The following is a 72,089-nucleotide window of genomic DNA, read 5'->3' on the forward strand; positions in this document are numbered from 1 at the left end:
GGGGTGTTAGTATGAATTGGAAATTGGTAAGGTTGTACATTGTGTAGCAGAAACTACCTCGAAATTGTTTATATGAAGATACTCAAGCTCCAATAGAGAAGCAAAAGATAATATTTTCTGTGTGTGTGTGTGTGTGTATATATATATATATATAAGAGAGAGAGAGAAGAGAAAAATGGGATCTTGAGAAAATTAGGGAGATACTTTGAGGTGATTCTATGTTGGCAACTAGAGGTCAACAAGGGCTCTGTGGTTCTATGTGTGTAAAATGTGTGTAGCATTCAAGGAGGTTACAATCACTATATTCCCAAATATTCATCCAACCTGTCCCGAAGCCTACACTACAACTCTTAAAATGTCCTTTTTGATCTACAACTAATTAACCTCTTAATTTTTTTAGGAATAATTCAATTAGGAAGTCCTGTTAGTCTTTGGAAGAAGCTAATAAAGAATTATTACCCGAGGCTAATTAATATAAATTCGCTCATATTTATAAAATCATAAAATGCATTGGATAGTTACCTGAGTGTAATTTTTCTTGTATCCATGCTTGTAACCATTGATCATCTTACTTGCTTTCTAGGTTAGTTTACATTTTCGCAATTAGTTATAAATATTTTCTCAAAACTATTCTAAGTGTTTGGCATTGCATAACAAGCGATAATTCTCTTACACTCCTAGTCTCCTACATATTGTTCTCTATGGGATTCGACCCCGACTCATAGTTGGGTAAATTATGTTGCATGAGACCGTGCCTATTTACTTTTTAGTAATGAAATTTGGACTTCATCAAAATTGGCATCGTTGCTCCGGGTTCAGCTGCACACACCAATGACCATTCAGATGAAGAATCTGGAGAGTCTCGTGAGGAAACAGACGAGGAGGGGATAATAGAGGAGGATAATAATCAAAGGGACAATAGAGGAAAACAGATTGTCGTTTCTACAGAGGAATTGGGTGAAGAAGAGGAGGATGTGCAGACAGCTATCGCACACTCCCTTCCAGATATGGTTGTCAGGGCTACCACCACTACCACACAACCATCATCAATTGAGGCTAGAAGCTCACAGGTCAGGACCCATCTCCGCAAATGATGGAGCTTCCTAATTTGTTCTCGATCACCACAGTCCAGTCAGAGGCTCCACCCACTGCCTCCACAGTGTCAGCAACCGGCCCCAAGGCCACCTCAGTTATTCTAGCCGCTCCAAGCACCTAGTGCGCCCCAGGAAGCCCCTAAACTTTGCTTTTACTTTCTCAATGTATTGGGGGCAATGCATGTCTTTAAGTTGGGGGGTGGGCTAGTCAACTTTTGCAATTTTTATATAAACTCTTAGTCTTAATAGTGTAGATTTATATATAGTAAAGAATTTCCCTTGATTTTTGTTTGTCGGGTTCTTTTCCAAGGGTGTAATAGTAGAACCATGGTTGTAGCATAAAACATTGTGACTTGTTTGGTACTTTTGTTCTAGATTCGAGCACGTGATAAGTTTTTAAAAATTGCACATTTCAAATTTTGTAAATAAATAGTTAGTCATTTTCGTGAAATCGAGGCTCGCCCTTTGACTTTGTGCTTACTTAGAGTGTCAAACATTATGTGATGAAGCATTGACTTACCTTGTATTCACTTAAGGACTGAAATTATGCCGATTCGAGCAGTTCATGCATCGTGAGTGGTGAGAATTTGTATAAATAATATATGTGCTCAACTTGTAATGTCTAGAACTTGCCCATTTGGTTTCTCAATGCAAATCCCAGGCTGATTATTAGGTGTTAAAATGATCTCAGGCTCTCTTTGTGATTGCTAACTACTTTTTGACCAAATTGACCTCCCTGGTGCATTGATCATCCTAGTTATCCCCCATCGAGCCTTTAACCTTTTATTTGGTATCTATATTACAAACTTTTACCATTTTTTGTAATAATTCCCTCTTTTGAACCCGTATCATCTTGAATGTTGAGAATGATGCTAAAAGCCTAAGTTGGAGGTGTTGGTATGAATTGGAAATTGGTAAGATTGTACATTGTGTAGAAGAAACTACCTCAAAGTTGTTTATATGAAGATACTCAAGCTCCAATAGAAAAGCAAAAGATAATATTTTCTCTGTGTGTGTATATATATATATATGAGAGAGAGAGAAGAGAAAAACGGAATCTTGAGAAAATTAAGGAGATACTTTGAGGTGATTCTATGTTGGTAACTAGAGGTCAACAAGGGCTCTGTGGTTCTATGTGTGTAAAATGTGTGTAGCATTCAAGGAGATTACAATCACTATATTCCCAAATATTCATCCAACCTGTCCCGAAGCCTACACTACAACCCTTAAAATGTCCTTTTTGATCTACAACTAGTTATTCCTAAGGTAGCGATGAGTTAAAATAAGGGCAAGCATATGGACTAATACTTGTAGCACTTAGTCTTCTCTCTGAGTGCAAGTATGTTGGATTGTATCCCCTATACATATTTGTTGAGTTGGGAATTTTCTTTGATGTGAGCACGCATGAATTGCGAGATTTAGCGGAAGTTAGACTTCTTGAAGTAGGATGCAAGTGCATATCTAGCTATGGGTAGCACTCTGTCATTGCTCTTGAGCCTCGAAACTCACAAACTGATTATTCGAACTGTTAAATGATATGTGCTTTCAAATAAGGGTAAATATAAGAAGTTACATGCTTCATAGCTAACAGTCAGCACTATCCATAGTCACTATTGCTTTGTGATCAGTCGCAAGTTGATTAGTATTTGGTAAGTTGACTTTTTAGTTGTTTGAGGGCAAGCAAGAGTCTAAGTATGGGGTGTTGATGTGCTGTAGAAATGTGGAACTTTCAATACTAATTACATAGGCTTTAGCTCGTTTTTAAAGCATTATAAGTCAATTTTTATGTAATTTTGATGTTTCGCAAGAAACCTGACTTAAAGAGCTAAGAACAAGAAAAAGATGACAAAAACACATGGAAAAGCATAAATGCGATAGACCTGTGATCGCAAAAGGTATGGGCAGGCCGCAGACCAACAACAAAGTGAAGCAGACTAGCCCAGCTCTTGAGAGTCAAATCTACTGTCGCATAAAGCTTGTGCGGACCGCAGAATGATCGCATAAATACAATAGGAGTTTCAACGAGGAAAAATCTACGGTGTGATCTCTAGTCGTGAAGTCAAAATGCGGACCGCATAACCAAAATGCGATGGAAAACTAGAAGATCATGTTATCAATTCTACGGCAGAAAATGAACATTTGCGGACCGCGAACGTGTTCTGCGACCCATTATGCAGTCACAGATTGAATCTGGAGGGTTATTTTTGTCACTTTTTGACCACAACTTTTGGACCATTATAAATAGAATAACTAGGGTTGTTGTGCAGTCATCTTGTCAGAAAAGGGGACAGAAACACAGAGCATTGAATACACCATTAGTTTGGAAGCTTTTGAAGAAAGAATCCAAGATTTTTCCTCTTTATAAGCTTTATATTTTTATTCATCACTTTGCCTTATTCTTTCCATCCCTTCAGGGTAGAGGTAAGGTCTGCGTACACACTATCCTCCCCAGACCCCACTAATGAGATTTTACTGGGTTATTACAGTTGTTGTTGTTGGTGGTGGTGTTGTTGTTGTTTGTATTTGTATTCTAGTATGAGTAGCTAACTTTAAATACTAAGGTTGTGGACCCTAAATGGGTGTAATGTTTATGAGTGTTTGACATTGAATCTATATGATGGTTGGTCGATTTTTATTCATTTCCCATGCTTCATGTATGGTTAATGGTTGCAAACATTAACTAATGTCATTTTACTCTATACTTACTTGGAAAAGAGGTGTAGAGTTTGGCAGAATTGAATAACAAGAACTCAAAGCTTTAAACTTTGTTTAATAGAATTGCTTAGGGATAAATGGATTCTACTTGGCTAAAAATTAGGTGTTCTTAATTGTAACTCTTCTATATTTGGAAAAATTATAAAGAGGAAATACTACCTAATTATTGAAAAATATTGGGTAGTCTTTTAGAAATAACTTGCAAATCAAAAGACTTTCCATTAGAAATATATCATGTCAACATCAATAGCATTACATTCTATTGATGGGGACACAACCTTGGTTACTTAATCAAATTAATCAATTCCTTTTACTAAATAGGTTATCTTGATAATTCACAATTACAAAACTATTTTTGAGCTAACGGAGTAGAACTACAACGCAAATTAAGTTGCACACTACTCAAGTAATATTTTCACACCTATTCTCTGTGGGATTCGACCCCCGACTTAGTTGGGTTATTATATTTAACATTTATTGCCTTACACCATTTATTTAGGTGTAATTTGAGCGTATCAAACTTCCAATTTTGATGACGTCCAAATCAACTACTAAGAATTAAATAGACACAATCGCATGCAATATAATTTATCGAAGTTTGAGTCGGGATCGAATCCCACAGAGAACAATATGTAGGCGATTAGGAGTGTAAGAGAATTATCGTTTGCTATGCAATGCCAAACACTTAGAATGGTTTTGAGAAAATATTTATAACTAATTTTGAAAATATAAAATAACCTAGAAAGCAAGTAAAATGATCAATGACTACAAGCATGGATACATGAAAAATTACACTCAAGTAACGACCCAATGTATTTTACGATTTTATAAATATGAGCGAGTTTATATTAATTAGCCTCGGGTAATAATTCTTTATTAGCTTCTTCCAAAGACTAACAAGACTTCCTAATTAAATTATTCCTAATACAATTAAGAGATTAAGTACACTCGAATATGGCCACAAGTAGTTCAATCTTATTCCTAGGTCGAATCTATAAAGTGAGGGTTAAAGACTTAAGTTCTTGTTAATTAATCTTTCTCAAACCTAAATTATCGTTTCCAAAATTAGTTCGGAGTAAATGGGTGAGTACTAGGGTTAGCTAATCCCTTTGAAAATATTAAAGAATAAAAATAATTAAAGAAACAATAACTCACTTCAAATTAAATAAAAATCATTCAATACATAAGCACAACAAGATATTTAATTCACTTTTTAAGTACGAATATTCCCATAAACAAGATTCAAGTGTTGGAAAAAATACTACACACTTAGATATTCAATACAAAGCAAGGAAATGAAGAAACAAATATAAATGGGTAAGAAATTCTCAACCAAAAGCTTCAAATCAAGACCCAAGTGTGTGTGCATGAATCCTAGCTCTAAAACTTGTCTTCTCTAGTCAAGAGCAGCTAAAGATACCCTCTAGTCGGCCAAAGATGTTTTACAAATGAGCTAGGTAGTGTATTAAATGGCTTGGGGATCAAAACGTGAAATTTCATTTCTGCCCAGAAAACATGTTATGCGATTGCATAGAGAGAAGCACGATCACGGTTCACAACTTCTACAAAGCTTCGCGATCGCATACAGGAAACCACGTTCGCGTAGAACGTTTGACCAGGCTGACCATTTTTACTTCTTCGCGATCGCACAGCTTCAACTGCCATTGCACAGCTTCACTATCCTGGACTTCTAAGATCGTGTATAACCCTCCGCGATCACACAGAGCAATCACTGGAAATAGTCCATTTTTCCCCTTTTTAACACATTTTGACTTGGTTTCTTCCGTATCTTCTCTAAATCACTTGATACCAGAAATATGCCAATAAACCTCAATAAATGACTTAGTTTCTTAACAAAATCATACCAAAGTCTAAGTATCAATAAGAGATAAGTTGGTAAAATACCAACTTATCAGCGTGCACTAAAGGAGTTGTGGCTAACTGAAGAACCAAGAGGAACATGGCCAGTTGCCCGGATGGGTCTAGAAGGACGACCTCTATTGTAATGGAACTGGCCTCCAGACGAGGCACTACTGAAACCACCTGATCTATGAGGCCTCTTGGCCTCCCGCTTTTTATGTTCTTGCCTGCGAACTAGCTCTGAGCATCTAGCAATCTTGACCACCTGGTCAAACCTAGTATCCGTCGCAACCTCCCGAGCCATAATGAAACGTAAACCATAGTTGAAGCCATCAATGAACCTCCTAATCTTCTCCATCTTGGTGGGAACCAACCATACAGCGTTACAAGCCAACTCTGCAAACCTCATCTCATACTAAGTCACTGTCATATCCTCCTAGCGTAGCTGCTCAAACTTCCTACACAAGTCTTCTCTACAAATATGTGGGACAAACTTCTCTAAGAAGAGAACTGAGAACTCATGCCATGTAAGTGGCGCTGCGTCGGCTGGCATGCTCAACTCATAATCTTGCCACCATTGGTAAGCTGCCCCTGTCAGATCAAAAGTAGTAAATAAAATTCCACTGGTGTCTAAAATGCCTGTTGCGTGAAGAATCCGCTGACACTAGTCTATAAAGTCCTGAGAATCCTCTAAATCTACTCCCCTGAACTTTGGAGGCATATGCCTCCCAAACCACCCAATCTCTTCTGCTTCTCATCACTTATATGGGGACCAACCTTGGCACGACCGGCAACAATCGGCTAAACTGGCAATACACCCGGTGTCTAGAGTACCTGAGCTACCTACTCTAGAGTACGGGCGGCAAGGGTTTGAGCACCTCCCCTAGACTATGAAGTGGATGGTGTAGTTGGAACTGAAACTGCCTGAGCCAGTCTCGTGCACACAGTCAAAATTTGGGCTAAGGCCTCTTGAAAGCCAAGAATAACAAAGGGAACTGCTAGTGTCTGAGCGGGTCCCACCGGCTCAACCATATCTAGTACATGCTCCTCAGTTGGAGAAACTAGTGGCTCCACAGGTGCTGCTCTAGCTATAGTAGGAGCCACACCTCGGTCCCGACCTCTCGCGGCCCTAATTGGTGGTACTGGTGGACGTTTGCCTCATCCCGGTCACACGTGTCCTCACTATTTGCAAGAGAATAGAAGAGTCAAGTTTCAAGCTTCGGAAATAACAAAACTGCATGACAAGAATGTAAGAAAGTGAAGTATCCTAACAATTTGGTAGCCCATTACATGTAATACCTATAAACCTATGGATCTGATACCAACTTGTCACGACACAAATTCAAATCCATCGTGATGGTGCCTAACACACCGACTAGGCAAGCCAAAACATAATAATAAAGAACCATAATAACGAAATTTATAGAAATAGCATAAGTCTGAAACCTCAATGTAACAAAATACAACTAATACAATATAAATCCCCCATAAATTGGTAAATACAGATTCATAAGCTCTACAATGGAATATAAGTCTGAAAACTATATAACAATACTATCTGAACTAAAAACAACAGTGCATAATAAAATACAAGTCAAGACTGGACGAAAAATACAGCTCTACCTCGTCCCTCGATACTCAGCTCAACAAGCAACGCTGTTACTTATAACTAGTATCAATACATGGATCTACACAATTAAGTGCAGAGTGTAGTATGAGTACAACCGACCCAATGTACGCAATAAGTATCATAACTAACCTCGGCGAGATAAAAGAAGTAAGAATTATAAATGATACCTACTATAATCTGTACAGTTTTATCAAATTAGCAAGTGCAGAACAGTGATGTATTCAGGTCATGAAGCATAGAAAGAACCCTTTCTGTGTGTGTGCAACTACTCAAGTACTCTGTTCAGTCAATGCTACTACATATAAAGATGCAAATAAATTAGGTATCTAACCATGGGAATTTGCAAGTAAATATGAATTGCAATTCCAAAACATATAGTGGTCGGACTTTTCTCAAGCATTCCATATCCGTACCATGTCATGGATAAGGTTTTCTCAATATTCGCGTGTGCACCATCAAGAGAGAAACATGAGAGGGTGACCCTAGGGGGATGGATCTATATCCACACGTTGCACGGACATCTCACGTGCTGCACGGATAACTCTCATGTTGCACGGACAATTCACGTGCTAGTAATATCAATATCTGGATCCGTACAAACAACTCATGTGTTGCACGGGCAACTCACATGCCAATAGTATCGACCGCACGGACAACTCACGTGCCAACAATCACAAACCTTCTGGCGTGGTCACAAGCTACCCATCCAGATCATAACTCACTGAAAGCAATTATACGAGAATCTATGTACATGATCAATGATTATCAAGTGTCATACTCCTGGACTGGTATAACTAACATGCTATAGTGTAGGCATGTACAATGTGTGGTATCATAGCTAAAATAAATAATTTCTTCAAGAAATAGTAGTTTACCAGGTTCAATTGGGAAAATAATGTCAGTGAAATATCAAATGGGGTACAAACAGTTGTCGGAGGGGTATAAATAGGAGAAATATCTCAGCTTAGGCTTAGCAGTCAATTCAAGGCATGTAATAATCTAAACTACCTCGAACATGAAAATAGTACCCCATTGCATGTATATGGGCTTAGCCCACACATATGCGTCACTCATGGAACGTAATTATCACAAATAATTCAGGCAATTAGTGTCTCAACCAAGTTTAGATAAGATACTTATCTCAAGCAAGCCAAATCACTCCTCTAACAGACCCTTCCTGTGTGTATCAACCACCAAACGACCCGAATCTAGTCAAAGTAACACAATACCACCAATAAATGTCATAGGAAATGATTCCAAAAGTTAAAGCTAAGATTTTTAACTCAAATCAAAAAAGACAAGTTCGGGCCCGCACCCTGAAACCCAATAAAATTCACAAATTCCGAACACCCTTTCAATTGTGAGTCCAACCATACAAAAAATCATCCAATTCCAATCACAAATCCATCCTCAAATCCGTAAATTTCACTCTCCAATAACATAGTCCAAAATCCCCTAATTTTACCTCAAACACACATAAACTAGGTGTACAATCAATGGGTAATCAATATCTAATGCCAAAATCGAATAAACATTACTTACCTCTTCAATTGAGATGAGAAATACTCCAAAATTCACCTTAGACTGAGTTCCACAATTCCAAAAATGAGAAAATAGTAAAACCCTTTGATTTGAATATCCTGTCCAGCATTTTCGCTTCTGCGGTCCAAGCGGTCGCACCTTTGACGTTGCACATGCGATGCTACACCTACAGAAATATCAATGCAGGTGCAAAATTTCATTAATTCTCCAACCAAGCGCACCTGCAGTCCAAGTTCTGCACCTGCAAGACTGCCTCTGCGGTCTCTCACCCGCTCCTACGCATCCGCACCTACGGATAACCTATCATGCCTGCGACCCAGGCTTAACCAACCACACTCCGCATCTACGGACCTTTCATCGTAGAAGCAACTCCGCTTCTGCAGAAATTGTATGTGCATCTGTAATCACTCCTCATCTAAACCAATCTCGCACTTGCACGACCTGGGATGCACCTGCGGTACCGCATCCGCGGCCATACCCACCGCAGGTGCGAAAGCACCATAACCCAAAACCTTTTCAGTAATCCCTCAAATCACAAAATAATCTGCCAACCATTCAAATCGCACCCGAGGCCCCCGGGACCCTATCCAAACATACCAACAGATCTTAAAATATAATTGAAGCCTCAAATCACATCAAACAATACCAAAATCATGAATCGCACATCAATTCAAGCCTAATGAACTTCTAACTTCTAAAACTAATGTCGAATCATATCAAACCAATTCTAAATGACCTCAATTTTTGCATACAAGCAATAAATGACATAACGGACCTATTTCAATTCTTGGAATCGAAATGCAAACCCGATATCAACAAAGTCAACTCCCGATCAAACCTCACAATCTTCCAAACCTTCAACTTTCCAACTTTCTCCTAAAAGCCTCAAATCGAACTACGGACCTCCAAATCCACATGCGGACATACGCCTAAGTCCAAAATCACCATACGAAGCTATAGGAACCATCAGAATTCCATTCTGGAGTCAACTATACAAAAATCAAATGCTGGTCAACTCTTCCAACTTAAGCTCCCAACCCTTAGGACTAAGTATCTCAATTCACTCTGAAACATCCTCGGAACCTAACCAAACACTCCGACAAGTTATATAACCATAAATGAAGATAGAATAAGCAATCAATATGGGAACGTGGTTATAATATACAAAATGACCGACCGGGTGATTAAATAAAAGTTCTAATCAAAAGATTATAGAGGAAATGTTTTTCATTGAATCACTCATCAATGCCTTTAGAATGGTGACTGTAGACATTAAAAATTTATCAAATTAGTTAATTGAAAATTTGAACTAGTGCCTCTACAAGATGAGCCCATTGTGGTTACTTGGTGACTACTCTACTCAAGAGCCCATTAGGGTTACTTGGTGGCTACTCCACTCAAAGCCTAATTTATTCCTGCAAATAAGGCTACATATGTCCTCCAAAATCCATCTCATCAATTCTATAAACTCTTGAAATATGCACAAAGTGATCAAATATATAATATTCGAATTCTGCTACATGCTTCTTGATCATTAAATACATCAAGGAGATCCATATCATCACATGTTCAAAAAATACGCTGCAAAGACCCTCGAATTATGGATAACAAATCTTGAGAGAAGAATCGAGGGATAAACAAAGTTGTAACCTACAATGTTTATCAATAAAATTTATTTTTTCTTTAAAGTTATTTGTCGCTGCATTTTTATTTTTCTGCACCAATTTATAGCAAATAAATTGGCACGTCCAATGGGACCAATTATGCCCTTCATCTCTTTCTCTCGTAAAGCAAAGTCTGCAAATTCCAAAACAAGTTGGGGGCAATATCTCTTGTTCCCTGTTCGTCGAAGTTTAGCACACATTGTCATTACAAGATCAAAGGTGTACTTCAAGTCTCGTTTTCAAGTTTCGGCAAGCCTACACTCTGATAAATCTTGAAGTAGGAGGCATTTGTAGATATTGAAAATTTGTCAAATTAGGGCATAAAAAATTTAGACTAGGGCATCTACAAGATAAGCCCATAATTCATATTTAAGCAGGGACAGATCTAGTGAAAGTTCATCCGAACTTAGTAGAATTGGCTTATACTCTATTTATGTGTTAAAATTCCTCTAAATAAGTATAAGTAACAGATTTGGAATCACAAAAATTAAATAAGATATGATAAAATTTCGAATCCAAACCAAAAAATTCAAATTCTGAAGCAGCCTCTGCATTAAATCTTAAGTAGGGATAAAATCACCCGGTTACGCTCAACTAAAATATCTTTCATAAAAATAGTTTTTGATGTATTATTATGGAAAGTTGGATAAAGTTTGATGGTCTAAGATAGCATGAAGAGGTAGAAAACATGTGGTAACAAACATTGTGCTCGTAGAGAGAGTAAACAGTATAAGTAATTTTCTTCTATTTAAACATTTTTCTGTTTTCCACCCCTCCTTCGGTATTCGCTTTATGGATGGACTAATTCGAATTTGCACCAACTAATTCCATTTTAGAGAATAAAGTACTTCTTATCAAAGACGACTCTATTTTCAATGTTTATTTAGACATATATTTTTAATGTATAGCACAATCAGACTTGACAAAATGAGTCATTAAATAAAAACATTTTCTTAAGAATAGCAATATTTTACATCATAAGAGGTTGGCTAAAGGCATTCATATGGAAGCTGTTCGTCCTGCAATTTGGAATTTGTACTTTGTATCCTCGAAGCTTTAAGTGCCTTCACTTAGTCCGCGTTTACATTTTTCACTTCTTTGAACAAAACAAACTTTTAAGAATGTCTGGACAACATGAACTCCTTAACCGTTCCTGCAAATAACGGAAAAACTTAAAGCCAATTCAACAAGTCTTACACTACAAATTTGTCAACCATAAGCATCCAAGGGTGCAATAAGTAATGAAGTGGGATAATATCATGGAAGAGAAAGGTTCCATTTCCAGCAATCATAGAAAACGCCGGGTGATTCTTTCCATCTGTCTGCGTCTCAAAAAGGTGGTGAAGAGGTAACTTGATTAAATAAAAATGTTCTTTCTCTAACAACCTAAACTTTTTGATAAGATGTCACATACATCAATATGTTGCAACAACAGGCATATGTCCTAGGTTCGAGTCTCATCATCATTTAGTATCAAAAAGATTTTACACGTGCTTGATCCATGAAAGAGAATCAGACCCCCAGAGACATATTAAAGATATAATTTAAATAAATATAAGTGTGTTGTGCTCTCTCGAGCTAACCGTGTTTATATCACTGTTATAAAAGAAAAAGAAAGAAATTTGTCAACCATTAAAAGAATGCTTACTTTGTGAGAATCATTGGTTTGATAAGCCTTCTCCATTTCCCTGCCTAATCCCATCCAAACTTCAGAACCAATCCCATTTGAAGAAACCCCTTTTGTCAGAGTAACGTAGGCAACATTCTGTTTCTCTTTAGATTCTGGAATTTCCACTGCATGATAATCTGCTCCTTTTCTCATTTGTTCATCGTTTAGCAGCTGTGATTTTGCAATATCAATGGAAAAGCAGCCATCACTTAATTGGTAACTTGGTGTTTGTTGTTGGATTTGAAGCTGAACATGATCTTGACTAATACTTTCCTCTGTTCCCTTCGTGTATTTTGATAGTAAATCCATCAACTCGTCACATTTAGTTTCTTTCTCGAGCGCCTGATGAGATGATTTGCTCTGATAAATCGACTCACAAGGATTATGAATATCTTCTCCTTTGTGTGTAATAGCACACGAAATGTGTGCATCGAATTCACAAGAGCTGCAATGGTAAAGCCACTCTTTATAACTCGGCTTTTTGCATAAATCACATTCGAAATCATAGGGAGGACAGAATTCTAAGTCCAATGTATGGCAGTGGGATGGCAATTTTAGTGAAAGAGGTAATGCTAAACATAGTGTGTGATAATAACTATAACATTTAGCACAAGTGTAAGAAAAGCCGGCGATTTCTTTTCCACAGGCTTTGCATCTTGTTGAGTCATGAATCGATGAAGAAGGCGTGGGTAGGAGAGTGAGGTGATGGATTGGATCCACAAGATGCTGCAAATTCTTGGGCATGTTGAAGCATACTTGATGAAGGAAATATGAGCATATTTCACATTTGTAGTAGAATTTACCAGGAAATATACTGAGTTTGCAGCCAGAACAAATTGCATTTCCTTTGGGAGGAAGCTTATTGGTGTACTCCAATTGATGTCCATGACTAAAATGTTTGGATTGAACTTTCTCTTCTCTTTTTTCCATCACTTGTTACACCGTAAGTTACTTCTATTGCCTTCTTTTCTTCCTCGTTAAAGTCATATTATGACAATTGTGTTTGTTTTTTTAATGTTACTTTTTTTCTTGGAGGCAACGAGATGAAATGTTCAACTCTTGTTACAAGAGAATGGAGCTATCGATTAGCTTTTTCCTAAGTGTGTTTCTAAAAAAAAAATCTTCAGGTTTTGTCTTTCTTTATACTCCTTCCGTTTCAATTTAAATGACACATTTCGCTTATCGAGAGTCAAATAGTGCTAAGTTTGACCAACATTTTAAAATATGTATTTTTATCCTATTGACATGAGCAAAATTGCAACTTATAGCGTATAGTTTTTTAATATTTTAATTTTAAAATACTTAAGTTAAACTAATCCAATTTAGCTTCAAAATGTAGTCAAACTGATTCTCGATAAACGAAATGTGTCATCTAAATTGAAACTGATAGAGTACCATTTTTAATCTATTCCAAGGAGCTCCTATGTGCTCGTTTGTCCTTAAATGGAAAAGAAATGCTCACTCTGGAAATGGACAAACAGTATATTGCTAAAGATGCCTAACCAAGAAAACAGTACATTCACAATGGAATTTTTAGACTTCATCTAATGAATTAAAAATACCACAATTATGCTGAATAAGTCCTTTTCGGGGGCAAGAATGTGTTTGAATCAAAATAAGCATGCGCTCCTATTTATTCTTTAGCAGGACCTAGTCTAACTAATTGGATATTCGATAGCTTCGATAGCCGCTCCTTGTACTCCCTCTGTTTCAATTTATGTGAACTTATTTCCTTTTTGGTCTTTGCCAAAAAGAATATCCCTTTTCTTATTTGGAAACAATTTACTTTTATGCAATGATTTATAGCCACACAAAATATATGTGCCTCATTTTACACCACAAATTCAAAAGTCTTCTCTCTTTTCTTAAACTCCGTGTTCAATCAAATGAGTTCACATAAATTAAAACGGAGGGAGTATTACTTTTCTTCTTTCTTTAATATTCTAGGATCTTAAAAAGTATTGAGCATTCACATGGTTTATCTTGTGGAAAAGTTTTCTTGGACAAGCAAAGAGGAGAGGGATACCTAGTGTGTGTTAGGACCATAAAGAATCAGGTTTTCTGCGCAAGCTAGCAAAGCAAACCTTCAACAACGATAAATAAGACAATAAAAGAGAAATATACCAAAAGAGACACAAATATATAACGTAGTTCGGTCAACTGACATATATCCACAATGGAGATGAGCAATCCACTATGTAAAAAGAGAGTACAAAATATCGAGAGAACAATCTCACGAAGAGGCAAACACAATTGACACACTAACACTTGTCCCGTAAAGTTATCCCTCCTAAACAAGACTCTCAAGCCCCTTATGACAACATTGTGGATACTACTGAATGAGAAGAACAGATTTTCAATTTATAGAACTCCAAACATTTTCCTACGAGAAAAGGGACTAGCCAAATATGAGAGATTTATAATTTCCTTCTACAAGAAGGAAAACCCAATTATGATAAATATATTGCTCTTTCCTTTAAGAAATAGAAAAATCAAATATGATAAGAAAATTATGGTAAACACTAGCCAAGGAAGGCCCTTCCAATTGATTGTTGAAAAATTAGCTTTATTTCAATGGGCAGGAAACAATAGTACTTGCTTTTAGTACTTGCAGTGAAGAGTCTCAAAATCCACCTTAAAACCTCATTCAAGGAACCAAATGTAAGCACTCATCTATCTGGATTACATAAAATAATTTTTTTAGTTTTCAAATCAATTCCACTTCATCAACAATCTCCATAAGATTCAGCCAGAGCATCAGCTATAAGCACTAGCTAGCTCTGGTTTGATCTACTGTTGCTGAGAAACCACCAATTGTTGGAGTCTATTCTTTCCAGTCCGGCAACATACAATTGAATATCAGCTCATTTTGGTGGATTTTGTGGGTCACCTTAATAGGTAAAGAGTTCAAGTTTTATATACTGACAGTGTGAAAGGATTTTTAAAGATAATTACGGATAGGAAGAACTTGCAAGGCCAGCAAGCATAAATTGAGTCATAGCATGGCTATGGCCATGACACAGTTGCTCTTCCTTCACCTTGTAGAGGTTCTCTATATGCTCGTCGCTGTAATGTCCGTACTCCAATTATCTGAATTTGTCTGTCTTCCTTTTCGCCCTCACCATATATTCTTATTGTACACCTGCAAATGACATATAAATTAACATATATCTAAGGATGCGGGAGCCTCATCGTCCTTGTCTGTCTACAGAGGCTAATGGGAAACTAAAATTTGGTAAAGAGTAGGTGATTCTTGGATCTTGGTGCTGATTGACGCATCTCATATCATCGTTTTGACCTCGACATGAGGAGCAAGAAATGAAGAATTCTCTGATTTAGGTTGAACAAGTCAACTGGTGAAGGGGTAGACTTTTAAAACCATATTAGAAACATCACCTTTCAATTATAAATGCAACTGGTAAGGACTTTACTAGGTTCTGATGTTCAAAGGTGAATGTCAATTGGATAGACAAGGTACACGGAATGTCACGAGCCCAAACTCCGACATTAGGATGTCGTGATGACACCTAGTCTCTAAAACTAGATAAGTCTAACATACAAGAGAAATTTTACAGAAATAGCCACTAAGAATATTGAATTAACCGATAAGTCTCATGATATCATTAATACTGAATAACAATCACCAAAAAAATTTCAAAACGATGAAACTGAGTCATAAGTTCTAAGAAGTACGCTAGAAATCTCAAAAGTACAACATTGTCTGATGTGAAGATAAACAGTAGAAAAAACAATAGTAGAAGGTGACTCCGAGGTTGTGAGCGCCAAGCAGGTATACCTTGAAGTCTCTGGAATATTTAGTCCAATCACTAGCGTCTGGCACGAGGTGAGGTACATGGATCTGCACAAAAATATGTAGAAGTATAGCATGAGTACACCACAACGGTACCGAGTAAATATCAAGCCTAACCTCGGTAGAGTAGTAACGAGGTCAGGTCAAGACACCTACTAGATAAAGAAAACTGAACATATTGTTAACAAAATCTAATAACGGAAAGCAAAGAAATAAATGACAATAGAGCAATACAATGATATAAGACTAGCAATGGAAATTAAGGCAATAAAAAGGGGCAACAAAGAGTGATCATGTAATAGGAACAACAAATGATCAAGTGCCGTGAGAATACAAGTAAAACAATAAAAAAAAGACAATAATTGTTCAAATCAACAAGCCTTTTTAGCATAGAATATACAACAAGAATCACAATCGAGGTGTCACGCCTCATATTCTCATTCACAAGTTACAATCACAACCTTCCTTATATCACTGCGTGAGCCTTGCATTTATTTTTAAAATATTTTTTTTTGAAAATAGCTACACGCGTTTTAGCCCTTTTATCTCACCACGTGGCTTCAGGTAATTCCATTACTAGCAACACGTGTAAAATCACACCTTATCTCATTGCATGCATTTCAATACCTACCCTTATACCACCGCATGCGTATCAATATCAAGACATGATAATCAACGTGTACCATATATGCACATATGTCACAATATTTTCCAAATCAACAATACCAATGTTATCACAACACATAGCCCAAGGCTCAACAACTTCAATTAAAGCATTTGAGAATAAACTTGACAAAGAAAGATAGAACAAATAATAATATCTTCAATTAAATGCTTATAAGTACCCTAAGGGTCTAACCGATCAAATAACATATATAAGCATACGTACACACTCTTCACCTCATGTACACATCTTTCGCATAATTCAAATAGTTTAAACAATCCAAATCCTAAGGGTAGTTTTTCGCATACAAAGTTAGGCAAGATATTTACCTCAAACAAGCCAAAGCAATCCACTAAAGGGCCCTTCCCCGCGCAAATCCAACTCTGGACAGCTCGAATCTAGCCAAAATAACTTAATACCATCAATAATAGCCATAGGAAACAATTTCAAATGATAAATCCAAAGTCTTGAATCAAACATACAAAGTCAACCCAGGGCCCGCACCCCGAAACCCAATAAAATCACAAATTCCGAACACCCATTCAATAATGAGTCCAACCATACTAATTTTATCCAATTCCATCTACAAATCTCACTCTCCAATATCACAGTCTGAAATCCCCAAATTTCTCTTTAAATTCACATAGACTAGGTGTAATAATCAATGAGTAATTAATATTTATCAACAAAAGTGATTAAACTTCACTTACCTCCTCAATTATGGTAAAAAGCACTATAAAAATCACCTAAGACCGAGTTTCAAAGGTCCAAAAATGAGAAAAACACTCAAACCCTCGAATTTATGGAGTTTGCTAGTGAATTCGCAACTGCGATCCGAATTGTCGCTTCAGCGGGACCGCTTTTGCGGTAAAAAATGCGCACCTGCGCACTTCACTTAAGTTTCGACCTACTGCTTTTGCGGTCCAACTCCCGCTTTTGCGCATTTGCACCTGCGAAAATCCTTCCGCACTTGCGGTCCTAGCTCTGCCTGCCTCCCTCTGCTTTTGCATCCCCTTGTCCGCATCTGCGGGCTCTCACATGCGGTCGCTCCTTCGCACCTGCGACCTTCGCCAGCCACAGCCAATCTAGCATTGGCGATCATATGGCCACTTCTGCAGTATCTCACCTGCGGCAAATCCGTCGTAGGTGCGATTGCACTAGAACTCCCAAGCATCAGCAATTCTTCAAGCTCCAAAATGATCCACCAACCACCCGAATCACACCCGAGCCCTCATCCCCCGGACCCCATCCAAACTTATCAATAAGTCCTAAATACAATACGAACTTACTTGAAGGCTCAAATCTCATCAATCAACATCAAAATCACAAATCGCATCTCAATTCAAGCCTAATAAAACTAATAAACTTTCAACTTCTAAAACTAATGTTGAACCATATCAAATCAGCTTCAAATGACCTCAAATTTTGCACATTTGTCCCAAATGATGCAACGGTCAACTGATGTCCAGATATCAATAAATTTTGCACATTTGTCCCAAATGATGCACATTTGTCCGAAACCAAAATTTGAATTTGATATCAACAAAGTCAATTCTCGGTCAAACCTTTCAACCTCCCAAACCTTTAACTTTCCAACTTTCGCCAAAAAGCACAAAATCAACCTACGAACTTCCAAATCAATATCTGGACATACTTCTAAGTCTAAAATTACCATACAAAGCTATTGGAACCACTAAAACTCTATTCCAGAGTCGTTTATACAAAAATCAAACTCCGGTCAACTCTTTCAGCTTAAGCCTTCAACCTTGGGACTAAGTGTCCCAATTCACTCCAAAACTTCCCCGAAACCAATCCAACCATCTCGGCAGATCACATAGCTACAAATGAACATAGAAGAGACAGTAAATATGGGAACAGAGCTACAATATACAAAACGACATATTGGGTCGTTACATAAAAGAAAGATGCTAGCTGGCAGAGAAGAACATACCATTATTATCAAGAAAAGGGATATACTTCATATTTTCTTTTTTCAGGTTTTTTAAAAGGTGTGAATAGAAAATAGAAGATGCACCTTTAGGATTGTAGCTTTCTATCTTACCCTTTAATTGTCTATAAATAGAAAGACATTGTTTTAAAATTTTAATAACAGAAATTTCAAAAGTTTTTGCAGATTTCTCAAATCATATAGATATGCATTGTGTGATTTGTTCATGTTGGAATTTGGACTTGTGTTAATTAGTTATAGTTTTAAAGAATAGTGATGTGGTCCAAGTTGTAGATAAATAAAAGGCCTAATATTAAATATTATGTGTGTGGATATAGCCTCTTGCAGAAATGCAGGGTAATGATGCATACAATAGACCTTTGTGGTCCGGCCCTCCCCCGGACTCTGCGCATAGAGGGAGCTGGTGCACCGGGCTGCCCTTTTTATGTGTATGGATAAGTGACGCCCAATAACAAATGGCCTGTGATGATGTCATGATCCGGATTTTCCACCCTCGGGAGTCGTGATGGCGCCTACTAGTGAAAGTTAGGCAAGCCAATCATTTTACCCTTTTCAATTTTAACCCATTAACAGTTGTGAGTTAATATTTTATAAACAGCGGAAATAATAAAGCGGAAGAATGAAATATAACAATTTAAAATAATACCGATACAATTCCATAAACATAAGCTACCCAGAACTGGTGTCACAATCTCACAGACTATCTAAGAATACTACAAATAAGGTCCGAACAAAATAGATACATGTCTGTCTCTGAAATAGTAAAGAACAGAAGAAAAACTAAATAGTAAGGGGACGACAAAGCCTGCGGATGCCTCCAGGACTACCTCGGATATCCTAATAGACTGAAGGCAGCAACCTCACTATGGTCCAAATGCTCCAGCACCGGGATCTGCACACAGTGTAGAGTGTAATATCAGCACAACCGACCCCATGTGTTGGTAAGTGCCTAGCCTAACCTCGGCGAAGTAGTGACAAGGCTAGAACAGGACTACCAAATAAACTTGTGCAGTTATATCATATATTGCAAGAAATAACGACAGAAACTAGGAGTTAAAAATGGGAAAGGGAAACATGCTCGGGGAAATATCAGGTACAAACAGAAGTTCAGTAAAGAAACATACAGAATGCCAACATTCAACTGTAAGCAAGAATAAAGTAATTAAAGACAAGTGCACGGCATCACCCTTCGTGCTTTTACTCTCGGCCTCACCATAAAAATCAATATAATCGGCACGGCATCACCCTTCGTGCTTTTACTCTCGGCCTCACCATAAAAATCAATATAATCGGCACGGCATCACCCTTCGTGCTTTACCCTCACATAATCATGGCACAGAATTATCCTTCGTGCATTATCACTCATATCATAGCACGGCATTATACATCGTGCGGCCCGGCATCACCCTTCGTGCTTTTACCTCACAATATCGACACGACATCACCCTTCGTGCATTAATACTCTCCCACAAATATCATGCACGGCATCACCCTTCGTTCTTTTACACTCTTCTTTACCCAAGAAACAATCACAAAGCAATACGGGCAAGGGAATCATTAAAATCACAATAGAATCCCGGCAAGGAACAATAGCATAACAATAATATCCCGGTAAGGGGAACAATATCATGAGTAATAACATCCCGGCAAAGGAGATAATATTAAAAACAATAACATACCGGCAAGGGAGACAATATCATAACCTTTTCATTTTTCCACAATTACTTCACAACTCAATTTACAACTTGAGCCAACGCTCTACAATGTTCAACTACCAATAATACTTCCACAAGCCTTGTTCAACAATATAAATAGTCATATAAAGCATGAACAATATGAAACGGAGTCACATCAATCATAGTATAAAACTCACGGGCATGCCTGATACCGACATATAGATACTCATCACTACACCTATACGTCGTACTCAACAATTAACACGTAGCAAATAAGACACAACTCCTAATCCCTCAAGCTAAGGTTAGACCAAACACTTACCTCAATGCCACGAACACCATTCAAGCCTCAACTACAACTTTACCTCTTGTTTCCACCACCAATTCGCTTGTATCTAGCCACAATTTACTTAACGATATCAATAAATACTAAATGAATCAATTCTAATGCATGAAAATAGGTTTTCTAAAGATTTCCCCAAAAAGTCAAATATCGACCCTAGGCCCACAGGGTCAAAACCCGAGGTTCGAACCAAAACCTGATTACCAATTCCCCCCACAAACTCAAATATATAATGTTTTCTGAAATCGGACCACAAATCGAGGTCCAAATCCCCAAAAATCGAAAATACTAAGTTTTACCCAAAAACACCCAATTTCCCCCATGAAAACCCTTGATTAAAGTGAAATCATGTGAAAAGATGTTATACATTAAAGAAAATGAGTTAGAAATGACTTACAATCGATTTGGAGAAGAACTTTCTTTGGGAAATCGCCCAAGAGAGCTTAGGGTTTGAGGGAGTTTGAAAAATGAAGAAAATTCGTCTAAGTTTGATTTTACACAGGCGCAGATATTGCATTTGCGATGTCATGTTTGCAAATGTGAACTCACAATTGCGGCCAAGGCTTTGCAATTGCGAAGGATGACCTACCATGTTATCTTCGCAAATGCAAACGACTGTTCGCAATTGAGAACAACGTTGGAGTCGCTTTTGCGACTGGAGCTTCGCAAATGCAAAGGTCCCCCCCCACCCGCCCAGTCATTGCAAATGCGAGCTTGCATTGCGAGCCAGGCTTCGCAATTGCGAAGCCTGCAGACCTGCAATACACCAACAGTTTTCCTAAGTTCAATTTCACTCTATGGCCTATCCAAAACTCACCCGAGCCCTCGGGGCTCTAAATCAAACATGCACGCAAGTCCAAAAACATCATACGGACTTGCTCGTGCGATCAAATCATCAAAATAACATCAACAACTATGAACTAAGCCTCAAATTCATGAAAGCACTCAAGAATATCAAAATTTCCAATTTCTCAATTAAAGGTCCGATTTATACTAAACGAACTCCGATTCTTACCAAACTTTACAGATTCAACTTAATTATTATATAAGACATGTACCGAGCTCCAGAACCAAAATACGGTCCCAATAGCATCAACTTCAAACATCTTTCCTTTTCCAAAAACTCTTATAATTTCAGTTAAACAATTTCTTTCAAAAATTTATTTCTCGGGATTGGAACCTCGGAATTCGATTACGGACATACGCCCAAGTCCCAAATTTTACTACGGACCCTACGAGACCGTCGAATCATGGGTTCGGGTCCGTTTACAAAGAATGTTGACCAAGGTCAACTTTAATCAAATTTAAAAGCCAATTTCCTTATTTTACTTAGTTTCTGCATAAAAGATTCTCGGAAATGTGCCCAGACTGTGCACGCAAATCGAGATGAGATAAAAAGAGGTTTTTAAGGCCTTGGAACACAGAATTTACTTTCAAAATGAGTGATGACCATTATCCACCCCTAAAACAACCGTTCATCCTCAAACGGACATAGAAAAGAAGTACCTGAGTCGGAGAAAAAATGGGGATATCGGCTCCGCATATCGGACTCGGACTCCCATGTCACTGCCTCAACAGGCTGATCTCTCCACTGAATATGAACAGAAGGGAAATTCTTCGATCTCAACTGACGAACCTGCCGGTCTAGAATAGCTACCGGCTCCTCCTCATAGGACAAGTCCTTGTCCAACTGGACAGTGCTGAAGTCTAACACGTGGGATGGATCGCCGTGATACTTTCGAAGCATGGACACATAAATCACTGGATGCATGGCTGATAAACTCGGTGGAAACGCAAGTTTGTAAGTCACCTCTCCCACTCAATCAAGAATCTCAAACGGGCTAATGAATCTAGGGCTAAGCTTGCCCCTCTCCCAAATCTCATCACGCCCTTCATAGGCAACACCCGAAGCAACACCCACTCGCCGACCATGAATGCCACATCATGAACCTTATGGTCGGCATAACTCTTTTGCTTGGACTGAGCTATATGAAACCTATCCTGAATGATCCTGGCCTTGTCCAAGGAATCCTGAACTAGATCCGTACCCAACAACCGAACCTCTCCCGGCTCAAACCACCCAACCGGCGACCGACACCGCCTACCATATAAAGCCTCATAAGGAGCGATCTGGATGCTCTACTGGTAGTTGTTATGGCAAGCAAACTCCGATAAAGGCAAGAACTGATCCCACGAGCCTCAAAAGTTAATGACACAAGCTTGGAGCATATTCTCCAAAATCTGAATAGTACGCTCAGACTACTCGTTCGTCTGAGGATAAAATGTTGTGCTCAACTCGACCCGTGTGCCCAACTCATGCTGAATTGCCCTCAAAAAATGTGAGGTAAACTGCGTACCTCGGTCCGAAGTGATAGACACGAGCACACCATAAAGATGAACAATCTCCCGGATATAGATCTCAGCTAACCTCACGAAAGAATATGAGACTGCCACTGGAATGAAATGCGCTAACTTAGTAAGCCTATAAACAATAACCCACACTGCATCGAACTTCCTCTGAGTTCGTGGGAGTCCAATAACGAAGTCCATAGTGATGCGCTCCTAAGCGTCCGGGCCAGTGGATCCACAGCAAATAGGTGTTGACTTCTTCCACTCAGGAATCTCAATCTTCTGGAACAAATCACCAAGTCTCTGATGCTCATACTTTGCTTGCTGACAATTCAAACACCGAGCCATATATGCAACAATATCCTTCTTTATCCTCATCCACTAATAATGTTGCCGCAAGTCCTGATACATCTTAGCGGTGCCCGGATGAATAGAGTACCAGAAACTATGGGCCTCCTCTAGAATCAACTCTCGGAGTCCATCCACATTAGGCACACAAACTCGACCCTGCATCCTCAAAACTCCATCATCTCTGTTATATCTCGCATTTTCGTACGTTAAAATTTTGTTTTTAGTTAACCGACGTAGACTCGGGGATAAGATCATCTTGACGTTAACGTACTTACACTATTTATAACAAGCAATAAATAAAAGTTATGAATGATAAAGGGATCGCAGATTAAAAAGAAAACGAGTTTCGTTGAAAGTGGCCAATTTGGAATAAATTACGGGTCGAGCGATAATACCTGATAATTATGAACTAGTACCATGCAAGATACCATATGACCATGGTAGTATAATATATAAAGTGTATATGAAATATTTTAAAAATAAATAGAATTTTAAGTAATTTATGGTAATTTTTAAATTATGCGGGTAATTATTAAATTACTGGGTAACGGGACATTACCCAGTTAACTAATAAGTGGGTAAAAAATTCTAATCTTCACCCACTCTCCACGTGGCACAAGGCCACTAATTAAGAGAAATGACTCATTGAATATAGGTATAGGTGTCAAAGTCTAAAGTGACTTAACAAGATAAGTCTTGAAAGGAACTTGATTTAATATCAATTTAGGAAATTAGAAATAGAAGCCTCAGCCAAATCCAACAAAAACGTTGGACCAAGTTGAAATTTAGATTACATCCATTTTGTCTTTGGTTTAAAAACGAAAAACGTTAGAGCAGAATCCATTCGTCCAAAATCCAAGCCAATTTCGTTCCTCAAGTTCAAAAGCACAGAAGCTTAAATCCTATTTTTGGGTTCAAAGTTCAATCCACAAAGGTTTCCAACGGGATAATTATACGGAGTTGTTCCTACTCCAGGTATGTTAAGGTCATCCCTTCTTTCTTTAGGCATGGTCCAAATTATACTGAAGAAACGAGAAAACGCACAGTTTACATAGATTAATCTATTCATAAAAATACTATGGGTGTCTATATTCTTGATTCCCCATGTGAATTATTATTATCTTTTGTTCATGGGTCTCAGAATAATACGCAGTTGAAAAAGTTTATCCAGAACGAATATTGAGATTTTTACATATTTTTCATACATTTCACTCATTTATATATGTGTATTGACCCATGACCAGATGGAGTTATATACACGTATATATGTAAATATATGTATATGGGATATGGGAAAAGGTTATGGCGTTATATACGAACCACCACCTGATCAACGGGTATGTGTTGATGATGTTGCCCACAGTGGCCGAGATGATATGATGGGATGCCCTGATATTATGTACACACACACCTATGCATGGAACGACATTTATACGCACGTGCATGACATTATAAACGTTTCAGAATTTATAAAGTTATTCAGATTTAAAGATATGTTTCCTTATTCCATGTTTCATCTATGTCTCTTACGTACTAATTTTCATGCCTTACATAATCAGTACATTTTTCGTACTGACGCCCTATTTCACGAGGCCTGAGTTTCATGCCCGCAGGTGCAGGTAGGCAAGCTGACGGTCCCCCTTCTTAGGATTCTTGATCAGCGAGAGTTGGTGTGCTCCACTTGATCCGGAGCTGCTTTTGTTTTAGTATGATATATATATATATATGTGTGTGTGTGTGTGTGTGTGTGTGTGTGTGTGTGTATGTATGTATATGGGTATGACGTGGCTCAGTCCCGTGTTTGTACAATTATGTTCTATTAGAGGTCTGTAGATAGTATGTCTAGTTGGGTTGTATGTGGCCTTGTCGGCTTTCAGTTTTGAACGTATAGTTGTCTATAGCAGCCTTGCCGGCTCGCCCATTGTATTCTCCATATATACGTACATATGCCTTGATGGCAGGTTTCCTTCACGTATGTTATTTTCGTAATGCAGCAGATGTTATTCAGGTTCATATTTTAGATGCATGCTTGGGGGTGTTTTACAGGTAGGACTCAGGCACCCGTCGCGGCCCATCGATTTGGGTCGTGACAATCTCCTAATGTAACCTGTTTGGCACCACCATGCCGCATTGTGTCCTTAAGGACACACAAATGAGGATCATCATATTGTCGATTTCTGATACGCTCAAATAATGAAGAACGAGCGACTGTGCAAGCTAGCACACTACTGGACTCAGAAACATCCAACCTCACGAATTGATTGGCTAAAACCTGAACATCCAAAGCAAGCGGTCTCTCACCGACCGGAATATATGCAAGACTGCCCATACTAGCTGACTTTCCACTCAAAGCATCGGCCACCACATTAGCCTTCCCCGGATGATATAAGATAGTGATATCATAGTCTTTCAATAACTTCAACCACCTTCTCTGCATCAAATTTAGCTCCTTTTGCTTGATCAAATACTGTAGACTCTTGTGATCCGTGAACACCTCACATGACACGCCATATAAATAGTGCCTCCAAATCTTCAGCATGTGAACAATGGCTACTAACTCCAAATGATGAACTGGATAATTCTTCTCATGAATCTTCAACTGTCATGAAGCATAAGCAATGACCTTGCCATCCTGCATCAACACCGCACCAAGTCCAATATGAGATGTGTCACAATATACTGTATATGGCCCTGAACCTGTGGGCAAAACCAACACCGGCGCTATAGTCAAAGCTGTCTTGAGTTTCTGAAAGCTCGCCTCACACTCATTCGACCACCTGAACTGGGCACCCTTCTAGGTCAACCTGGTTATCGGGGTTGCAATAGATGAAAACCCCTCCACAAACCGACAGTAATAGCCCGCCAAACTCAAGAAACTCCGTATCTTTGTAGCTGATGCAGGTGTAGGCTAGTTCTTGACTGTCTCTATCTTCTTCGGATCCACATGAATTCTCTCTGCTGAAACAACGTGACCCAAGAATGCAACTGAACTCAACCAGAACTCACATTTTTCAAACTTAGCATACAACGGACTATCTCTCAAAGTCTGAAGAACCACTCTCAGATGTTGCTCATGCTCCTCCCGACTGCGGTAATAGATCAAAATATCATCAATGAATACTATCATGAATGAATTCAAGTAAGGCTTGAACACTCGGTTCATCAAATTCATGAAAGCTGCTGGGGCATTTGTCAATCCAAATGACATCACCAAGAACTCATAATGCCTGTACCGAGTGCGAAAAGCTATCTTAGGGACATCGGATACCCTAATTCTCAACTGATGGTAGCCAAAGTCAATCTTCGAAACTACCTTGGTACCCTGAAGCTGATCAAACAAATCATCAATCCTCGGCAATAGATACTTGTTCTTGATTGTAACCTTGTTCAACTGTCGATAATCTATACACATCCTCATCGATCTATCATTTTTCTTAATAAACAACACTGATGCACCCCAAGGCGAGATACTAGGTCTAATAAAGCCCTTATCAAGCAAGTCTTGTAACTCTCTTTCAATTCCTTCAACTCTGGCGGGGCCATACGATACGTCGGAATAGAAATAGGCTGAGTGCCCGGAGCCAAATTAATGCAAAAGTCAATATCCCTGTCGGGTCGCATACCCGGCAGTTCTGAAGAAAATACCTCAGGAAACTCACGAACAACAGGTAAAGAATCCATAGAAGGAACCTCAGCACTAGAATCACGAACATATACCAAATAGGCCAAACACCCCTTCTCGGTCATATGTCGAGCCTTCATATATGAGATAACCCTACGGGTAGAATGACCAGGAGTCATTCTCCACTCTAAACGAGGTAAACCTGGCAAGGCTAAGAAAACGGTCTTGGAATAACAGTCCAAGATAGCGTAGTAAGGTGATAACCAGTCCATCCCCAATATGATATTAAAATCAACTATGTCCAACAGTAACAAATCTACTAAGTCTCAAGACCCCCAATCACAACTATACATGAACCATGGACACAATCTACTATAATAGAATCACCTATATAAGATGACACATAGGAGTATGTACATCCTGGATCAAATAGAACTGAAGCATCTCTACTATAAACCAGAACAGTACTTGTGATAACTGCATTGGAAGCCTCAGCCTCAGGCCTGGCTAGAAGAGAATAACATCGGGGTTGGGCCCCACCACTCTGAACTACATCTCTGGGATGGCCTCCTGATGGCTGGCCTCTACCTCTAGCGGCCTGACCTCCACCTCTAATACCTCCTCCACCTCTAACTGGCTGAGTGGGCGGTGTAACACTCGGTGCCTGAACCATGGCAGGGGAACCCTGATGCTGAGAGTTGCTCGGTGCTCGAGGGTAAAATCTAGCAATATGCCTCGTATCACCACAAGTATAACAAGCCATCGGCTGCTGAGACTGCTGACCTTGACAGCCTGAATAACCACTCTAAAAACTCTGGAGCGGAGGTGCACTGATAGGAGTTGGTGGTGCATTATAGGGCAACTGATTAGAATACTGCAATATGAGAACCACGGCCACCTATCGCACCATGAGAAGCCTGAAGTGCTTAATGAAATGGCCTGGAAAAATGGCCCCTACCAAAAGAATCTCTGCCTCCAAATGAGGCACTACCGAACATGCCCGAATGACGAGGCCTCTCGTCAGACCCCTGACCACTCCCCTGTGATAGAACCATCTCAACTCTCTTTGCCACATTGGCCACATCCTAAAAAGAATTCTCGCTCCCTGTCTCCTTAGCCATCTGTAATCGAATAGGCTGAACGAGTCCCTCAATAAAACTCCTCTCTCTATCTCTCAGTGGGAAGTATAAGAAGAGCATGACGGGCCAAGTCAATAAATCTGGTCTCGTACTGAGTAACGTTCATAGAACCCTGCTGGAGATGCTCAAACTGCCTCTAATAGTTCTCCCTCTGAGTGATAAGAAGAAAATTTTCCAGAAATAGCTAAGAGAGTTGATCCCAAGTCAAAGCTGGTGACCCAGCTGGTCTAGCCAAGCAATAATCTCTCCACCAAGTCTTGGCGGATCCAGACAAATAAAAAGCAGCAAAGTCGACCCCATTGGTCTCCACTATCCCTATGTTCTGTAGGACCTCATGACAGTTGTCCAAATAATCCTGGGGATCCTCAAAAGATGTACTACCAAAAGTAGTAGTGAAGAGCTTGGTAAACCTGTCCAATCTCCACAAGGCATCAGCAGACATAGCTGGCCCCTCTCCAGTCTGTGCCACAACACCAGGCTGAACTACCCTAACTGGCTGAGCTGCTGGAGTCTGAAACTGGGGAGCTATCTGCTCCGGAGTGTGAGTAGCAGGAGTCTGGGCTCCTCCTCAGCTTGAGAGATGGCTGGTGCTACGGGAAGAAAGCCTGCCTGGGTGACACTCTCCATAAGGCGCACTAGATGGACCAGAGCATCCTGAAGTACTAGGGTAGCGATGAACCCCTCTGGGACCTGAGGTGGTCCTGCTGGAACTGTCTAGGCTGGAACCTCATCGTCAAACTCAACCTGAGGCTCCGCCGCTGGTGCTGCTGCTCGAGCTCTATGCTGAGCCCTACCTCTGCCTCAAGCACTAGCACGGCCTCGACCTCTGCCCCTCGCAGGAGCTGCTACTAGGGGCTTGGGCTACTGGTCAGCTGATAAGCGGTACGTGTTCTCACCATCTGCAAAAGAACAAAGTGGAAGTTCAATTAACATTGAGCAATCAAGTCGCATGACAGGAAAGAATAGATGTGAAGTTTTTCCTAACTCTGTAGCCTCTAAGGGATAAATACAGATGTCTCTATACCGATCCCTCAGACTCTACTAAGCTTGTCCGTGAATTGTGAGACCTAAGTAACCTAGAGCTCTAATACCAACTTGTCACGGCCCGATTTTCCACCCTCGGGAGTCGTGATGGTGCCTACTAGTAAAAGCTAGGCAAGCCAATTATACAGTTATTTTACCCTTTTCATTTTTAACCCCTTAACAGTTGTGAGTTAACATTTTATAAACAGCAGAAATAATAAAGTGGAAGAATGAAATATAACAATTTAAAATAATACTGATACAATTGCATAAACATAAGCTACCCAGAACTGGTGTCACAATCTTACAGACTATCTAAGAATACTACAAATAGGGTCCTAACAAAATAGATACATGTCTGTCTCTGAAATAGTAAAGAACAGAAAAAAACTAAATAGGAAAGGGACATCAAGGCCTGCAGACGCCTGCAGGACTACCTCGGGTCTCCTGATGGACTGAAGGCAGCAACCTCACTATGGTCCAAATGCTCCAGCACCGGGATCTGCACACAATGCAGAGTGTAGTATCAGCACAACCAACCCCATGTGTTGGTAAGTGCCTAGCCTAACCTCGGCGAAGTAGTGACAAGGCTAGTACAAGACTACCAAATAAACATGTGCAGTTATATCATATACGGCAATAAATAATGACAGAAACTAGCAGTTAAAGATGGAAAAGGGAAATATGATCGGGGAACTATCAGGTACAAACAGAAGTTCAGTAAAGAAACATATAGAATGCCAACATTCAACTGTAAGCAAAAATAAAGTAATAAAAGACAAGTGCATGGCTTCCCCCTTCGTGCTTTTACTCTCGTCCTCACCATAAAAATCAATATAATCGGCACGGCATCACCCTTCGTGCTTTTACCTCACATAATCATGGCATAGAATTATCCTTCCTGCATTATCACTCATATCATGGCATGGCATTATATATCGTGCAGCACGACATCACCCTTCGTGCTTTTACCTCACAATATCGGCACGATATCACCCTTCGTGCATTAATACTCTCTCACAAATATCATGCACGACATCACCCTTCGTTCTTTTACACTCTTCCTTACCCAAGCAACAATCACAAAACAATACGGGCAAGGGAATCATTAAAATCACAATAGAATTCCGGAAAGGAACAATAGCATAACAATAATATCCCGGTAAGGGGAACAATATCATGAGTAATAACATCCCGGCAAAGGAGATAATATTAAAAGCAATAACATCCCGGCAAGGGAGACAATATCATAAACCTTTTCTCTTTTCCACAATTACTTCACAACTCAATTCACAACTTGAGCCAACGCTCTACAATGTTCAACTATCAATAATACTTCCACAAGCCTTGTTCAACAATTTAAATAGTCATATAAAGCATGAACAATATGAAACGGAGTTACATCAATCATAGTATAAAACTCATGGGCATGTTTGACACCAACGTATAGATACTCATCACTACACCTATACGTCGTACTCAACAATTAACACGTAGCAAATAAGATATAACTCCTAATCCTTCAAGCTACGGTTAGACCAAACACTTACCTCAATGCCACGAACACAATTCAAGCCTCAACTACTGCTTTACCTCTTCTTTCCACCACCAATTCGCTTGTATCTAACCATAATTTACTTAACGATATCAATAAATGCTAAAAGAATCAATTCTAATGCATAAAAATAGGCTTTCTAAAGATTTCCCCAAAAAGTCAAAAATCGACCCCGGGCCTACATGGTGTAAACCCGAGATTCGAACTAAAACCTGATTACCCATTCCCCCACGAACTCAAATATATAATTGGTTTTGAAATAAGACCTCAAATCGAGGTCCAAATCCCCAAAAATTGAAAATCCTAAGTTTTACCCAAAAAGACCCAATTTCCCCCATGAAAACCCATGATTTCAATTGAAATCATGTGAAAAATGTTACAGATTAAAGAAAATTAGTTAGAAATAACTTACAATCGATTTGGAGAGGAACTTTTCTTTGGAAAATCACCCAAAAGAGATTAGGGTTTGAGGGAGTTTTAAAAATGAAGAACATTCGTCTAAGTTTGATTTTACACAGGCGCAAATATTGCTTTTGCGATGTCATGTTCGCAAATGCAAACTCGCAATTGCGGCAAAGGCTTCGCAATTGCGAAGGAAGGCCTGCCCTGTTATCTTCGCAAATGCGAACGACTGTTCGCAATTGCGAACACTGTTGGAGTCGCTTTTGCGACTGGAGCTTCGCAAATGCGAAGGTCGACCCCCCTCCCCCCAGTCATCGCAAATGCGATGGTTAGTCACAAATGCAAGCTCGCATTTGCGAGCAAGGCTTTGCAATTGCGAAGCCTGCAGACCTACAATACACTAGCAGTTTTCCTAAGTCCAATTTTACTCCGCGACCTATCCAATGCACGCAAGTCCAAAAATATCATACGAACTTGTTGTGCGATCAATCATCAAAATAACATCAACAACTATGAATTAAGCCTCAAATTTATGAAATCACTCAAGAACATCAAAATTTCCAATTTCTCAATTAAAGGTCTGATTTATACTAAACGAACTCTGATTCTTACCAAACTTCATAGATTCAACTTAATTATTATATAAAACCTGTACTAGGCTCCGGAACCAAAATACGGGCCCGATACCATTAACTTCAAACATCTTTTCCTTTCCAAAAACTCTTATAATTTCAGTTAAACAATTTCTTTCAAAAATTCATTTCTCAGGCTTGGGACCTCAGAATTTGATTCCGGGCATACGCCCAAGTCCCAAATTTTACTACAGACCCTACGAGACCGTCGGATCACGAGTTCGGGTCCGTTTACCAAGAATATTTACCAAGGTCAACTTTAATCAATTTTAAAATCCAATTTCCTTATTTTACTTAGTTTTCACATAAAAGCTTCCCGGAAATGCGCCCGGACTGTGCACACAAATCAAGGTGAGAGAAAAAGAGATTTTTAAGGCCTCGGAACACAGAATTTACTTTCAAAACAAGTGATGACCCACAGATGGGAAGACACTCTTTATAAATAGAGGTCAATCCCCTTTCCCTAGCTATCAGAAAACCCTAGCGTATTCTGCCTCTTGAATACGTGATAGTGGTAGAAATCCCATCAGTCTATTTTTCTGGGATGTGAGAGTGCGTAGCTAGTAGATCATGAAAGTTTATTTTAGGCTTAATTAGTATTTTTTTGTCACTGTTGAATCCATGTATTTTAAGGGTATACTTTCTTAGACTCTAACTCAAGCTTACGATTTTATATCTATATGATTGTGTCTTAATCTCTGTTATGGTATAAATTATCTCATAGTTGGTATCATAGCCACCATAGTTAGAGATATCAAGAATTAATCTTGGATTTTAAAGGAAAAGAAATCGTTGTGAACTTGAACGATGGTACCGGATCTTTTTCACCAAAGTCGTTCCATCGCTACACATTGGTAACTATTTTAAGCGAATGTCTTAAAGGCGGCGGAGGAAACTAAATCCCTTTCTTTGTTAAAAGAATTATACTTATGTGTGTAGACTTTATGATAGGATAAAAATAAATAAATCACATAAGTTTTGGCTGATTAAAGTCGATGGCGACAGAAGACAACATGGTGATTTCTTTTGTCTTGCATATATTTCTCATCTTTGGCACATTCTTTATTATTTTAATATTTTTTTAATTTAATGTTTGATTTACGAACATTCCTGTAGAATTTGTCATAGAAATAGTATGATCCCTAATCAAGGATCTCATTATTGCTGCCATTTTGATCACTAACCTTTGCTGTACATCGATCTTCTAATCATTAAAGAAAAATAAATTACTTAGTTCTCTGTATGCTAAACGTAGTAATTGACTAGGTATCTTTAAACCTTCTGCTTTGGTACCTTTATTTCTTCCTATCAGAGAATGAAACTAATAAATAAATAGAAGAGTTTAAATATATGGGTGTTTAATCACATGTATTAACGTATAGAACTAAGAAACTATGATTAATAAATAGTTTCATCAAAGTGGTTTATTTATTTAGAGTTATTGAAAAGTTCTTAATATTATATACATGTAAGATCATTTTATACATGCATGGATTGAGAGTTATGATTAATAAGATAGTTTCCACCAAAGTGATCTGTTTATTTGAGTCATTGAAATATTTTCAATGTACCATGTCTAAATTATCCTTTACAAGTGTACATTAGTGTTGGAGGTTTACCTTTTGATACTAGTGACTATATTAACTAATGAGAATAGATGTTGTGTTTTCCACCTAAAGGAGTAACATAATATCTTGAATTCTCATGTGTATAAATGAGGATAATTTGTTATAAGAGGAGGTTTTGTGTCTCTTACCTAAAGGAAGGACATAACGTATGCCTTGTACTCTTGTATAACAAGAGGAGGGGTTTTTGTATCTCTTGCCTAAAGGTGAGGATGCAATGAATGCCTTAGACTCCTTGATATTTAAAAGGGGAGACAATTGCATCTTCCACCCAAAGGAGGGGTGTAATGGATATATTTGACTCTTTTGATTTATATATGTCTGCCCATAATTTTATCTAAGTTTTGTGTTGTTTGCTTATACATGTTAACAACATGACTACTCAGTTAAATTTCATTGAAACTCTGACTGGTAACAACTACAAGAAGTGAAAACAGGATGTTGAAATAATGTTAGGTTTGATGGACCTGGACTTTGCATTAACTGAACAGAAACTTGTTGAACCTGCAACTACTAGCACTGCTGATGAAAAGGCTAAGTATGAGAAATGGATAAAAGCTAACAAATTGAGCCTTATGATCATGAAGAGATCCATTTCTAATCACATAAAAGGTGCAATTAAAGATAATGTGAATGCAAAAGATTTCTTGAGTGCTATTGGACAGAAATTCCTAAAATCAGATAAAGCTGAGATAGGTAGCCTGATTGATTCCCTATCTGCCATAAAGTATGACCTTGTAGGTAGTATCTATGATCATATTATAAAATTAGTTAACATTGCTACCAAACTGAATAATTTAGGTGTAACCATTACCGATGATTTTCTTGTTCATCAATCCCTAAGGTCCCTTCCTGAGCAGTTTAACTAATTTAAGACAACATATAATGCACAAAAGGATAAGTGGAGTGTTAATGAGCTTTTTACTGTTTGTGTGGTAGAGTAAGGGAGGATCCAAAAGGAGAAAGTTAAGGATGTAATGAACCTTGTTAGTTCGTCTAGATATTATCCCTCTTATAAAAGAAAAGGTGGACCTAAATTTCGTAAAAAGAAACATGGTCAGTCTCATCATCCAGGTGGTAATAGTGGTCATACCAAGGTCGGTCTCATAATTCTCTTGGTCCTCAAGTTATAATTAAGAAAGAAACTAAGTGCTAGTATTGCAATTAAGTAGGTCATAAGAAAGTTGGTTGTCCTATGAAAAAGAAACCAGGTAATCTTTTGGCTTTTGTCTGCTTTGAAACTAGTCTTGTTCATGTTCCTTCAAATTTCTGGTGGTTGGATAGTGGTGCAATTGTTCATGTAACCAATGACTTGTAGGATCTAGCAAGAAGACAGAAGTCAAAAGAGTATGAAGCTAGTGTTGTGGGAAATAGACTCAAAGAAAAAGTAGAGTTTATAGGGACATTTGTTTTACCTTTTACAAATAATTCTAGTATTCGTTTAGAAAGTATTGTTTTTGTATCATCTATGAGATGGAAATTAGTTTCATTTTCACTTTTGAACAAAGTTGGTTATTCATTTCAACTAAATAATGGTATTATAAAATTTTCCTATAATTCACATGTTGTTGCTGATGTCTCTATATCACTTGAATGTTTTGAATAAATTTTTTTTTACAATGCATGTTGAAAATATTGTCCACAAAAAGTCTGCTATGAGTAAAATGTCTTACTTGTTATGGCATAGGCATCCTGGTCATATTTCTAAAGAAAGAATTGAACGATTGGTAAAGAAAAATATTTTACCTGTTCTTGATCCAAAAGATTTTGAAATTTGTGTGGATCGTGTTAAGGGTAAAATGACCAAGATAAGAGAAAGGGTTCCACTAGGAGCTCTGAACTATTAGAAATTATTCATATTGATATTAGTGGACCTTATATACCTACTTTGACCAATCATAAGTATTTTATTACTTTTATTGAAGACTTTTCATATATATATATATAAAGAAAAATCTAAAGCAGTTGATAAGTTTAAAATTTACAAGACTGAAGTTGAAAAACAGCTTGAGAAATCCATTAAGATAGCGAGGTCTCACTGTGGTGGTAAGTACTATGGAAAATATGATGAGTCTCGTCAATGTATGAGGCCTTTTATTTTATTTTTGCAAGAACGTGGGATAGTAACACAATATACCATGCCAGGTACTCCTGATCAGAATGGTGCGGATGAAAGAGCGAAATCGTACTCTCATGGAAATGGTGAGAAGTATAATGTCAAGGACTAGCCTACCTTCTCTTTGGGACGAAGCCTTAAAAACAGCTAGTTATATCCTAAAAATAGAGTTCTTACTATCTTGAAAACTCTCTTTGAACTATGGACAACCCGAAAACCTAGCTTGAATCATTTTCACATTTGGGGATGTCCAGCTAAAGTTCGTATTTATTCACCCACAGAAAAGAAAATTGATCCTAAAACTACCAGTTGTTTCTTTATAGGCTATCCTGATCACTCTAAAAGTTTTAGGTTTTTCTGTCCTAGGCGTGGAACTAGAATTATTGAGTCCATTAATGAAAAAGTTCTTGTGCATGATGTTTGTGATTGGATTGTTCATGTGGGAAAGAAATTATGTTGAAAGAGAAGGAAGTCATTGTCCCTGTACCTGTTGTACATGAGAGGGAGAATCAAGGGAACAATGAGGGTGATCCTATGGTCCTTGAGCAAAATGAACACAATGAACCACTTCGTAGGTTACAAAGAAAAAGAAGATATGTCATCTCTGATGATTTTATCGTGTATGTGACTAAAAATCATAATGCTACTGGAGAGTTGGCTGATCCTTTATCATATGCTCAATCTATTTTCTCTCCATATGTTGATGAATGACCTGAGGCAATGAAAGATGAAATGCGCTCCATGAAACACAAAAGAGTGTGGGAGGTAGTTTAATTGCTCGTAGGTTTTAGGCCTATTGGTTGCAAATAGGTATTTAAAACCAAAAGTGACTCCAATGGAAACATACACCGTTATAAAGCAAGATTGATTGCTAAGGGTTACACTCAGAAAGAAGGTTTGATTATAAAGAAATATTTTCTCCTGTTTCATCTGAGAATGCATTTAGAGTTGTGATGGCTTTTGTGGCTCATTATGATATAGAGTTGCACCAGATGGATGTTAAAACTGCTAAACTGAATGTGAGTTTGCTTGAAAAAGTTTTTATGGTTCAACCTGAATGGTTTAAAGAAGGTGGTAAAGAATATTTAGTGTGCATGCTTAACCAATCTATATATGGGCTTAAATAATCTTTCGGGTAGTGGTACTTAAAATTAGATGAAATTATTACAAAATTTTGATTTGTGAAAAATAAGTTTGATGAATGTGGTTATCAAAATAACCAATGACAATTTTATTATTATGGTTTTCTATGTTAATGATATTCTGCTTGCCACAAATAATTTGGTCTTGATGAATGAGATAAAGCAATTTTTGTCTAGGTCTTTTGATATGAAAGATCTTGGTGAAGTCTCTTTTATTTTTGAGATAGAAATTAAAAGAGATAGGTCACGTGGTTTGTTGTGTTTATCACAACGTTCTCATATTAATAGTGTTCTTAAAACTTTCAATATGCAAGACTGCCCTGGTGTTGCACTTGTTGTAAAAGTGGTCAAACTTAGCAAGGATCAATGTCCGAAAAATGATGTTGAAAGAAAACTATGAAAGATGTGTCATATGCAAGTTTTGTTGGCTGCTTGATATATATACAAGTTTGTACAAGGCCTGATATATCATTTGTTGTTGATATGTTGGGAAGATTTTCTTCTAATCCTGGGTGGGCACATTGGGTGGTTGCAAAGAAAGTGATGAGATATCTACAAAGCACCAAAGACTTCATGCTTGTGTACAAAAAAAAAGTTGATAATCTGGACCTGCTGGTATATTCAGCTTCTGATTTTACAGGTTGTCAAGACACTATGAAATCAACTTTTGGGTATATTTTTATGTTGGTTGGCGGTGTGTTTTCTTGGAAAAGCGAGAAACAGAGTATCTCTGCTACATCCACAATGAAAGCTGAGTTTATTGCTTGTTTTGAGACTGCTTCACATGCTGTCTGGATGAAGAATTTTCTTACTACATTGCAAATTGTGAATTTTATATCTAAGCCAGTTACTATTTTCTGTAACAACAGTGCAGTTGTATTCTTCTCTAAGAATAACAAGAGAACAAGAGGCTCTAAGCATGTTAGCATTAAGTTTCTTAAGATTAGAGACATGGTAAAAGAAGGTAATATATGTATTGAGCATATTAACACCTATTCTATGTTGGCGGATCCTTTGACCAGAGGTCTAAGACCTGTAGTATTTCATGAACATGCTCAAAATATGAGTATTTTTGAGTCTTTTGATGTGCTTTAGTCAGTGGGAGTTACTTTGCAATTACTTACTGGGATATTACTTTTAATAAATTTTTCTTTTATGCAAGCTCGTTTTATTTTATATTTATTATGCTTATTGACTAACATGATAATTTATTTATTTTTTTATTCCCAATTGGATATTGCATAAACTCATGGTATCTTTAAGTTTTGTTGTTTGTCGCCTTGATTATCCCGGGTAAGGCACAAGGGAAACCTCCCGAGGAGATATAATTTTTGTGTTGCTTGGAGGCTCCGTAAGGTGATATGGTTATAATTTCACTTGGAGGATTATTTTTTTCTAAGAGGTGTGTCTCTGTTCACCTTGATTAGAAAAATAACATGTTTAGCACATATGTTTGATCCATGTTGATGGAAATTCTAGCATATGTGATCATAGAGAGAATTCATACTTCGAAATGGTGTGATGCCTGCTACGATTTATTGTTAATGTTCTCCATTGAGACCATATGGATTGTTATATGGGTCATTTTATCCTTGGCTATGTGAGTAGTGTGGCCACTATAGAGTTGGAGGATTATTTTTTTCTAAGAGGTGTGTCTCTGTTCACCTTGATTAGAAAAATAACATGTTTAGCACATATGTTTGATCCATGTTGATGAAAATTCTAGCATATGTGATCATAGAGAGAATTCATACTTCGAAATGGTGTGATGCCTGCTACGATTTATTGTTAATGTTCTCCATTGAGACCATATGGATTGTTATATGGGTCATTTTATCCTTGGCTATGTGAGTAGTGTGGCCACTATAGAGTCTAAAATCTTTTTTTAAAATGTTTTTCTCAAAACTCAAAAGTTTTAAAATTGTTTTCTTGTCTTCAATTAACGTTGGCATCCTAGTGGGAGAATGTTCAAATTTGAACTTGCGTTAATTGGTTAAAAAGATAGTGACGTGGCTTAAGAGGATAAATAAAATGCCTAATATTAAATATTATGTGTGTGGATAAGTGAGATCCAATAACAATTGGCCTGTGATGGGAAGTCACTCTTTATAAATAGAGGCCAACCTCCTTTTCGTATATATTAGAAAACCCTAGCGTATTTTGCCTCTTGAATGTGTGGTAACGGTAGACGTCCCCTTAGTCAAGTTCTCCGTACCGTGAGAGTGCGTAGCTAGTGGATCGTCAAGTTCTTCGGGCTGTGAGAGCTCATAGCTAGTGGATCGTGGAAGTTGGTCTCAGGCTTAATCTTTATTTTGTTGTCATTGCTGAATCCGTGGAGTTTAACAGTTAGACTCTAACTTAAGGTTACGATTTTATATCTATATGATTGTGTCTTAATCTCTTCTGTGAATAAATTATCTCACAGTTCCACCATTTGAGTTCTCGATTTGAAGTACGTCTATAACAGAATACTTTTTCATTCTATCTTGGGATGAATTGAACCATAAGCTTGGGCAACAGTGAGGGGATTAAATTCTTTAAGAACACAAAAATTTGTGGGCTCGCAATATTATTGTTGACATTAGACGGCTAATCTAGAGGACAATTGAAGTGGAAACCGTTTGTTTGCTATGGTGAAACAACCAATCGGATTTTTGAAGGAGGGTCATCGGCGGATTTTGTGCTGATCGGAGAACTATCTTCATTTTGCGAAGAGGATATATAGGGAAGAAAAATCAACAGTTGATGACGGAGTAGAAGCCGAATCGGTGCTTTAAGATGGAGTAACTTATATTACCAACCATTAAAAGTTGCTGCGGAAAAATATTACTTGAGTTTTCTCTGGTTTATTGGATGATTGCATCATCAACAAAGACAAACTCTTGAAAGCAAACTTTTACAAGTGTTATGGATTTCCTTGGTTACTGAAAGATATTGTATTCACTAGTCACGTTTGTAAGCAGAGGCGGATCTACCATGTGAAACACGGTTCACGTGAACCCGTGGTCCTCGGGTTAAAGTATGGATATGATGTACATAATTTGAAAAAAATAGATATATATATACTTGATGGAACCCATGGTTAAAAAAGACTAAGTGGTGCACTAATTTTGGTCTCTTATTTTCAATAGCCTAAGGTCAGGGGATCAAATCTCTTACCAACTTTTTGGTTTAATTTTTTTTTAAAAAAAGTAAAAGTAAACGCATCCTTCAAACATCCTGGATCCGCCTCTGTTTGTAAGGCCTCATAATGTTAGTTACTGCGCTAATTATTCGAGCATGAATTTTAAGGCAAAATTTTGAAATAAGATCATGGCCTTGACTTGAAGACAAGGTGTTTTAGTGGCTATCTATCGAACTTTCAAACATAAATGCATTTAAATTAGAGGCACTCTCATAATTAAAATTACTAGCATCATCCTGAAGAGTCTATGAAGTCGTGTCTAATGCGTGTGTTATCAACCACTCATTTGTCTTAGAAGTTATGGACATTACAGAAGTTTCATATTCTTTCTAAATCAAGATCGTGCGATTGATCTTGAAGTAAATAAACTACCAAGTCTTATCGAATGCCTTATGTGCCTAATCTTAAGACTCAAATGATGATATTAACTATTGGAGAAGTCTATAAGGCGTAGGTTGCCGAGAATGGAATAAAGAATAAAGTCAAAGATGAAATGAAGTAGGGTTGACTTGAGCATTATAGGTTTTGATAATTTGACAAAAAAATACATACATGAATCGGGTCATAGATAGTCTATGATGGTCACAGTAGAAAACAAGCAAAAGACATGCACGTCTACGATATAAATATAAGTAACTTATTTTAGATAAACCTTGAACAAAAAGATTGCATATGTAATAAGGAATAGGATTCCTTACTTAATGAGAACTTAATCCAAAGATAAGGAAAGAGTTAGAGGTTGATGTTAACTAGAACTCTTCCACCAAGGAAGAGTAAAGCAATAGACTTCTAGTTACACTCTAGTTACTATATATTTCAGTATTTGTTCTCTGTTATAGGTACCCGTACATAATGAAGTAAAAGTAAGAGTTGAGATCAAAATAGCAAAGCATTTCGTGATCAATTCCTATGAAATTCTAGAGTATGATCCTGAAGCTACACGAACCATATTGAAGAATCAGTTCCATAAAGAGTTTTATGTGTCTGTCTTTATTCCTAGTTCAATATATAATAGGCATTTTGAGTTGTACCTTTTAGCTTTCATTAAAAGCAATTGTACTATGTACTAGAGTTGTTATATTCAAGTTAGAGTTAACTTGAGGTAATCACAATAGCCTCCGGTTTGTTGCTACAAGAGTTAGAGTTTAATCCTTAGATTTACAAAACTTTTGTAAACTTTATTTTGGCTCAGAGTTTAGTGAAGTGTTTGGAAAAAATCATATTGTGTAGTAGGTCGTGAGTTTTGCACCTTTTGAGCCGGGTATTTTTAACGTTAAATCATTATGTTATTTACTTTATGCATTACTTTATTTCATAATTGTAGTTTAAGGAACACATAGAAGAACTAGGTCCTTCAATAATCTAGTGCGCGCAAAAATTGGATACTACACAAATCACCTTCTCTTGTATAGTATTGAAGTATAAAACATCAATTGATACCAGAGTAGGTTATCCTTGAATAAGCTAACACCTTACGAAGAAGATCAAAATGAGTGCACCATCTGGAACTATAAAGGGCAATCCAACACTAGGCCACCACTATTTAATAGCAATTACTATTCTTGGTGGAAAAAGAGGATGAAATCACTTGCAGGATGAGGATTATGAGCTATGGGACACAGTCACTGATGGTCCCTTACCAACACTCAAGAAGAACAATAAAAGTGAGGATGTCCAAAAGAAAGAGCTGACTATAATGTTGACGATCTTAAGAAGTATGAGAAAATGCTAAAGCCAAGAAATGGTTTATCAATAGACTTAGTCTAGATGAGTACAGTAGAATCCAAGGTTGTACCACTGCTAACAAATATGGAACACCTTGCAAGTGGTCTATGAAGAAACAAGTCAAGTGAAAGATCAAGGAGTTTTTGCTATTTTCACAATATGAAAACTTCTCTATGAAGGATAGTGAATCTATTCAGGAAATGTACACTAGATTCACTATCTTGACGAAGGAGCTAACGTCACTTTGAAGAACTCTCACTGAAGAAGATAGGGTTGGAAAAATCTTGACTAAGGTTCTACCAGTCACTTGGGAAAGTAAGATCATCGTTATTAGGAATCAAAGAACATTGTCACACTCTCCTTTAAACTTATGAATTAAGGAGATAAACAATGAAGATGGATAAACCAAAGGAAAAAAATTTGGCACTTAAAGTTGCTGAAATTTCTTATTTGTAAGATGATGAAATGGACTTGATCATTAAAGATGTCAAGAAGTACTTTAGGAGAGGAAAGGATTCTTCAAAAAATGCAAGCTATAACAAAACTAATGGAGCAGAAAAGCAGGTGGTCGATGGATACTTCAAATGTTGTAAATATGATCACATGATCAAAAAGTGCCTTATATGGAAAGTCGAGTCGGAAAAGAAGAGATCTTAAAGAAGGAACAAGAAGAATGAGCAGGTTCATGACAAAAAGAACTACAACAAAGAGTCATCCAAAGCAATGATTACTGCTTGGAAAGATAGTACAAATGAGGACTCTGATGATGATAATGATAATGATGATGATGAATGGACTCTTAGAGCTATTGGAGAATCTAAAGATGAACCTTATGAATAATCTTAGATAAACTTTCTTGACCTAAAAGATAAAATCAAATTCCTTTCTACAGATAGATTACCAGAACTGTTGCGAGCTTTAATTGATGAATATGAAGATGTAAGTTCTGAAAAAGAACAGCTGTCAAAGGTGTGACATTTTAAAATCAACGTTAAAAAACCTTGAAATAAAAGCATGTAAAACTTAAAAGGAAAATACTGTTTTGAAGAACTAGATTCATGCATTTGATACAGCTATCTTAGAAGTTAGATCTGAAAACCTGAAGTTAAAGTTAGGGACAGGTAAAGAGAGAGCTACTGATATACAACTCAAACTAGACGATGATTTGAGAAAGGTTAAAGATGGGCTATACAAAAAGGAAAAATGTAAATTTTTTGAAAGAAGACTTGATAAAGGTCAAAAATAAACTTGATAGAACATGTAAGTGGAACAGGTCCTCCAATGCACTTTCTTGGCTACAAGAATACCATAATAGCAACAGAAAGGGACTTGGCTTTAGAAGTTCTTTACCTAAATAGGATCCCAAAAATAAATTCATAACACTTCCTGATAGTAAAATTTTTACTTATTGTGGTAATATTGGATACTATAAAAGTGAATGTCAAAGGAAAGAGCAAGTCTAAGGAACAAAAACTTTATTCTAGGAAGAAAATACTGCCAAGTTGGACAAAAAATTTAATTTATCCATTTTCCCATAGAAAGGGTCCTAAACTAGTTTGGGTTCCTAAAATCAACCTCTAATTTTTTTTGCAGGTTCAAGTGAAAGAGGAAAGCCAAATATGGTACATAGACATTGATTGCTTAGAACACATGATAGGGAATAAGAAAAGATTCCTTTAACTTGTGGCCTTTAAGGGAGGTAATGTTTCCTTTAGAAATGGAAAGAAAGGTAAGATCATTAGAGTTGGGAAGGTATGTAAATCACATTCTCACTCTATTATCCGGTAGATTGATTGAAACATAGCTCGTTAAGCATCTCATAAATGTGTAATAGAGGAAATATGGTAGCCTTCGCATCTACTAAATGTTTTGTCACTAACCTTACTACTGAAAAGATAGTTTTATAGAGAAAGAGAGTAAAAAACATGAATATAGTGGATCTTTTTATACTGCCAGATAATGACCTTGTTGCGCCCCCTTTTTCCTTGCGGAGTCCGGGTTTCGACATTCATGGGGAACAACTCGTTTTGTTTTGGGAATTGGGTATTTGAATTTGAAGATTCGCCACCTAACGGATTAAGGTGTGTTAGGGCACCTAGAGCGATTAACTCATATAACGAGTTTGTATTACCAGAGATTAGGGTAAGGGCTAGAAATAACCTTGAGGGGAAGGTGTTAGGCACCCATCGCGGTCCACAATGGTAGTCCCGGCTGAACTTAAACTATGTGAATTAGTCATTTAACAAGTAAACAATCTTAGCACATATTTGCAAATAAAAGTAATTTTCATAGTCTAATACATATATGATCAAGGAAATTTAGATAATGAAGGTAAAAGAGGTTTGGACAGCTTAAACACACATATATGTAAAGAAAAAGAAAGTTTAGATAATTTAAACACATATAGGAATTGGGAAAGGAAAGTCCTAAGTTGATTAGCCTATATGATCAATCGGGGCAATGCCCGGTAATCCTCCTCAACTAGAGGGGCTACACGTGACATTAGCGCGCAGGTCATCATATCCTTTTACTATCCATTACCCACCCCTCCCCCTTAATGGTTATATAAGCGAGTTTGATTAACGACCTCTAAGCGTGCTGCTACCCGTCCCTTCTTTATGGCCCCAGAGGAATTTAAGACCTCTAGACTTAGGCAGTTCTAAACAATCCTAAGGTGTTTAAAAGGGAAAAGTCTAGGCGACAACGAATAACATATAGGACTGTCAATTAAAGAAGCAGGTAAAAAGCTCATGTTTACCTCCACACATACATAGGCAAACAAACAACATGTCTCAAACAACTGATTTTGAAGAAGTTCAGAAAGTCTAAGAACATGATATCTAGATGAATGCTAAAGATACAGGATATGCAATGTTTGTTTTAAGGGAAGTGGCAGAATTCTAACCAGTTTGCCTACTGGTTTTATAGCCTATCAAGCCTGGATTCACACATAAGCAGAACTAGTTTCACAATTATTTAACGGCCTAAGGCTAGCCTAAGCGTATATATGCAGTCACGATTCTGGGGAATGCTTAAGCAGTTTGAAGTTCTTTTATCCTATATGCATGCTTATCTAAGTGATACGGATTATAACAGGCGATTTATCAATTGTGTTTAGAGACATGATACCTATGCGTGAGTCTGTTTTAAACCTTTTCATGGATAGCTATTGATTTAATCGAATAGACGTGGTTCAAATAGATGCAAACAGTGTTCCTAAGATCATGGTATCTAATGCATATAGGAATGACAGTTTTTATTAAGATTATATAATAGTAGGGTGTCTATGTGACAGTACATGCGAAGAACCAGGAATTAAGCGTGAAACATGCTGAAACAGTAAGCGTGAAGGCCCTAAAGACAGGATATCTAATGCACAAGTTCAACACGAATTAAATGTAAATGAACACATCAATCCTAGAACATGGATTCCAATGCAGATTCGCAGAATATAAAGTCTATAGCATGTTTTTACCTAGTTTTACCCACAGTATCATACAACTACCTCCCCTTTTATTAGTTACCTCGAATATTTATTTACAAATAATTATTACATACCAGAATTGCATAAATTACACATATGAAATGTAAGTAATACTATAGGGAGCCTGAAGCAGGCCCAAAATAAACCTGGGAGCACCAGGCCTTCAATGTAGTCTCAATGCTCAGAAATCTCATAGCCAACAAGTGTCTAGGTGTGTCAGAGTTCCCTAAGGACCTCAAGGATCCCGGGCAGTGCTCACACCAAGACCTTTCTCAAGTGGGGACTGGTTATGTGTAGTGTGGAAAAGCCAACCCTGATATGTGTCGCGCCCCCTTTTTTCCCTCCTCGCGGTGAGAGGTTCGGGTTTTGACATTCATGGGGGTGTAATGACTCATTTCCTTTTGGGAATTGAGTATTTGAAGAGTCGCCACCTAACGGATTACGGTGTGTTAGGGCACCTAGAGTGATTAACTCTTGGATTGGTTTGCTTTACCAGAGATTAGGGTAAGGGCTCGAAATAACCTCGAGGGGAAGGTGTTAGGCACCCCTCTTGGTCCACAACTGTGGGTCCCGGCCAAACTCTGTATTCACAAATTAGTCCATATAAAATAACAGTGGAATCAAATAGGTGGCAAGTAAAGCACATTGGATAACGCAAGTAATACGATAAAGATTTAAACAAATTGTAAAACAAAGGTTTTAAATAGTAAAAGGAATTTGGTAAATGAGGATTCCTAGGTTGGTTAGCCTATAGGATCACCCTACACAATGTCCGGTAAACACTCCTCGACGAGGGGCTACACGTGATATTAGTACATAGTCATCATATCTCATATCTACCCTTCCCATCCCCGTAGTGGTCATGAAAAACAAGTGTTTGGTCAGCGATCTCTATTAGGTTACACGTCCCTTCTTAATGGTCCCAGAGAGATTTAGGACCCCAACCTATAGGTGGTTATAGACAGACCCCTAAGGTTTTAAAGGCAAAAATTATAAGGCGACAGGCAAAACAGTTAGGACTTTAGCACATAAGATAAATGGGAGCAATTAGAGGCTCAAAGTTTCCTCCTCAAACAAGGCATACAAACAGCACGACTCAAACACAATTAAGGGCTTCATTAAACAGCATCCTAAGGCAGGATATCTAGGTGAATATAAGCAAATTATTTTTATCGACTCAGGAGTAATGACCTTGGAAGTTGCCTATTGGTTTTAAAAAGCTTGTTAGGATTAGAAAATATCAAGCAATAGGAACAGTTTTAGAGATGCAGTTTTGGAAATGCCCTAAAGGCTTGCCTATAAGCGGAGTACTGATGGCTACATTTATAGTGAAACAAAGCAGGTTTTGAAATGGAGTTCTTTAATACATATAGGCATGCTGTCAAATGATAGATTGAGGTAGTTTAAAAGAACTTGTTTCAGAAATATAAACTACGTAATTAAACCAATCAAAAGTGAACTAAGCGTGGACTAATTTGAATTACTTAGACTAGTTTAGATTGACAGGTAGAATTTCGAATAGGGTTCCCTATAGGCATGATATCTAACTTCGTTAATCTGATTTTAAGACATGCAGACATGAAAACATACATAAACACTTGCCATAACAGAATCTGGATTAGGTCCTATAGGCATGACATCTATTAGTTAAGCTAATTTTAAGACATTGAAGGCATGATTATTTGGAACCTATAGGCATGGTTTCTAGCATGATGAGATGACAAAATATAAAACCCTATAAGCATGATTTCTACTTGATAAGGCAATCATATTACATGTAAAGTCCTATGAACATAATTTCTACCCGCATTACCCCATAAAACATGTATCTACCCCATCCCTTTCACTAAATATCCCAATATTTGTTTACAAGTTATTACAGACCAATGAATGAATTGCATAAGTAAATAAGAAAACAAGAAGCTATTCTATAAGGAGCCTTCGATTGGGACCGTATTTCCCAAAGCCTCCAATGACCTCAAATGCCTCAATTCCATAGACAATGCCAGAGTCTAGGTGCATCAAAGTTTCTTTAAGGATCTCAAGGATCCCCGGCAGTGCTTACACCTAGACTTAGTAACCAAAAATTGAACAAGTGTAGTGTGGAAAGGACAACCTCAGTATGCTAGAGTTCAGAGGGTTTTCAAGAGGATCCCAAGGTTGTACACACACTGGAGGGTGCAGAACTTATTGACTAAGAGTAGAGTGAAAGTAATTTTAGTGAAAAACTGTATAAAAGAAGGCTTGTTTGAAAGTAATTTAGTAAAACTCAAAGACTGTTTGAAAAGAGATTGAAGACAGAAGTCCAAACACAACACCTTAGTACAGGTTCATACACAGCCAGGAGTTACAGCACCAAGGCAGGTTCAGTAGTCACAAACAGGAGTCAAGGGGTTTGGGAATACATGGAACACATGGTGGTAAACACATAGAGATAATTGGTGTAGACATGTTCAGAAACAACATAGAGGGGTAACATGCTGATCTAAAGGAAGGGGAGTACATAATAATGTAAACATCAATTACAACTTTCACAACAAAACCACAAATAGAAGCAAACTAGAAACAAGATGAACTGAAGTAATAAGAAAATCATATTATTGTTGGAACTTTGAATTGAAATTTAAACATACCAGTAAAGAGAAAAGTAAGCAAAGTGAAAGAACAGTAGGACACAATGGTTAGCCTTGGCTTGCAGTCGGTTAACTTAGAGCAGTAGCAAGTAGCACAAAAGTTAGCAGAAAGTTTTTAAGTGTGAGAGATAGTTTTTGAACCAAGAGTGTATGTGTCCTGTGTTGATGAAAGACTAAGGTATTTATAGTTTGAAAGCAGGTAACAAATAAGGTAAAAATCAAAGTTCACTAGTAACTAAGAAACTCAGAATCAGTCAGTCAGGTAATCAAGGTAAATATTCCCCTTAAGTTAAGGGAATTAACTCAAACGGTAAGAAAAAGTGGTAAATAAGGAAAGAAATCAGTATACAACTAATAAAGAAAGATTCAAGTTCAGTAAGTATAGGGTAGACAATTAGGACTAAGTAAGTAAGAATAAAGTATCATAGCAAATAAGGTAGGGGAATCAGTTAATTTAGACAGACGAGGTAGAATTTTAGGGTTTAAAAAGAGGATCTTTAAATCAAACCATAAAATAAGGAATCCAGGATCAATCAAGAAGAAATTATGATTCAATACTTAACATATAAATAGAGTAAGAGCAACCAGACATAGCAAATAGGCAGGGTCAGCAATATCGATAGAAAGAGACAAGTCTTGAACAATCGACGAACATAATCACATAGAGGTAGTATAAGTTAGGCTAAGAACTCAATAAGAACATATTCGAAGCAAGGTAACCACAAAAACTTGGCAAGAATTAAGTAGTCATGCTAACACACAGAACCAAACAAAGAAGATCTAGAAAAATTAGGGATTTTAACATATGCGAGTTGAAAAAGCAGTAAGAACATAGAATTAGTCGAGATATGCAAAGGATAGAAGTTTAAAAATAAAAATCGGTTTAAACAAAGTGTAGAAGAAGTTCCAAAAAACCCTAAATTTAGAAGAAAGTGAAAACAACTTGAAATCGATGATTTTTTGCAAAAGAGGTTCAAGAATAGTGTAAAACATAAAAGGAACAGACTCAAATTGTTTAAAAATAGCACAAATCTAGGAGATGTAAACAAAATTAGGGTTTTAGAAGAAATCCAAGTAGAGATGGAAGAACCTGTTTAGAAACTCAAAGATCGTAACAAATACGGTGTGATTTTGCGCGGAATAACACCGGAGTAGCCATGAACAGCTAAAACAACAAACCCTAGATATAAGTCGACGTGACCCAGGACCCTTGAAGGCCTCAGAGAAAATGAGCATGGCAAAGGAGGAGCCATTAGAGGCTTAGGGGTCGAAGGGTGGTCACCGGAGAAGACCAGAGAAGGGAGGCGGTTGAAAGAAGGTTAGGGCTAGGTTGAGAGAAGAGAGCAGATGAGAGGATTTGAGGGCAGCGGTGTGTAGAGAATGATTAGGGTTAGGGGTCGTTTAGGATTAAAAAAGGAAAAAAACCATACGGGTCGTTGATCTTTTAGATCAACAGCCATGATCTAACGGGTTCTAGGTCGGGTAAGTGCATATAGGGTCTGGATCGGGTAATTTAATAGGAAATTGGGCTGGGGTTGGGTTCAATTTAGGCTATAATCGAAATGCAAATCTGGCTATAATTTAAATAGACAATTTTCCCTATTTAATTTATAATAAATAATAAATAATTTCTGAAAATAATTTTATGTACAAAAATGATTTAAAATATATATTTATCATTTTAAAAATATAGGGATCAATTTTACGCATATAAAAAGTAATTATACACTAAATGGGCCAATATTACAATTATATGCAATTTAGCCTGAAAATACCAAATGCAATTATTAAAAATGCATAAAAAATATCTTAACCATATTTTGGAATAAATATATGAATTAAATGACTAATTCATCATAACAATAATTTGGGAAATAATTATTGGGGATTTTATGAATAAAAGGGGAGAAAATAAATCAATTTAAATCCTTAAAATTATGGAAAAATTATAAAAACCTTGTGCATGCTTATATATGCATGTATATGCTATTTTGAAGGTATTTATGCATATTTAAAAATATATAGAAAAAAATTGGATATCATCAGCTGCCCCTCTTTACCCGGAAAGGATGAAAGAGTTTTCGGGTATAGAAATGATGGCCAATTTTGACCGGACGGGATGTTTTGAAAGACATAGTCTGAACTTTGGTCTTCGAGTTGCCTACATATTCCTAGTTTTACAAGAATTAGGTCATGTGTAGTTTTGGATTCACCCGCGGAGTATGCCGATGAAATTATTGGAAAAATGGACACGAGATGCGGAAGCGACTACAGTGAGTGGTTAAAGATCGGAATGGTTGGAGTGAACTGGAGTGAGATTGCTCCTGCTAGGATAGCGGTTTCTAACTGGTTACCTGCAGATAAAAGATGCTACAAACGTATTTAGGAAATTTTAAACATGATGCAAATTCCCTTCGGACTATGAGGGTTGCCTTTGGATGATTAAAGATGACGTCCTTGGACCATGATGTCCTGGGCCATGAATTTTTTAGTGAGGGATTCACAGGCCATGAAATGGTATTCTCAGACCATAAAAATGGTGCCTCCAAACCATGATGCCTTTGAATAATGATATGCAAGTTCGAGAGATCCTTAGGCCATGGCATAGTGTCTTTCGGATATGAGGATGATGCCTTGAGACTATGATGCCTTCGAATAGATTGGCAATGTTTCAGCCAATAATATGCAATAATATGATGTTAACAAGACAATGTTTAGTCTTGTGAAATGGAGGGCAGAGCTTAGCCCGATAGAGAAACAAATAGATAGTATTAGTAATAGAGCAATATTTGTGCAAAGAGGGACAGTGCTTAGTCACATGCGAATATGGAGGCAAGAATTAGCCTCATGCAAGTATGGAGGCAAGGATTAGCCTCATGCAGATAAGGAGTCAAGGATTAGACTCATGCAAGTACGGAGGCAGGTATTAGACTCATGGAGTCAAGGATTAGACTCATGCAAATGGGGAGGTAAGGATTAACCTCATGCAAATGAGGTGGCAAGGATTATCCCCATGGAGTCAAGGATTAGACTCATGTAGAAAGGGAGGCAAGGATTAGCCCCATGCAAGTACGGAGAGGCAAGGATTAGACTCATGCAAATGGGGAGGCAAGGATTAGCCTCATGCAAATGGGGAGGCAAGATTAGCCCCATGGAGTCAAGGATTAGACTCAAGCAAATAGGGAGGAAAAGATTAGCCTCATGCAAATGAGGAGGCAAGGATTAGCCTCATGCAAGTATGGAGTCAAGGATTAGACTCATGCAAATATATGGAGGCAAGGATTAGCCTCATGCAAGTATGGGGAGGCAAGGATTAGCTTCATGTAGGTATGGAGTCAAAGATTATACTCATGCAAATAAGGAGGCAAGGATTTGACTCATGCAGATATGGGGAGGCAAGAATTAGCCTTATGCAGGTATGGAGTCAAGGATAAGACTCATGCAAACATAGAGTCAAGGATTAGACTTATGCAAATATATGGAGGCAAGGATTATCCTCATGCAAGTAGGGAGACAGGGATTAGCTTCATGCAAGTTGGGAGGCAAGGATTAGCCTCATGCAAGTATGGGGAGGCAAGGATTAGCCTCATGGAGTCAAGGATTAGACTCATGCAAATATGGAGTCAGGGATTAGACTCATGTAGGCATGGATCAGGGATTAGACTCATGTAAATATAGGGAGGCAAGGATTAGCCTCATGCAATGTGGAGGCAAGGATTAGCCTCATGGAGTCAAAGATTAGACTCATGCAAATATGGAGGCAAGGATTAGTCTTATGCAAGGATGGAGGCAAGGATTAGCCTCATAAAAGTAGGGAGGCAAGGATTAGCCTCCTGCAAGTAGGGAGGCAGGGATTAGCCTCATGCAAGTACGAAGGCAGGGATTAGCCTCATTCAGGTATGGAGTCAAGGATTAGACTCATGAAAATATGGAGGCAAGGATTAGTCCCATGGAGTCAAGGATTAATACCTATAGGCATGTTGTCTAATGATAGATTAAGGAAGTTTAAAAGGACTTGTTTTAGAAATATAAACTACGTAATTAAACCAAGGATTAGACTCATGCAAATGGGGAGGCAAGGATTAGCCCCATGGAGTCAAGGATTATACTCATGTAGATAGGGAGGCAAGGATTAGCCTCATGCAAGTACGGAGAGGCAATGATTAGACTCATGCAAATGAGGAGGCAAAGATTAGCCTCATGCAAATGGGAAGGCAAGGATTAGCCCCATGGAGTCAAGGATTAAACTCATGCAAATCGGGAGGCAAGGATTGGCCTCATGAAAATGGGGAGGCAGGGATTAGCCTCATGCAAGTATGGAGTCAAGGATTAGACTTATGCAAATATATGGAGGCAAGGGTTAGCCTCATGCAAGTATGGGGAGGTAAGGATTATCCTCATGCAGGTCGTCAAAGATTAGACTCATGCAAATAGGGAGGCAAGGATTAGCCTCATGCAGATATGGGAAGGCAAGGATTAGCCTCATGCAGGTATAGAGTCAAGGATTAGACTCATGAAAACATGGAGTAGAGGATTAGACTCATGCAAATATAGGGAGGCAAGGATTAGTCTCATGTAAGTAGGGAGACAGGGATTAGCCTCATGCAAGTAGGGAGGCAAGGATTAGCCTCATGCAAGTATGGGGAGGCAAGGATTAGCCTCATGGAGTCAAGGATTAGACTCATGCAAATATGGAGTCAGGGATTAGACTCATGCAAATATCGGGAGGCAAGGATTAGCCTCATGCAATGTGGAGGCAAGGATTAGCCTCATGGAGTCAAGGATTAGACTCATGCAAATATGGAGGCAGGGATTAGCCTCATGCAAGGATGGAGGCAAGGATTAGCCTCATGCAAGTAGGGAGGCAAGGATTAGACTCTTGCAAGTAGGGAGGTAGGGATTAGCCTCATGCAAGTAGGATGGCAGGGATTAGCCTCATGCAGGTATGGAGTCAAGGATTAGACTCATGCAAATATGGAGGCAAGGATTAACCTCATGTAGTGAGCAAGGATTAATACCTATAGGCATGTTGTCTAATGATAGATTGAGGAAGTTTAAAAGAACTTGTTTCAAAAATATAAACTACGTAATTAAACCAATAAGAAGTTAACTAAGCATGGACTAATTTGAATTACTTAGACTAGTTTAGATTGACAGGCAGAATTTCGAATAGGGTTCCCTATAGGCATGATATCTAACTTCGTTAATCTGATTTTAAGACATGCAGACATGAAAACATACATAAACACTTGCCATAACAGAATCTGGATTAGGTCTGATAGGCATGGCAGCTATTAGTTAAGCCGATTTTAAGACATTGAAGGCATGATTATTTGGAACCTATAGGCATGGTTTCTATCATGGTGAGATGACAAAATGTAAATCCCTATAAACATGATTTCTAATTGATAAAGCAATCAGATTAAATGTAAAGTCCTATGAACATGATTTCTACCCGCATTACCCCATAAAACATATATCTACCACATCCCTTTCACTAAATACCCCAATATTTGTTTACAAGTTATTACAGACCAATGAATGAATTGCATAAGTAAATAAGAAAACAAGAAGCTATTCTATTGGGAACCTTCGATTAGGCCCAGATTTCCCAAAGCCTTCAATGGCCTCAAATGCCTCAATTCCATAGACAATACCAGAGTCTAGGTGCATCAAAGTTCTGTAAGGATCTCAAAGATCCCGGGCAGTACTTACACCTAGACATAGTAACCAAAAATTGAACAAGTGCAGTGTGTAAAGGCCAGCCTCAGTATGCCAGAGTTCATAGGGTTCTTAAGAGGATCACAAGGAAGTACACATACTGGAGGGGGCAGAACTTATTGAATAAGAGTAGAGTAAAAGTGATTTTAGGGAAAAACTGTATAAAAGAAGGCCTGTTTGAAAGTAATTTAGTAAAACTCAGAGACTGTTTGAAAAGAGATTGAAGAAATGAACAGAATTCCAAACACAACACCTTAGGACAGGTTCATACACAGCCAGGAGTCACAGCACCAAGGCAGGTTCAGTAGTCACAAATAGGAGTCAAAGGGTTTGGCAATATATGGAACACATGGTGGTAAACACATACAGATAATTGGTGCAGGCATGTTCAGAAACAAAACATAAGGGTAATATACTGATCTAAAGGAAGGGGAGTACATAATAATGTAAACATCAACTACAAGTTTCACAACAAAACCACAAATAGAAGCAAACTAGAAATAGGATGAACTGAAGCAATAACAAAATCATATTGTTCTTGGAACTTTGATTGGAAATTTAAACATACCAGTAAAGAGGACACAGTAAGCAAAGTGAAAGAACAGCAGGACACAATGGTTAGCCTTGTCTTGCAGTCGGCTAACTTAGAGTAGTAGCACAAAAGTGAGCAGAAAGTTTTTAAGTGTGAGAGATAGTTTTTGAACCAAGAGTGTTCGTGTCATGTGTTGATGAAAGACTAAGGTATTTATAGTTTGAAAGCAGGTAGCAAATAAGGTAAAAATCAAAGTCCACTAGTAACTAAGGAACTCAAAATCAATCAGTCAGGTAATCAAGGTAAATATTCCCATTAAGTTAAGGAAATTAACTCAAACGGTAAGAACAAGTGGTAAATAAGGAAAGAAATTAGTATACAACTAATAAAGAAAGATTCAAGTTCAGTAAGTATAGGGTAGACAATTAGGACTAAGTTCAGAAAATCCCAATTAAGGAAATGGTTTAGTAAGAATAAAGTATCATAGCAAATAAGGTAGGGGAATCAGTTAATTTAGACAGACGAGGTAGAATTTTAGGGTTTAAAAAGAGGATCTTTCAATCAAACCATAAAATAAGGAATCCAGGATCAATCAAGAAGAAATTATGATTCAATACTCAACATATAAATAGAGTAAGAGCAACCAGACATAGCAAATAGGCAGGGTCAGCAATATCGATAGAAAGAGACAAGTTTTGAACAATCGACGAACATAATCACATAGAGGTGGTATAAGTTAGGCTAAGAACTCAATAAGAACATATTCTAAGCAATGTAACCACAGAAACTTGACAAGAATTAAGTAGTCATGCTAACACACAGAACCAAACAAAGAAGATCTAGAAAAATTAGGGATTTTAACATATGCGAGTTGAAAAAGCAGTAAGAACATAGAATTAGTCGAGATATGAAAAGGATATAAGTTTAAAAATAAAAATCGGTTTAAACAAAGTGTAGAAGAAGTTCCAAAAAACCCTAAATTAGAAAAAAGTGAAAACAACTTGAAATCGATGATTTTTTGCAAAAGAGGTTCAAGAATAGTGTAAAACATAAAAGGAACAGACTCGAATCGTTTAAAAATAGCAGATCTAGGAGATGTAAACAAAATTAGGGTTTCAGAAGAAACCCAAGTAGAGATGGAAGAACCTGTTTAGAAACTCAAAGATCGTAACAAATACGGTGTGATTTTGCGCGGAATCACACCGGAGTAGCCATGAACAGCTAAAACAACAAACCCTAGATATAAGTCGGCGTGACCCAGGACCCTTGAAGGCCTCAGAGAAAATGAGCATGGCAAAGGAGGAGCCATTAGAGGCTTAGGGGTCGAAGGGTGCTCACCGGAGAAGACCAGAGAAGGGAGGCGGTTGAAAGGGGGTTAGGGCTAGGTTGAGAGAAGAGAGGAGATGAGAGGATTTGAGGGCAGCGTTGTGTAGAGAATGATTAGGGTTAGGGGTTGTTTACGATTAAAAAAGGAAAAAAACCATACGGGTCGTTGATTTTTTAGATCAACAGCCATGATCTAACGGGATCTAGGTCGGGTAAGTGTATATAGGGTCTGGATCGGGTAATTTAGTAGGAAATTGGGCTGGGGTTGGGTTCAATTTAGGCTATAATCGAAATGCAAATCTGGCTATAATTTCAATAGATAATTTTCCCTATTTAATTTATAATAAATAATAAATAATTTCTGAAAAATAATTTTATGTACCAAAGTGATTTAAAATATATATTTATCATTTTAAAAATATAGGAACCAACTTTACACATATAAAAAGTAATTATACACTAAATGAGCCAATATTACAATTATATGCAATTTAGCCTGAAAATGCCAAATGCAATTATTAAAAATGCATAAAAAATATCTTAACCATATTTTAGAATAAATATAGGAATTAAATGACTAAGTCATCATAACAATAATTTGGAAAATAATTATTGGGGATTTTATGAATAAAAGGGGAGAAAATAAATCAATTTAAATCCTAAAAATTATGGAAAAATTATAGCGAGTTTTATTAACGACCTCTAAGCATGCTGGTACTCGTCCCTTCCTTGTAGCCCCGGAGAAATTTAGGACCTCTTGACTTAGGCAGTTCTAGACAATCCTAAGGTGTTTAAAAGGGAAAAGTCTAGGCGACAACTAATAACATATATGACTGTCAATTATAGAAGTAGGTAAAAGGCTCATGTTTACCTCCACACATACATAGGCAAATAAACAACACGTCTCAAACAGCTGATTTTGAAGTTCAGAAAGCCTAAGAACATGATATTTAGATGAATGTTACAGATACAGGATATGCAATGTTTGTTTTAAGGGAAGTGGCAGAATCCTAACAAGTTTGCCTACTGGTTTTATAGCCTGTTAAGCCTGGACAATTTCACACATAAGCAAAACTAGTTTCACAATTATTTAACGGCCTAAGGCTTGCCTAAGTGTGTATATGCAGTCACGATTCTGGGGAATACTTAAGCAGTTTGAAGTTTTTTTATACTATAGGCATGCATATCTAAGTGATACGGATTATAACAGGCAATTTATCAATTGTGTTTAGAGACATGATACATATGCGTGAGTCTGTTTTAAACCTTTTCATGGACAACTATTGATTTAATCGAAATAGACGTGGTTCAAACAGCTACAAATAGAGTTCTAAGAGCATGGTATCTAATGCATACAAGAATGACAGTTTTTATTAAGATTATTTAATAGCACGGTGTCTATGTGACAGTACTTGCGAAGAACCAGGAATTAAGCGTGCAACATGCTGAAACAGTAAGCGTGAAGGCCCTAAAGACAGGATATCTAATGCACAAGTTCAACACGGTTTAAATGTAAATGAACACATCAATCCTAGAACATGGATTCCAATGCAGATTCGCAGAATATAAAGCCTATATCATGTTTTTTACCTAGTTTTACCCACAGTATCATACAACTACCTCCCCTTTTATTAGTTACCCCCAATATTTGTTTACAAATAATTATTACAAACCAAAATTGCATAAATTACACAGATAAAATGTAAAGTAATACTATAGGGAGCCTGAAGCAGGACCAAAATAAACCTGGGAGCACCAGGCCTTCAATGTAGTCTCAATGCTCAGAAATCTCATAGCCAACAAGTGTGTAGGTGTGTCAGAGTTTCCTAAGGACTTCAAGGATCCCGGGTAGTGCTCACACCAAGACCTTTCTCAAGTGGGGACTGGTTATGTGCAGTGTGAAAAAGCCAGCCCCTATATGCCAGAGTACAGAGAGATCTCAAGGATCCCTAAGCAGTACACATATTAGAGGGGCGGAACTTAATAACCTAAAAGTAAGTGGGAGTGCTTGAAAAGACTTAGTGAAAACAATGTGGAGATAACTTCTTAGGAGTGAAAAAAAATTCTGGAATAGACCAGTTTTAGGAAAATACTAGGGATGAAAGCCAGTTTTTAGAAGAATACAGATAACATTTTTGAAAACAGTTCAGAGGAGAACAAAATTCAGTAGGGAGCCAGTCAATCATAGAAGGTTCAGATTCACAGACACTTTAGCAGGTAGGTTTTCACCCAAGGGTGAAAGGGATTGGGAACATATAAGCATCTCATTGAGGGTACATGAATAGGGGCAAGGAGGCATGTAGACAACATAGAGCTTCATAGTCTTAATGAATTAACCAGGATAGCAGGCAACTAAAACATGGAGCAAAGATATAGAAAACAGAATCAAACACACAAGTAGGGTCATAACATGATCACATTGCTAAAGGATTAATCATGAATCAACACACAGTCTATTCAAGCATCAGATAAACATGTAAAGTGTAGACATGCTAATTGTACATTGAATAGGGCAGAATTTAGGCCTACTTAAGAAAAGAAGTCCAATTCATAATGTAACACATAGAGTTTGAATTTCAATTGTAACTAGAGACATACCAGTTGAGGAAAAGAGTGCAGAATATAGAGCAAGTATAGTCTCACTATCTAGCCTTGGCTAGACCCACAATAGCACAAGTAACACAAGTAGCCAAGAAGGAGAAGAGTTTGAGTGTGTGTGTGTTATGAACTGATGTTCGTTTTTGTAGAATGAGAATGCATTCATATATATATAGGAGTCGGATAGTATAGGTAAGTAAGGCAAGGCAGATTGTCATTGCAAAAATAAGGCAAGAAATAATCAAACAATCAATCAAGTAAAGTCAGTCATGAACAAATTAGTAGTAAAATCATGCTAGTACTACTTGATTTAAGGAAAATTATATATGGAATCAATCAGTAATTAAGGGCTAGGTTAAATAAGACAAGAACTAACTCTAAAATCAATTAGAAGTTGGTTCTGAAAATCAAAGCATAAAATCAGGCCAGCAGCACCAATTATTAATCGCACATAAATTAAGAACAGGTAAAATCTAATAAGGAAACATCGGTACTAAAAGAAAGCCCAATTTCAAGCCCTAATTTAGGTAAGTGAAATTAATTAACAATTAGTCGATAGAGTTAAGGCAAACGGGCAGAAATAGTAAGATGATTGGTTAAATAATCAGAACTATAAGAGATTAGGCAGAAATACAGAAACATATAGTAAACAAAATAAATAAGGAAACCCTAATAGATACTCAGAGACGAAAACGTATAAAAGTTAAATATTTTGTAGAGAAATCCGTTGAAATCAAGACCCTAATTCTAGGATAAACCAAAATCAGTCAGGAATAATAATAATAATAATAGGGAAAGATCAGAAAATATCGAGGTGGAAGTACTGAAAATTTGAAGAAGAAATACTAAAATAAACATGAAATTGTTTCAGATCTGAGAAGATCTAAACAAATTTAACCAAAAATTAGCCAAGTTCATAAAATAAGCAGTGGTTGAACCAAATCTGGTTTGAACCGAAGATTTAAAACCCTAAAAATACGAAGATATTCGTACTCACAGGTATTAAAATGAACATAGACGGAAATAGTCAAGACATGAAAGATTTTGAACCAGATCTGGCTCGAGCTTGGCCAGATTTGCTTTGCCATGTTAGGAAGCAACTAAATAGGGTCGTAGACGAGTAACCATCGGTGAATAGAGATCGATAATGTAAGGGAATCCATGGCTGATTCCATTTTGGGTCAGAATCGGAGAAGATAACAAGTGATGGCGCTAGGGTTAGAGAGGGGTGAGAGATGAGAGTATATATGAGGGCGGCGGGTTTGAAAGAATGGGTAGGGTTAGGGTTTTTTTTATATATTAAAAGGGGTTGGTTGATTTAGGGCCGTTGATCTTCTGAGATCAATGGCCAGGATTAGATGTCTAGGTGGGGCGGATTTAATTAGATGGGTATTTGGGTTTGAGTTTGGGTTGGACGGGTATGGGTAATTGGGCTAGGCTAGATTTGAAATTGGGTATTTTCTAGGGGCTAGGTTTTAAATACCCAATTAATATAGTAAAATAATTTTATAAAATAATATATAAATGATAAAAATGTAATTTATACATGAAAATGCTTTAAAATACTTAATTAATATTATAAAATATGAAAAGTCATTTTCTATATGGATAATATAATTGTGCATATATATAGGCTATTGTTGCAAAAATATGCAATTCTAGCCTAAAAATGTAAATGTGATTATAAAAAATACAATTAAAATATTAAAGCATTATATGGGCATAAATGATGAATTTAAATGATTAAATCATCATAAAAATAATATGAAGAATAATTATTGTATATTTGTATAAATAAAAAATACAGAAATAAATTGACTTAAGGCCTGTAAAATTATAAAAAAATTATAAAAACACTTGTGCATGTTTGTAAATGCGTATACAATATTTTAAAAGTACGTATGCAGATTTAAATATATATATGAAGGAAAAATTAGGTATCAACAGACCTCACTTGCTTAAGTGTCATGGATATTTATCACCTCCTTTAGCATAAGAGGCTTGAGCATACTAACCTAAGTCAACTTAATAAACTAGTCTCTAAGAACTTGGTAAGAAGGATACCTAATATCAAGTTTAAGGAAGATAAAGTTTGTGAGATATGTGCAAGGGGAAAGCAAGTAAATCTTCCTTCAAAAGTAAGAAAGAGGTAAGTACTATCGGGTCGATAAAACTGGTCCATGTGGATCTGTGTGAACCAAATAGAACAATGAACAGAGATGGTATGAGATATGTTTTGATGCTAGTTGATGATCACTCTAGATTTACTTGGACTCTGTTTTTAACATCTAAAGATGAAACATTTGATATGTTCATTTCATTAGTTAGAAAAACTCAAAAATAACTAGGTAATCAACTTGTATCCATTAGGTTTGATCATGGTACTAAATTGAGAACGCTAAGTTTGCTAAATTTTATAATGAACATGGTATAAATCATAATTTTTTTGCCCCTAAAACTCCACAGTAAAATGGAATAGTTGAAAGAAAAAAATAGGACTTTAGAAAAAATGGTAAGAACCATATTAATTGTTAGTAGTTTGCCTCATAACATTTGGGCAGAAGTTGTAAATATTGCATGTTATACCATAAATAGTTGCATGACTAGACCTTTTGTTGAGAAAACTTACTATGAGTTACTTAAAGTGAGAAAATCCAATATATCTCATCTTAGGCCATTTGGTTGTAAATGCTTTGACCATAATAATGGAAGAATACCCTAAGTAAGTTTTATCCCAAAAGTGATAACAGAGTATTCTTGGGATATTCTTCACATAGTAAAGTATAAAATATACAATAAGAGAACTGGATCTTCTTTAAAGAATCTTTGTGATTTTGATATTTTTTTGTTACTTATTGAACCTAAAATTATTTTTGAGGCTTTGTTTGCCGGATTAGATTTGGTAAATGCAATGTAGGATGAACGCAATCAATTTAAAAGATATGAAGTTTGGAACCTTTCCCCCCATCAAGTCTTCTTGATGTATGACCCAAAGAGAATTGAGAAGGAAATAAAATGTCAAACGAAAGAGTGAGTCCAATCACTAATGTGGGAGGAGTCCGGAACCAAAGCGTGGTTCTTTTGAACTCAAGCGACGCAATTAAGTAAAAATAAAATGGGTACCGTTTTATATATAGCGCGATTATTCACCGCGATATACCTTAACTGCACGTTTGCCCGTTAAGGTATAACGTAATGAATAACCGCGCTATATTTGAACTCAAAATGGCGGGCTGTATAGCGCACATATAGGACGCGCTATAGTATAGCGCCCTATATACATGCGTTATACATACATAAAAAGCGGGCCTCCATCTTCCCCGACCAGAGATCCAGAACTCCCCCCAAACCCCATTCCAGCCTCACCCCCTCCCCCCTCCCCCTTACATTTTTAAAGCAAAAAAATCTGAGTGGATCCCACCCGTCCCATAAAAAGTGTATCTTCTCCGTATTGTAGCAAGCTAAAACCGGATTTAAGATGTTATCGCGTAGTGGTTTGTCGTTTCGGTCCCCAAATCATCAAATCTTCACCTTTTAAAAATTTTAAAATCGAGGTATTCCGACTTACTTTTTGGTAAAACTCATGTATAGAAAATACGTATTAGTTGCTTTTTACTGTAATCTATGTTTTTTCGTAATTATTTTGTGATTTAATTAATTTGTTATTATTTTATCTGAATTAGATTATTTATGTGCTAAAAAGTTAGTAAAATAGATAAACTATTATTTTATGAATAATTAATGTTATTATTTGTTATAAAAATATTTATTAGTTATTTTTTACTGTGGTATATATTTTTTCGTGATTGTTTTGTGATTAAATTAGTTTGTTATTTTTATCCGGATTAGATTATTTATGTGCTAAAAGATTAGTAAAATAGTTAAATTATTATTTTATGAGTAATTAATATTATTTAGAATTGTTGTACGTATATTAATATTTGACTTTATTATTTTTTAGTGACTTTAGTCTTATGTAATGCCCAAATTGTAATGTGGTGCCCATAATTGTAATATAGTGCCCTTTAGCGTAGTAAAATGTTGTGCCCTTTAGTGTAGTATCTTTGTAGTTATTGAAATTAATTATATAATTATCTGTTAATCCCAAAAATATCTGGGAAAAACAAAAATGATAATTCAAACACAAACTCTTTCCAATTTTAGTCAACAAATGTAAGAGAATAACATTAAAAATATTAATATTTGTCAAACTAAGTATTTTTATATGAATACTTATTAATTATATCATGTATAGTTATAAAAATTAATTATCTAATTCTATTATACCCAAAAATAGGTGAGTAAGAAACAAACATGTAAAATAATAAACTAACATATAAAATAAGAAACTAACATATAAAATAATAAACTAACATATAAAATAATAATATAGAAAATGTATCAACCTAAGTAATAATATAGCAAAAATATCGATTAAATATTAATATAAAAGATATCGCAATATATTTAAAGACGTTAAGCAATTAAATAGAAAAATACTTTAATTAATATTGTTCAATTTACAAACATCGTCATGGAGGTTCCCCCTATGCATCCCGGACCTGCATCTCGAGAGCTACTGTTGCTACAGGGCAACCATAGGTCTTCATACCTCTGGGATGGGAAGTGTATGTCCCAGACATTCCGCCCCAGACATATAGATGATATGTGGGAGTTCATTAGGGATCACCCACTCTATCCACGTATAGTTAGACGCCTTCGGGGTACGGGTTTCTAAAGGATCATAGAGATTGGCTGATTGCAGTTTGACTGGGCATTGATCACGACTATGATAGAGCGGTGGCGAATGGAGACGCACGCGTTTCATCTACCCGTCGGCAAAGCTATCATCACGCTTGAGGACGTAGAGGTTCTTTTCGGGCTGCCGGATGATGGATTACCTGTAACTTACCTGCATGCTCTTAGAGACTACAAGGGAGTGGATTACCTGCATATGTTGTAGTGGCTCACCGATTTCCAGCCAGCGGAGCCGACTGCATTCAGTAGGGCCAGTCGATTGTAGCTAACACCCGTCCGGCAGCATCTGGCAGCGATGGATGTGGAGATTACGAATGATTCAACGCCGGAGGATATCGACCGGCATACAAGATTGTTGTTGCTGCTGATATTTGATGGTGTACTCTTCCCGAAAACTTCAAAAAACCTAGTCAGTTTGAGATTTCTACATCATCTAGAATGGCTAGATGATTACCTTCTTACAGATTGGGTGCAGCTGTTCTAGGTTACCTGTATAGGCAGATATGTCGAGCATGCAAGGGTACCCAGAGAGACATTACCGGATTTTTACCGTTGCTGCAGGTGAAAGCATAGTCAATTCTTTTTATGATTATAACATATATAGTAAAACAATACCTTAAATTTTACGTCCATAATCTATATTAGGTTTGGGCCTGGGAGCGATTCCTACAGTTCCAGCCACCTCTACCACCGAGGCTCGATATCATCTCCCTTATTACAAGAATTTGTTGGATTTGCTTGAAGGCACACGGGTACGTATATACTTAAGTTTACTTGGCATGGATTTATATGTGTTGCATTTACTCACGATTCCTGTGTTTAATAAATAGTTCGTATATAGGCCATATAGCGACGCGCTCATAACTGGTTTGCCCGATTATTGCTCCCACGATCGAGCTATGTGGAGCTCTTCCGTCTTATTGACATGTCTCGATATTGTCGAGCATCATGCCACCGAGCAAGTACTTCGCCAATTTGGTCGACCGCAACTTGTACATATTCCGCCCACTTGGCTTAGGACACATTACTAGCGGGATGATCATTGCAGGGTTGTCTACACATACTTGGCCTGGCTAGAGGCCTAGATTGAGGTTTAGGACCAGAGGTATGACCTAATTCTGCCACACCTTCCACCTGAGTGTACGGATGGCGTGCATGAGTATATGGATTGTTATCGCAGTGTTACATGACTTCTCATCGGGAATCCCATTCAGCGTGCTGGTGGTCGGTACATTCCATACGCCGGGAGGCATGAGGCACTGGTATGTTATTTATTATACTTACTTATAACGTTACATTATCCTTCCATAATTAATATTTTACATGTTATGCAGGCTATTGGCTTACATCAGTTCTACTAGTTGGGACTGCAGATGTTGCAGTAAACCGGTGAGGGAGCGGCAACTTTGCACGTATTTGGCCATCGGGTTACTGACCTTGTTGTCGAGGTATTGAGACATGCCCGAGATTATGAGCTCTTAGGATACGATGTTGTTTATGTGCCGCTAGAGGAGTACGATCATGGGCCACCAGTGGAGCCTTAACGTGGTAGACGTGGCAGATATGACCAGAGCGGAAGGGGTGTCCCACGAGGTCGTGGTGGTCGGCGAGGACGGGGTCCCCAACAAGGGGGCGTTGAGGCACCCGTGGAGGATATTGGAGATTATCAGCCGGGTGAACACCCTGAACCACACAATGCTCCTCATAATATGTTGTCATTTAGCCTTCAGCTGTCGCCAGGGACTTCATAGGTGACCCCGTCAGCTCTATTATTGATCGTGGGCATGACTATTACGTGCCAGGAGTGGTATCAGTATTTTCCTGATCCCCAGAGCCATCGACGGTTGCTGATGATTGTCCGATATGAGAGGTGCATAGTGGGCAACGACTGAGTTATGGCTCATCACCGAGAGATGCTGAGGATCTTTCACATACTTCATCTACTCCAGTGAACCTCGATGTTCCGACAGAGCAGTGTGGCGCTACTCAAGCACATGTATGTTTGAATTATTATTATTTCAATTTGTTTTTATGTCATTGATTAGTCAGTAATATCTAAAGTGTTTTTATTTGTTTAAAGATTTCATCATGTCCCGTCATCGAGGCCGCATTGTGCGATACTGACATACCGGAGATGGATGATTTTTTTCAGGAGCCTGCTGAGACCATGGTATGACCATTAAAAAAATGTTGCTAATACGTACGTTAGTATTTTATATTTTATATATTAAAATATCTTATTATTCGGTAGGTTTTTGTTGGCCCAACGGCCGCTTCTACCGAGTCTGCCAGCCTTATTGACGATCATGTTGCAGCGCATCCTCCGATAAAGAGGCGACGTCATGAGGATGATCCTAATAGTGTAGCTGGGCGGGATGGGATGCGACTCAGGCCAGTCAATACTTTAAAGCATACAGGTTGTGGGACACATTGATATTTATTATTATTTGTATATATGACATTAAATATATAATATCAACATTATTTATGTTTTACATAATTTGCGCATGTATTTTTATTTCTCGGGTTATTTATCAGTTTAACACTAGAACACAAAAAAACAATAGCTTAACATAAATATAAATTCGTTACCAATTAAAGATAATACATGACACGTACAAGATAAAAATAAACACTACACTAAACGCATCCATGTGTTTGCTTAGTCACTATCACTCATTATTTTGTGCTTCAACCACTTAAATTTCTCTTCCAACCTATTTTTTTCTTCTTTTGCCTCTTTTAGTTTCTCCTTCACTGCCGCAAGTTATTCTTGTAGTTTCATGATCTGGAGTTTGTATTCACCGGTCAGATTCCAAATGTTTAGCAAACATAATTTGTAGTATTCCTGATTAATGGGTTCATCATATCATTCTTCAAAACCATATTGATTTTTGTCCTACTAATGGGAGAATAACACAAGACTTTTAATTAACATGTTATATAAAAAGTATTAACAAACATTTTTTTCCAAGAATAATAACTTACAACTTGTGTACACATCCAACGTCTGCGCCCCAGATTGCAATTTGACCAACATGACTTCAAAATTGCACGTTTGCCATAGTAAGACCTTGGTACGTAATTGCGTCCAGACATGTCATAATGATTAAAAATGAAAAATTAATGGAAAGTTTTTCTATTCGTTTCGTTACGACGCAAATAATAACTAAAATGTGCGAGGTTTTTATAAGCTTCTAAGAGTGATTTTAGGTTATAGAACGCATATTGGTGAGGCGCTATGTTTCGCATGATAATGATTCTTTAGGGTACAAGTGAGTCCAACTTTTTCAGGTCGACAGCTTTTTCAGATCAACAGCTTTTTCAGGTCGATATGACAACACATAAAAGTCCGTGCAACTTAGTTCTTCTTAAGTTGAACCAAGAGATTAGTATTCAAATACTATTTAAAGAACCATTACAACATTCATTTTAGAAATGCCGCTAACATTTAATAAGTAATTTAACAAGAGGCAAAAAGGCGAAGGCAGTTCAAAAGATCTACATGGAACACGTCAAATTACAATCGATCCTTACCTTGAAAAAAATATGCTAGGTTGCTATACAGATTTGGTCGATGATAAGTGGTATAGTGTTCTACGTCCCTTGGAAAACAAGCTTATCAATATACACACTGATCTCAAAGTTGCAGGGCACATTATTGAGGGCGAAGAACGAGCCTGACCGTATGTGAATTTGGGGCGAAAAATTTCAATGGTTTCCCCTTTATTCAAAATGATGTGATTATGAAGTGCTACGTCACTAACATGGGCTTGTTGTACCACAAGAACCGTCTGCAACCTTCTAAAGAACATACAAAGATGAACCAGAAGTGATTCGACATTTGATGAAGGAGATTCTAGAGATGAAAAAGACACTAGATGTTCATCATGCAATGAATAATCTTAACTACCTGGGAGGAACGGGGGATCAGTACTGGAATTTATTAGAAAATGAAAAATTGCATAGAGACAATGATTATCCTGTTTCTCAACAATTGTCGAGTGGGAGGGACTACCTAAGTTTCTACCATAGATGTTGGACGTAAGAGTCTCATATTGTTGTAGAAATCAAGCAAGTGGTCTTATTGATGATAGTGATGAAATATGAGAAATTTATGTCAACTAGAGCCTAAATTACGATGCCCTCGGTCCGGACGGGTGCGTACAAGATGCTGACGAAGAAGATGAAGACAGTGACAATAAAATAGTGTCAAACAGTGACGATAATGGCGAATGAAAATTATTACTTTCTTGGGGTATATGTTAAATTGTTCTATTAAATCTTTAATGTTAAATATCAACTAGATTTAACCCCACTGGAAACATAATTTTTTTATATAAATTTTGCAAACTGAACATTTACAGGCATTTAGTGCAACAAATTTACTGCAATAAAACACTTCGTTTATCCTTGATAATTGGGCACAATGGATGAACTTCCACCTGGAGCTGAATTACCACCGCTTCCCAAACTAGCTGAAGGATATTTGCGGCGGTCGTGTCCTTTTTAGGAACATATGCCACATTTACACGCATAAACGGTATCACCAACATCCATTTAGTTCTGTATTCGTGTTCTTTTTTGCACTTGCAGTTGATGCACATAATCCTTGTTACACACCATTTTAAATGGTTTCGGCAGCCAATAATGCTCAGCACCCACTGGCTGCAATTGTCCACTATAGGTATTTAAGTATGCAGCAATACTATATTATTTATCAACGTACCTTGTTGCCGTGAAATATGTATGTTGAAAGCACTTCATGGCATGTGAGCATGGCAAGTGATAGATTGACCATTTTTCACAGGAGCATAATCTTCTGGCTTCATTGACGGTGTGTGTATTATTCTCCCGGTTGTGATGCAGACCAGTATGAACTTCAAAAATATTTCGCTCGCTGCAATAGTGCAAAAATGAATGCCATTGTGCTCGCTTCCTATATTTCTCAAATCGCTTCATTAGTTGTTGCATAAATTCAATACCCCTTTCCATCAATGATGATGCACCTCTAGATCATTCAACAAACCTCTTTGTCATCTGCTTGAATGACATCCGCACCATGGTAGTGACAAGCAATCCACGTGCAGCCTTCAATAACCCATTGAAAAACTCTGATACATTTGTAGTCAGAATTTCCCATCTTTTACCACCATCCGCATGCAAAGTCCACTTGTCAAGCCCATGTCTTATCAACCAACGATACACTTCTTGGTCTTCCTGTCTGATCAATTCCATTTGGCTCCTGAATTTACACTCTTGGTGATCTGTTGTATCCATCCATATTAAATCATGTAAGGCCTTATTCAGATAAGCCCTCTGTAAGTTGGCCTTCAAGTGCCTAACACAGTAATGGTGGTAGGCATACGGTTCCTGCCATGCATGCAAATTCTGTATAGAACTTAAAATACCGCTAAGCCGATCAAATATTAGACAAATACATGAATGTTATCTGACAACGTGCTCCTTCAAGTGGTTCAAAAATAATATCCACATCTCTTGGCTTTCATTGGCACAAATAGCAAATGCTAGGGGAAATATGCTTTCATTAGCATTTACTTCAATGGCGACCAACAGTTTAATATCATGCTTTCCATAGACATGAGTGCCATCTATGGTTATTACCGGCCGACAATGCACAAAACTATCAATGGATGGTTTAAATGCCCAGAACAAAAATATGTGTTTTGTTTTTTCCGGACTCCACTCAAGCTTCCATTCAACAATAGTCCCGAGATTAAAGTGTAGCAATGCAGCGATGTTCCTGGGTAGAGAGGCAAAGGACTTATCCCAGTTACCATAAATAATTTCAAACGCACGTTTGCGTACGAGAAATACCTTTCTTATGGTAATGGTACACCCATATACTTGGTGGGTAGATGTTATACACTCTTTAATCTTGTACCTTATGAACGCTTCAATGTGTAGAATCAAGACAAGAGAAATCAAGTCAACATTTAAGTTAAAATGATTCCCACTGAATGTGTCCATTTCACAATTGTGGGTGCCAATGTATTTTCCCACAATCCACATATTTGTTTTCAACTTTCTCGCACCCAATTAAAACCTTGAAACCATCTACGACAAATAACCTTGTATACTTCCAGAGATGGCTCATGAACCACAATCTCACGACACTCTTTTATGCTATACATTTGCACCGCCCTGCTTAGGCGCGCTTTATTAGCAAAAAGCATGCCCTTTGACAGCACCGTTGCTCTAGATTCATCCCATATTATTGTCTGAATTTCATCAAGATCCCTTGTGAGGGCATCCATATCCGGCGTACTTGGAAACTGATCAAGGTACAGAATCTCCCATTAATGAAACGGCACATGGGAATCATACACTCTTGGTCTAACAGGAGATGGAGCATGCTCTCTCGTCAAATCAGGTTCATCATTCTCGTCCTCATCATCATCACCCTCATCAGAGAAGGGTGTGTCATCTCCACACTCATCACCATTATTGTTATAATCACTATCATCTTCTTGACTCTACGCATATGCCAGATCCCGATTAAATATGTCGTCTTCGGCAATTGAGTATAGGTCGGGACCTTCAAGTTGCTCGTTTTCACTGCACAACCAATAAAATAATGAGTTTCTCAAATTCATCCAAATATTACATATAAACTTTATCACTTCACTTACAAATCATAACGCGTTGATATCCCATGATGCACATTATCCTGTTGATGATGACTCCCGGATGGACCACCATGATCCAACACACCAAAATTAGGCATATTCCAACTATCTGTTGGTTCATAACTTGTAAAATTCATATCTGGCCGATACCCCCTGTGAAATATATAAGTGTTAATATAAATTCAATACATAAAAATAAACATCGTAACACAAAGAAAAATTAAAGTTTATCACTCGGCTTGTGGATTATGATAAACTTGGGGAGCAATTATATCGTCGCTCCTCATTCGCCCGTAGAAATAAGTTTAGATCTGGACGAACTCTTTCACCCAGAACCTGTTCAGATAAAACTACTCTAAAATAACAACCCGATGATTGAGGGATATTCCTACTTTGTGGAACCTCATTATTGAGAACGTCTTCGGCCTTGACGTACATTTCCAACATTTTTAGCATAAGAAGTTTCCGGTGTTCATCCGGAGTCCTCAAAATATCTGTCAGAGTTTCATCCTCTTCGATGTTAAACTCAACATAACAAGCAACTCCTTGCGGAGTAACAGAATACGACTATCTTCCGGTTACTTTAATATTCACCGAATGTTTGCTCACACTCATCCTTTTACATAACAACGATATCAATCTATCGTACTCCATTGTAAGTTACAACTTAACATGACAATGTAAAGAACAACTATAGCGTACTGAGTTATTCTCTATAGCAACCTCACCCCCCCCCAAAAATATAATGAAACCCTAATTTTTTGCTCTTCGGACATTATGCCAAAATGCAAAATAACTTAAAGAACAAATATTTAAGAAGACCGGAAGGATACTGAATGAATTTTTATCAAATTCTGAAACTCCTTAAATAAGAAAAAACCAGTCCGGGAGGTAAAATAATTGAGGTGTAGTGCATGCATAATAGACGCTATATATTTAGCGCGTATTTTGCATGCACTATACCCATATGAATTATTGGTGGGTTAGTGCAAATGAATTATTGGTGGGGCAAGACATTTTATATATAGCGTGGTTATTCACCGCGGTATACCTTAACGGATGTCGTTAAGGTATAGCATGGTGAATAACCGTGCTATATATAAAATAGTACCCAGTTTGTTTTTTTGTTTACCTATTTTGGTCGTTTGAGTCCAAAAGAACCCCACTTTGGTTCTGGACTCCTAAGTGGGAGGTAAATATAATTGTTCAAACTAGATGGGGGTCTTTTAACTATCATAAACAAGAGGGTGGATACAATAAATACGCAATTTCTCGGTTTGCCCCTCAACGCATTCCTCGGTTTGCGAGACAGAAACTGGATATTATTAGAGCCTAATTTGCGATAATAGGATAAAAAGGAAATAAAAAAGAATCAAGAAAAGGAAAAAGAAAGTGTTGATCAGAAAAAATACCTTTAGCCTCTTTTCTCTGTTGTATCTTTCAGGTAGGTATCTATCTGATCTCACCATTAAATTTCCACTAGACCCTGAATCTGAAGCCGAAAAAATCAATTGAAGTAGTTGCTGTAAGGTAAAAAGCTAAAGGGGTTTTAATCTTTAATCATTTTTCTCATTCTATTCCTTTGAAATTTGTTATATTTCCTTAGTCTATCAGTTTTTGGCTTTTGTGATGCTTCTTCTGATGACCCTTTTGAGCTGAAAATGACTCAATTTTCAAGAATTGAGGAATCCACTTGAAAAAGTATTAAAGATAAGTGTTTTTACGATACCCGCAATGCTAATTTTCAAGACTCCTCCCTGATTAAAGTGGAAACACAAGAAAACTAAGGATGGGTGCTGTATTTGTAGCTCTTTTAAAGTTGGGAGCTTTTTGGGTACTTTCAAATATTTGTTTCTTAAATCCATTTTCCGTGAATTGTTCGTTGGATTGTTAATTTGTTTGTTTGTTTTTTTTTTTTTTGTGTGTATGTGTGTCTTGTGCCTTCAATGTGACCTTAGTCATTTAAATTTCTGAATAGGGAATTTATTTGGTCAGGACCTTACAGTGTTTTGAGTGTTAAATGGCAGCTTAGTGCACTAAGCTCCCGTTGTGCGCGAGATCATGGGAATGGCCAGATCACATTTGGTCTAGTGGAATGGCCGGATCCCATTTTACTGTGCACAACCTTACCTTGCTTATCTGCAAGGGCTGTTTTCACTTTCCACAGCTTGAATATGTGACCTCCTAGTCATACGGCAGTAACTCTTACAAAGTTTGGTTTATTACATGGATAGAGATGGATTAATCAATGTCTATGGACTTTTCGGGGTCATTTGGTTCAGTTCTGGGATATCCCAATTTGATTATAGTTTTGGGATATCCCATGGGATTATAATTTTGGAATATCCCATTGGATTATCTATCCCACCTCCTATACGGGATAGCTAATTGCACCATTTTGGTATAAAATTTATGCTAGTATATACCCACAATCAAACATGGGATAACTATATTCCCAAAGTTTATACCGGGATTAATATCCTTATCCTGGTAACCAAATGACCCCTCGGGATAATGCTACTATGCGTGCTCCAATATATGTTAAGGAAAATAATTTACAGTTACCGTTTAAAAAAAAAGTCAAGGAAGATACTTGAAAAACATCATTGCCATGAGTTCCATGCACGCACAACTGCGAATTTTGTCAATGATCTTTTAAACTGCCATTTTCCCCAACTGATGTTTTGGGAAAGGTAGAACTTAGAAGCATTGGCAAAATACACGGCTCCTCTTTTGGAAAGGGAAATAGATGGGATTTCACAAGGTTATTTGAAAGTGACATTAGGTGAATGAGGAGAGATTTATTGCTTTCTAAATTGTATACCATTGGCACTGCTTATGTATTTAAGCACTGTGCCAATTGGTAGTCCGATACTATATTTTCT

At 37.4% G+C, this 72,089-nt stretch overlaps 2 protein-coding genes across 4 annotated transcripts in view; one reads left to right on the forward strand and one right to left on the reverse strand.

Annotated features, from left to right (window-relative positions):
- Positions 1–11,406: 11,406 nt before the first annotated feature.
- Positions 11,407–13,230, reverse strand: LOC104236126 (uncharacterized). The gene is made up of 2 exons (XM_009790003.2): positions 12,154–13,230; positions 11,407–11,658 (listed from the first exon to the last, which is right to left on the reverse strand). The coding sequence occupies exons 1-2, from the start codon at positions 13,102–13,104 to the stop codon at positions 11,596–11,598; spliced, it is 1,014 nt and encodes a 337-aa protein (XP_009788305.1). The 5' UTR covers positions 13,105–13,230; the 3' UTR covers positions 11,407–11,595.
- Positions 13,231–70,490: 57,260 nt separating this feature from the next.
- The window catches only part of LOC104216841 (protein NCA1), a 7,971-nt gene continuing 6,372 nt past the window's right edge, over positions 70,491–72,089 (forward strand). The window contains exon 1 of one of the 3 annotated variants that reach the window (XM_009766976.2): positions 70,491–70,734. The gene's annotated coding sequence lies outside the window, so the exon portion shown is untranslated. Of the gene's footprint in view, positions 71,039–72,089 lie in introns of all 3 variants that reach the window. The other 2 variants (XM_009766977.2, XM_009766978.2) reach the window with 2 other exon arrangements.

Source organism: Nicotiana sylvestris, chromosome 3 (genome assembly GCF_000393655.2).
Source record: "Nicotiana sylvestris chromosome 3, ASM39365v2, whole genome shotgun sequence".
NCBI lineage: Eukaryota > Viridiplantae > Streptophyta > Magnoliopsida > Solanales > Solanaceae > Nicotiana > Nicotiana sylvestris.

What these genes read in the sequence shown, in the direction of transcription:
- LOC104236126 (XM_009790003.2), bottom strand. Translation starts at nt 13,104, where the DNA reads ATGGAAAAAAGAGAAGAGAAAGTTCAATCCAAACATTTTAGTCATGGA. An exon ending in AAACCAATGATTCTCACAAA is followed by an intron (nt 11,659 to 12,153) that starts GTAAGCATTCTT and finishes CGTTATTTGCAG; the next exon opens with GAACGGTTAAGGAGTTCATG.